Source organism: Lethenteron reissneri, chromosome 38 (genome assembly GCF_015708825.2).
Source record: "Lethenteron reissneri isolate LAM-NWPU_2019-01 chromosome 38, ASM1570882v1, whole genome shotgun sequence".
NCBI classification, from domain to species: Eukaryota; Metazoa; Chordata; class Hyperoartia; order Petromyzontiformes; family Petromyzontidae; genus Lethenteron; species Lethenteron reissneri.
Window position 1 is genome coordinate 11,905,379 of NC_083816.1, and position 72,089 is coordinate 11,977,467.

Consider the following 72,089-nt stretch of genomic DNA (forward strand, 5'->3'; position numbering starts at 1 on the left):
GCTCAAAACACCGCCAGCAACGCGGCGGTGGCGGATCGCTTGAGGTCATTGTGAGGTCATCGTGAGGTCATCGTCAGGTCATTGTGAGGTCATTGTGAGGTCATCTCGCGTCTCGCCCGGAGGGGGACCTCGACGTCATCCGCGCAATGGGGTCCGGGGGTGCTTACCCCCCCCCCCCCAGTGTCCACCCCCTCCAGTGTCCACCCCCTCCAGTGTCCCCCCTCCCCCCCCCCAGTGTCCACCCCCTCCCCCCCCCACAGGGGGAGCACTGTGTGTATGGGGGGGGGGTGCTAGTTCACCAGTGCTCCTGTATATGGGGAGGAGGGGGAGCGGTGGCGCAGTGGTTAGCACATTGTGTGTGTAGGGAGCGGTGGCGCAGTGGTTAGCACATTGTGTGTGTGAGTGTGGGGAGCGGTGGTGCAGCGGTTAGCACATTGTGTGTGTGAGTGTAGGGAGCGGTGGTGCAGTGGTTAGCACATTGTGTGTGTGTGAGTGTAGGGAGCGGTGGCGCAGTGGTTAGCACATTGTGTGTGTGAGTGTGGGGAGCGGTGGTGCAGCGGTTAGCACATTGTGTGTGTGAGTGTGGGGAGTGGTGGTGCAGCGGTTAGCACATTGTGTGTGTGAGTGTAGGGAGCGGTGGCGCAGTGGTTAGCACATTGTGTGTGTGAGTGTGGGGAGCGGTGGTGCAGCGGTTAGCACTTTGTGTGTGTGAGTGTGGGAAGCGGTGGTGCAGTGGTTATCACATTGTGTGTGTGAGTGTGGGAAGCGGTGGTGCAGTGGTTACACATTGTGTGTGTGAGTGTGGGGAGCGGTGGTGCAGCGGTTAGCACTTTGTGTGTGTGAGTGTGGGAAGCGGTGGTGCAGTGGTTAGCACATTGTGTGTGTGAGTGTGGGAAGCGGTGGTGCAGTGGTTACACATTGTGTGTGTGAGTGTGGGGAGCGGTGGTGCAGCGGTTAGCACATTGTGTGTGTGAGTGTGGGAAGCGGTGGTGCAGCGGTTAGCACATTGTGTGTGTGAGTGTGGGAAGCGGTGGTGCAGTGGTTACACATTGTGTGTGTGAGTGTGGGGAGCGGTGGTGCAGCGGTTAGCACATTGTGTGTGTGAGTGTGGGAAGCGGTGGTGCAGCGGTTAGCACATTGTGTGTGTGAGTGTGGGAAGCGGTGGTGCAGCGGTTAGCACATTGTGTGTGTGAGTGTGGGGAGCGGTGGTGCAGCGGTTAGCACATTGTGTGTGTGAGTGTGGGGAGCGGTGGTGCAGTGGTTAGCACATTGTGTGTGTGTGAGTGTAGGGAGCGGTGGCGCAGTGGTTAGCACATTGTGTGTGTGAGTGTGGGGAGCGGTGGTGCAGCGGTTAGCACATTGTGTGTGTGAGTGTGGGGAGTGGTGGTGCAGCGGTTAGCACATTGTGTGTGTGAGTGTAGGGAGCGGTGGCGCAGTGGTTAGCACATTGTGTGTGTGAGTGTGGGGAGCGGTGGTGCAGCGGTTAGCACTTTGTGTGTGTGAGTGTGGGAAGCGGTGGTGCAGTGGTTATCACATTGTGTGTGTGAGTGTGGGAAGCGGTGGTGCAGTGGTTACACATTGTGTGTGTGAGTGTGGGGAGCGGTGGTGCAGCGGTTAGCACTTTGTGTGTGTGAGTGTGGGAAGCGGTGGTGCAGTGGTTAGCACATTGTGTGTGTGAGTGTGGGAAGCGGTGGTGCAGTGGTTACACATTGTGTGTGTGAGTGTGGGGAGCGGTGGTGCAGCGGTTAGCACATTGTGTGTGTGAGTGTGGGAAGCGGTGGTGCAGCGGTTAGCACATTGTGTGTGTGAGTGTGGGAAGCGGTGGTGCAGTGGTTACACATTGTGTGTGTGAGTGTGGGGAGCGGTGGTGCAGCGGTTAGCACATTGTGTGTGTGAGTGTGGGGAGCGGTGGTGCAGCGGTTAGCACATTGTGTGTGTGAGTGTGGGAAGCGGTGGTGCAGCGGTTAGCACATTGTGTGTGTGAGTGTGGGGAGCGGTGGTGCAGCGGTTAGCACATTGTGTGTGTGAGTGTGGGAAGCGGTGGTGCAGCGGTTAGCACATTGTGTGTGTGAGTGTGGGGAGCGGTGGTGCAGTGGTTAGCACATTGTGTGTGTGAGTGTGGGGAGCGGTGGTGCAGCGGTTAGCACATTGTGTGTGTGAGTGTGGGAAGCGGTGGTGCAGTGGTTAGCACATTGTGTGTGTGAGTGTGGGGAGCGGTGGTGCAGCGGTTAGCACATTGTGTGTGTGAGTGTGGGAAGCGGTGGTGCAGCGGTTAGCACTTTGTGTGTGTGAGTGTGGGGAGTGGTGGTGCAGTGGTTAGCACATTGTGTGTGTGGAGAGCGGTGGCGCAGCATCGGCGATTGTCAGTGGCGAGCGACGTGCGAGACCAGTGTGGTGAAGTATGGCCGAGCATTGAGCAGTGTTCACCGCCAGGAGGCGGCGTGGCGGTGATGGGGGGGGGAGGGTGCCTTCACCCAGCCTTGGGATTGACACAGCGATGGAGTAGCTCACGATCCGCTTAAAGGGGCATTCCAATTGCACGCGCTCCCCATTGAAGCGCCTGAGCGCTCCTCTCCTTGACAAAGGCAAAGCAGTCCCGGGAGACGAGTCTCGTTTACCACTCAGCCAACGCAATGAGGTTATGGAAGGCTCCTGGAGACACTCACCGCCTCGACACGTTACACACCCTCGTGAGAATTCGGAAGCGACGCGAGGTTTCGTCTGCTCGGCACCTCCTGGGCGGGAGACGGCTGCCCGCACGGCCTACAGCTGGCGGGGCAGAATTGAGCTGCGAGGTGGCCAGAAGAGAGCAGCCCAGCAATGGATCCTTGAGGTTTGAGCGTTCCTCCAACGCGTGGTGGGTCTGCTCCGGGCACTTTGTTTCCCTTGCACAATGAAGCCATGAATTAGTCATTAAACGTGACATTGGCCCAAGAGCCCTATTGTAATCGACAGTCGATATCAAATCCATAGCGATCAATCGTTGTCATTAGGTCCATTGGAATCACGCGGTGAAGGGAATTGCGACTCTCAAACGCGAGCAGCGTTTCCCTTCTCGTATGTGTACATACAGACATCGTATGTATACATACAGACATTGTATGTATACATACAGACACCGTACGTGTACATACAGACACCGTACGTGTACATACAGACACCGTACGTGTTCATACAGACACCGTATGTGTACATACAGACACCGTATGTGTACATACAGACACCGTATGTGTACATACAGACACCGTATGTGTACATACAGATATCGTATGTGTACATACAGACACCGTATGTGTACATACAGACACCGTACGTGTTCATACAGACACCGTATGTGTACATACAGACACCGTATGTGTACATACAGACACCGTACGTGTACATACAGACACCGTACGTGTTCATACAGACACCGTATGTGTACATACAGACACCGTATGTGTACATACAGACATCGTATGTGTACATACAGACATCGTATGTGTACATACAGACACCGTATGTGTACATACAGATATCGTATGTGTACATACAGACACCGTATGTGTACATACAGACACCGTATGTGTACGTACAGATACCGATCTGCATGCGCACGGCCCTGTGCCAATCCACTGCTGGATGTGTCGGTGTGCCCCGGGATGTAGCTACGACACGGCGATGTTGGTAGTATTGTTATTATTATTTACCATCTATATACTGTACACCTCAAACGAAGCTTCAAATCTATTATACTGGTAGGAACCTCCTGGTTACACCAGCCCACAGGGGATTATTGTGTCCGTCCGTCCGTCGTGCAGGGAGGGGCTGGGTGGGAGGGGCTGGGTGGGGAGGGTGGGGAGGGGCTGGGTGGGGAGAGTGGGGAGGGTGGGAAGGGGCTGGGTGGGGAGGGTGGGGAGGGGCTGGTCACCCCGTGGTGCCCTTCTAAAACTCAACGTTTAACCTACTCACGTCGGCTTGTGCCCGCCCTCACAGTCGGGCAAATTTGCGGAATACACCACGCCGCCGTTGACCCTGGCCATTGACCGAGCAACCCAACGTTCCTACCAGCTCCCTCCGCAGGAATGTGTTAAGACCAGAAGCGGCTGTGGGATGGAATGTTTGGGTCGGACTGTCGGCAGTAGTGGGGGTGGTGGGGAGGTTGACAGAACAATGAATTACACCACGACCATCAGTCAGCCAGTGTCTATCGTCAGTCTGCACGTGCGGTCGCGTGCCTCCAGTTGCTGAGTCGTATGCCAGTGCGCGTTGCTGCCATCCTTCTCGTCTTCGCCACGACCAATCGGTCAGCCAGTGTCTAGTCCCATCGTCACCCACATCAGGCGCATGTCAATGTCAATCCCTATCCTTCATGTTGCTTCACCAAGCGGTGAGTCAAGAGGACAGGGAAAGGCGTCATTTAGACCACGGGAGCTGGGTCACCAAAACGACAGGAGTCGGGATACAATTTGTGTGTGCGTGGCTGTGTGTGTGTGTAGCTGTGTGTGTGTAGCTGTGTGTGTGTGTAGCTGTGTGTGAGTGTAGCTGTGTGAGTGTAGCTGTGTGTGTGGCTGTGTGTGTGCATGAACACGACCTCTAGCAGAATCAATTGGATTGGCGGAAACGTACCACGTGACCCAGGTATTAAATAGGGGTGGAGACGAACGACACGTGGTCAGAACGGGAACGAACAGAGGGGGGAGGCCACGCGGGAGCGGGGCTCCGAGTTGGCACGTGGCAGTGCGTCTCTCTCTCTATATCTGTCCCTTCACGCTGCCTAGCAGTAGCGTGGAGTAACTGTAAGATAAGTTGAATAAAAGACGAATTCCAGAAGTCGCCTCAACGAGCTTTATTACATTGGCACCGACTTTAGCCACGGGATGAAGAAGCGCTTGCACTGAACTCGAGCTCCAGTGATCTTCTTTCACGGCTGATCATGCTGGGCGTAATCCCCAGCGAAACGTCGAACCACATTGTGTGAACATGTTGTTGCTTCCTTTTCAACGTACAAGCGGGTTTGCTGGAAAACGAAACTCTATCGGCACTTGAGCCCTGTGTGTGTGACGACTTCATGTGTCGGCCGCGTCATTCAGCGGTCATTGACACCCTCTGACCCAGCTGTGGGTCAGAACTTCGCGTTTCGTATTTGTGAATTTATAATAAAAATTTGATTTTATATAACAGCATCGTTCATGCAAATTACATCTGAAAATGAATAATATAAAATCCTCTCCAACACACAACCGGCGTGCTGTACTAGTAACGAATTGGCATGTTCTGTTTACGGGACAAACCTTGATAACAAAAAAAGTAATTTGCCGTGTCGGGCGGTAGCGGGTTTAACGACACATTTATATATTTACGCAATCTAACCCAAAGAAACTTGTATTGTGGATATAAAATCCTACATAAGAACATTGCGAACCACATTACCAGTTTGTTGTCCTTCCCCCGCACCTCCGATGAGCACGGCTAACTACGTACGGCACGAAAGAAGTTCAACATAGTAGGAGACACAGCGCGAGACGGAGGGTGAACACAGGCATGCCATGGGTGTCAGAGCGACCGGAGACGCCTTGTAGGCGAGAGTCCACTCATTTTCAGAGGTGGGGCAGGGGGCACTTTTACCCACAAGACATCGCCAGCGTGAAGGCCGCCATACATTGCTCGAAACCATTGGGGGTTTGACAGAACGACAACGCTGGCGGGTGTCGTCACGTGCCGTGTGTTTTGTCGCGGGCCTTGCGGTGAGGAACGCTGCGGTAGGGCATCGTTCATTAACCCCCCGCCGTGTGCCTTGTCTCCCACCTACCTACCTGCCTCGCCGCTGCTGCGCTCGCTCCCAGGCAACTACAAGAACCACAAGCTGACGCACAGCGGCGACAAGCAGTTCAAGTGCAAGGTGTGCAGCAAGGCGTTCCACCAGGTGTACAACCTCACGTTCCACATGCACACGCACACGGAGACCAAGCCCTTCACGTGCTCCTTCTGCGGCAAGGGCTTCTGTCGCAACTTCGACCTGAAGAAGCACGTGCGGAAGCTGCACGATAGCACGTCGCACGCGCTCGCCACCATCGCCGCCGCCGCCGTCGCCGTCACGCCCGAGGAGCAGGACGATTCATCAGAATAATCCGAATCTTTATTTAGACGCTCGTCCAATGACGCGCACTTCCTCTTACAAATCATCACCGCCTCGAGCTTTCCCGGCTGGCTGCTGGCTGGGCTCTTGTCCATCCCAACACTCACTCGGTGGTTCGGGGCTGCTGCGAGCCGAAAGGGGTAACTGGCTGAACTGGAGACTTTTTTGAAACGTATTCTTCCGTGCGACAAATAAACATTGAGTTGAAACGGTGGAGGAAGATGCTCGGAGGACTTCTAATGGATCGCGACACCCACGAGGTGTGAGTAACGAAGACAGGAGACGGACGTGGTTAATTTAAACTTGCTCTAACTTTTCTAACTCCTATTTGTGTAATAATTTCGCCAGATTATTCTAAGAAATCACCGAGAATGTGGAAAACCCCCCCCCCCATCACAATACATATTATCTTACCATTGTACTACACTAGTAGATACTTTGAGCGCTCCGAGTACATGATTGTGAGAAGAGTGTGAAGACAACAACGGTGGCTCTCAAAACACCAATAAACTTAGTTATCCATAATACAGATTTTTGGGGTTGGATCGCGTAAATATATAAATGTGTCATTAAACCCTCCACCACCCGGCACAGCCAACTAGTAAGGGTTGTCACGTAAACAGAACGTGCCAATTCGTCACTAGTACAGCACTAGTGTATAGTGTAGTGTATAGTGTAGTGTATAGTAGTGTATAGTGTAGTATACTAGTACAGCATTAACCGGTGTGTTGGAGAGCCAAGCCACAACATTTACAATCTGAGTACGACGTTTCGCCAGTAATTACAACCAGCTTCATCAGGCGACAGCCAGAATTGCGACGAATTGTCACGTTTTGTTTACGTGACAACCCTTACTAGTTGGCTGTGTCGGATGGTGGCGGGTTTAACAACACATTTATATATTTATGCGCTCTAACCCAAAATACCTTGATTATATGGACATGTTAAACAAACGTGTTTACCCACGAGAGCCACACCGCGTTGGTTGGACACTTCTCGGAGGGCCTTGGCCACGTTGCATTATTTTGACCCGTTGTTTTATTTTGACCCGTTTTTTTTGACCCGTTTTATTTTGAACCATTGTGTTTTATCTTGACCCATCGTTTTATTTTGACCCATCGTTTTATTTTGACCCATTGTTTTATTTTGACCCGTTGTTTTAAGCCAATCGAAGAGTGTTCATGATAAGCGGGAGGAAACTGTAGCCACGAGGCAGCACTAGCGATGTCCGTCAGAGTCTGTCGGGAGCTTCACGAATGTGAGATCCACCAACCTTCGCTTCCTCTATCCACCAGTGGCGGGCTGGCCCATACCACTAGAGGGAGCGCTGGAGTTTGGCCTACTCTTCCACGCTTGGCAAACATCTTAGGAGGAGGTTGGGGGTAACCCACATTTGACCACGCCACACGTGACCTACAGATATAACTCGTCAAAAAGAGCAGCAAATTGTGTGCCGGCGTCATGCTCCACATTTGCGAAATTATAAAGTTATTGTTTTACAACGCAAATTACTTCAATTGGGATTACACGCGGCAGAAAACGTGGCCCGCTAGTGGCAGAATGATTGCCCACGTGCAGGCCCCGTGCACAGGTAGAGCTGCCAGTGGGGGTGCCCTTTGCATGGCTGGGATGGGATGCGATTTTAAAGGCGCAGGGCGGTGCCGAGTTGGTTTAAGCTCGCGCCATATAAACGCAAAGACGATGACGATTGTTGTTGTTTGTTGTTTATTGTTGTTGTTTAACTTGGTGCGTGAATTCACTTGCGGTGCTGCCTCGTTGGCTCCACACGACCCGTGTGTGTGATGGTCACGTGGTTTAGCCTTGTCTGCCCGGATAGGTTGTTATATTTTCCACAAAGGTCACGAGTTCAAATGAATGAGGAGCGTTGCATCAAAGGTATTTGTGTATTTTATTGGTCGATTATATTGATGGTGTGTGGCGGCTAACAATGCCTCGAAGTTTCAAACTATTTGCAACTTTGTGTGTGTGTGTATATAATGTGTACATTATAACGATGTTACGAAGCGCAATGTGTATAATGGTGTAATGTATGATAATATTGTATCGTTACTTTGGAACATTGATCTTTCTGGCACGAAGCAGTGTCCCTGTAGGCCAATGCGTGTCTTTGCAGACATGGACAAAGAACATCGATTGTTTAAACGTGAATCACTTAAATGATGACCTTTCCTCGTCTCGGGGTTGTCCGTCGCTGTACGGAACTTGATGGTTTTTTAAAGCGCAAGCATTATGGTGTCACCTGACATCGACTTTACAGCAAACGTGTTGACACATTTAACGATTATACAGCATTTCAGACAAGTATTGAACTCGTCGGCTTTCGCGACCAGTATTATTCATCATGAAGGTTTTTGGGTTAGATCGCGTTATTATGAATGTGTCGCAACCCTCCACCACCCGACACGGCCAATCAGTAAACAAAGTGTCAGGTTGACAAAACGCCAATTAGTTACAGTACTTCTTCAGCCCACCGGTGTGGTTGAAGAGCGAAACGTCGTACTAGTCAAATTCTAAACATTGTGGATTCACTCTTCAAACACACCGGTGGGCTGAATAAGTAACTAATTGGCGTTTTGTCAACGTCACACATTGATCTAACCCAAAAACCTTCATGATGAATTATTGAACTATGGCGCGTGCACGAGGTCCCATGGGTCAAGAGTGCAGCCTCCAACTGCAAGTCTGATATCTCTATCTCTGCTTTGAAGGACTACTGACCGAAACGTCGCCTAATATATTTACATGTGTAGTTGTCCACTTTATGGCGGTGTTTAAGACGAACGTGAGTGCGCTTGTGCGTGTGTACTACTGCCAACGCAACAGCGTCACATGGTGTATGCTTTTGAAACGCACACATATAGACACATAGATGTATGCTTCGTTACCTTGACAAAGTACATCGATGTACTCAACATTCTAGTTAAGCAGAGTACCAGCGTCAGTATTAATGGGTCACAGACTCCTCTGAAACATAGATAATAGCTCCGTGGGCTTCACGCGGTAAATGAAATAGTTTAGTTGAAGCAGACAATACACGGGTCACTTATGTCTTGGCGTGTAAAAGGTCAACGTATTTAACGCATCTTATCAACCGCACAGCCTTCTGGGAGCGCAGATATAATTTCAGCAGGGATGGTTTTAACAGAACCTCTGGACCGGTTTCAGCAGTTCTTGTCTCATCAGCAGTGTCAGGCTTTCTTGGACAACAGTGCTGGTGAACTGCTCAGGTGGCGTTCACAGACAGACTCGGATGTAAATAATGTCTCGCTGCCTGCGCCTGCTGATTACTAAACGCGTTCCATGTGACGCAGAGAGTGCTTTCACGACTCTATCTAACGCAAAAAAGAAGCTGATGAAGAGTTGTACAGAGCGCTGTTTGAACCAACAGAAGCGATGTCTCTACATGACGCCCCCCCCCCCCCCCAGTCTCTGCCAAGCAGGCCGGAGAGCATTTGTACCTCAGTGCCCCCATTGAGAAAGTGTCCCTACCGCTCTAAACAAGTTAGTATGACACTGGCGATGCGACTGCTGTGTTGGCACTGGTGCACAATTAACAAAGAGCCCAACACGTGTGTCTATAACGCTGTGGCCTTAAAAGAGAAAATATGTAGACAACGTTTCGGGCACTGGCCCTTGTAGAACATAGCATATTTGATATTTTATGTGCTATGAAGAAAAGCCATTTCCGAAACGTTGCCTACTATATTTTTCTATTTTAAGGCCACTTATATTTCAACAGCTCTGTTTTAAGTTTCGTGTAAATTCCGTGTTGTTAATGCGTTTATACAAAAGCATTCTAACGCGTGCTCGTTAGGTGCTTTATTGCGTGACTTATTTGGACCCTTGGTAAATCTGGGCCGTGGCGCTTCTTCTACCGTCTCCAGCGCCGCTGCACCAACGCACGTGCTACTGCTACTGTGGGAGGTCACTGCTGCTGCTCCCTCCCCACACACCTCGGCCATGCGTGCTGCCACGTCCCGAACTCTGCTCAAGCACCACTGGCGACCTGCCTCGACTCCTCTCTGCATTGGGCCGACTGCCTCTGACACGCCACCCCCCCCCCCCCCCCCCCGTTTCTGTGCAGCGTCTTTGAGCGAGAAACGCCGTGCAAATCTACACAACGCATTCAGATGTCACACTAAAGGCGTTCCTAAAATACTGCACGTCCATTTCGGCGAGGGTATTTTGCCCCACGACGTTTTATTCACAATGCCCACGGGGTTAGGGTGCAGTGCGAGGCACACGTGGGGCAAAAGGCATTTCTTGTCCTCACGGAAACGGCGCCATCGACCATGATCACCTGGCGGTCGAGATCGGCACGTCGCTGTCGAGGCGCCTGCAACTAGAATGACTGCACCTGAGCAGGCAATCGAGACCAGGGCAAAGAGACCCCGTCACCGCACACACACTTGAACCTTATGGCGGGACCCCGGGGTCCCATAAGCCCCCGGGGTCCCATAAGCCCCCGGCTCTCGCATAAACTGCGTTGCGACGTCATTTTATGTCTGTTAAAGGCGAACGACACGGCGATGTATTCCTCTCCACGAGCATTACAATCAAAGTTTCAAAGTTTTGTTTCTTCTGCGCATTCGTCCTCGTCGCTGCGTTTAGACGACACGACAACAGAACGATCCGTGCCAGGCGGGTCGTGGCGTTCATGTGCGCGGTAGGACGGAGTCGCCAAAAATAAAAGTTAATTACGCGTTTGACTTCCGTTTATTCGGGACCCCGGGGTCCCGCCATAAGGTTCACACACACATATATACAGCACGCAGGCTCTATTAGTTGTACATAACAAGTCGTGATAGGCGCAATGTTTTCATTATGCCAGGGAGAAAACGTTTATACAAAAATGAGCACAACTCAAACGGCATGTCGAGACGTTCACCGGTTGTAAAAATGTTGTTAATAATGCATCGGAACGAAAAATATATAATTGTAAAGCTCTGGTACTTATTTATTAATAATGCTGTATAATGTGTGCTTACCCAAAACGTGCAGCCGAGCATATTTATATATAAATGCGTTAACACTCATTGTGGCCAAGGAATAAGTGTGTACGTGTGTTTTATTTATTTCACAAAGATGATTAAACTTGCTATGACTGTCAAACCTCGCTCGCACGTGCGACTGTGTTCAGGTGGTAGACGTTGTTCGCGACGGTGCCTGCAAATGGTTTTCGCGCAATTATACAACACAGATTTTGTTGTTGTTTTTGGGGCAACATCTATCCCGCAACATTTTTACAACAGAAACAAGTGCCGATCCGTCTCGTGTTTTATTACCAAATATGCTCTCTTGAAATATCCCAAAATAATTATTTAAGTACATTTTAGGCACGAATTGTAGACATTCACGTAATTGTGTTTGTTGTATTTTAAATATAAATTGAAAGACTTTCACCATTTTTATTGTGATCAAAGTAAACTTAAGTTCTAATTATTATTATTGACGTGTGAGTCTACACTCTTATTCAGGAGGGTTATTTAAATATTGCTGTTGAACTCATGCGAGACCCCCATGGCTCAAAACGCATGCTCGGCCTCGCGCTCAAACGACACTTGTGGGGTCGAGCATGGGGCGGAGAGCGAAAACGCGTCGATTCAAGCGAAACCATCGCACAGCGCACATTTGAAAACGAATGTCACGGGAAAAGTAAATGTGCTTTTGCATTCTTGGAAACGACAGCCTAACGGCATGGCTTTTGAACGAAGGTCGTGAACGGCACCCGTGCCATCCGCAGTGTGCGCGCGTCTCGTGCACAATCCCCGGCTGATGTCGCTGTGCTGCCCTTCGACTGCTGTCACGCCACGTGTTTTGTGTACATGGTGGTCACCCAAACAAAGCACCACCCTGGCCCTACCTTGCTTAGCTTCAGAGGTATGATGGGATAGGGTAAATTACGGGTGGATTGATACAATATACACCGATTAATTAAGCGAATTGAAAAAAAGTGTTTTATTTTAAATGTACATTTAATTTGCTCAAGAAAAAAATCTGGTCCCAAGACACCACAGTTAAATTAGCCACGTTACTAATCAGGAGGTGGGTATTATAACCACTTAGATACGTGACAATCAAACAGATCAATGAATATGCGGTTTAATTAAGACATAAACGTGACCAACATACACAGTGCTATGCATCTTTTATGACATTGATGGTTAATTGTATATCGTGGTGTGGCTATGCACAAAGACACACAATCGCACACAAAGATCCCCGCAAAGCCCATTAACAGACTGCTGGGGCAAACGCTGTTAGCGAGCACCTGTTCAGGCCGGAAAGGCGCTCAAGAAGAAGGTGATGTTGCCGGCACCACGCCAGGCAGTCTGCATCTCGCCCGAGTAATGACGTTGATTAGTACCAATGGGAAAGCGAGGGACAATTCTAAGTTAATTCGCCAATGTTGCTAGCCGTGGCCCAGGAATTTAATGGGTTCTCAGTGCAACCTGTGACGCCACTGCTCCACACACACACCGGAGCAGAATGTGTGTGTGTGTGCATTTGCTCATTCACTCGCCCATTCGCGTGTCAAGTGACACGGAAACTCTTCGTGGTTGGTCAGGCAGTGACGAGGCAATGCGACTCATGAGATACCCCTTCGTTAAGCGCTGCATACACACATCTGGTGGTAGCCTACACTCTACAAATACACTCATTAGGTACTGTGAAACTTCACATGATCATGTCAAGCAGGCACTCCAATTAGTGAGCAATAGAAGATAGTATTTGAAAAAGCTTAATTATTCGTTATTTTGGGACAGCTTTTATTAAATTGTCCAATTTAGAAAAAAAACCTTTAGGGTGTTGTGTTCACAACAAACCGAACGGACAGTGACCGACAAACACATGCAAACCATACCCACATGTGTACGTGTGTGACAGCATAACAATTATTACACATGCTGCTGCTGCTGCCTCTTCAGTAGCGTCTTAACATCACACTCGAGACGCACAATGACAGGGCTGCAATGTGAGGAACAGGACATTGTAAGTTGAACGGAATCAGTGTCAATGGTTTCAGAATGGATCAAACACGAACTTTTCTACTTTATATATAGATTTGACAGTTAGTCCTGAAGTTAACACTTTTTTAAATTGCAATGATGAAAGTCTTAAAATACGCTTCAAATCAGACCAACTTTGTCGTCTCAAACAGTGTGTGCTCCTCCCACGATCGATGCTTTTAGTGTCGTGGATAGGCCATCGGTGACATTAACTGCTTACATTTAAACACCTAGTTTTACACGTTTCTATTTATAGCTGTTGGAACTTGTAGGATTCATTGGAAAGGCAACATGGAGCTTATGGAGTTTTCGAGATGAATCCTACAAATGAGCAGACATATGTAATATCCACGTCATTTTGTGCAGCCCAAGGGCATTTCACGGACACCGTTGGACACCGTTATACATAGCAATTTTTTGTTACAAAAATGTTATTTCATCTTGCAATTCAGAGTTCTTTCACAAATGTACTCCATAGCTTTGCGTATATTCCAACATTAACATCTCAATAAAAAACGACTGTGAAATGATGATACCCTCCTCGCAGGCAGATTTAAAGAATGCTTGCAACAACATCACTCGGAGACATTAAGTGGAAATATCAATCTGCAAACACATCCCTCATCTCAAGGCTTGCCAGCGACGCACGTTTAACACTCACTCGCATGTTCTGCCGATGAACAGCGCAGCCAGAACAATAACAAGTGTCCGCAAAGGTATTTATAAAGAGTTCGTCTTGAACAGTTCACCGATTGTTAACATGAACCTACACCGGGGCTAATTGCTCAAGCGCAAGATACGCTCCTTGCGTTCATTTGAACCACAAATCGTTGTACTTATAAGCAAGTTACGTAACCATATGCGTCAATATGCAAACCGTGGATGGTTAGGAAATGTATTCCCGTGATAAATGTGAAAAACGAGCTTTTGTCATTGTTGGTACCGAAACAAACATGCGGCCAAACATGGAAGGATGTTGTACTAATGAACTCGGATTAAAATGATTACTACTCGACGAGCGACAACGCGTTTTAGCCACACGACCAAACATTCGGTGATACAACACAGCAAAAAACAGTCGCACAAAAATGACCCATAGATTGTGATTACGTGTTAACAGCGCCATTTAAAATCAGGTAATGGGGTTTCATTTATTCTGGTCTTAGCACATGGCCAATATTGAATTCCTCACTACGCAGACTCGCAAGTGGCCTCGAGTGGGGTAAAAAACACTTCATATTCGAATTTTAATTAAGTTTAAATCATCACAAATACATTCCCACGATTTCTTAATTGTTAACCACATTTAGCCGCCCAATGCGGCAAGGGAGACGTTTCCAGATACTGTGTTACACCTCCACACAATAGACATTCGGACACCAACGGCGTGAGTAAAATCCACACGCACACGACAAATTGGCATTCAATGTCACTTTTTAAATCGAGCCTCATTTTCTGGATTATAAAAAAATGCAAAAAGTACCGCACAAACATAGAGTCGTCCGATAAAACAAAATTAAAACACAAGATGAAAAGTGAAGGTGTTCAGATTCACACAATTTCTCAACAGCAACATTTACGACCATCGTTGGAGCCCATCATACATTAAAAAAAGGATTAAAATTAGGCCACACAAATAACCTTAGGCATTTCCTAGTCTCTTGTTTGCTAAATGTAATCTCCGCGACTAAAAGTATTAAGTGGCATACGTGGTGAACGTGTTAATGCCTCGTTAGAAACATTGGCAAAGTCTTTATAAATAAGGTTAGTCACAACAAATGTCCTTGGGAGTAATTGGGAACAGAGACATCAACATAAACTATTGCAATGCCAGTTCTTTGCGAACATTTGTAACTAAGCCAAGCTTTGAGATGAAAATATGAAATTCGCAGCAGGAGTCGAACTACCAGTTAAGCACAAGCCAACGTGAAGCCGCGATAATGGAGCCCCCCCTCGCGGCTGAACAGTGTATTTCACGAGACCAGATCTGAGACCAAGAATTCAGGCAAATCAAGGAGACAATCACGGACGTTTTCAATCTCCACGACTCGGCAAGACGACAGTGACGGCCTCATTGTCGACCCATCTGATGAAACCAACTCCCGTGCACACACTCTCTTATTTACGTCACGCCCACGCGCAACTTTCAAATGCAGTTGTTTATATTTATTCTTATTACACACCAAAAACATTCACACACACAAAAACACTCCTTAAATATAGCACTGACTGCATATACAAGGGGCACTAGACGTTAAAGAAAAAAAAATCACAATTGTAGGAAAGATAAATCAAGACTAACAGCTTCTGTACAACACATGGACACGAATCCACATGGCTGCCGCACTGCGTATCGTAATCATATCCTAGATTAAAATGTCCAGCCAGCGCACAATAGAATATGTTAAGATCAAGAGCTAGTTTGACTGCATGCCAACACGGGGTATAAATTGGTCCATCACAGATGCAGCCACAGAGGTTGGTTGGGCCACGTAATCACGCACACACCATTCTCATTAGTGCTTGGCTTGTTTTTTTTATACAGATATGTGCACAAGTCCAAATATTTTACAATTTAAAAGCAACAAAAATGGTTCTCAGTTAACCGCATGTGTAATGTAATTTGTGGCAGATAAATGGTAATTTCTGTCAGGAGAGGTAAGAACTCAAAATTATATGGGTACGTGGACAATGTCCATCTTTGGAAGCGTTCTGATTATTGTTTTCCTGTTGGGTGTGCTGGTGGAGTGTTGAGATTTTTATTGTGGGGCTTTTCCCCTCCAATTATGGGCAAATCTTTTTTTAAAATGTACAGGCATCGTATACGCACTAAATATTTTTCGTCTTAAGTAAAGGACAAATCCGACAAAACATTGTCTACGAAACTTTCAGCTTCATACGCCGCTGTTAGTGTAGGATACTTTGGGTCAATACGCCAACGCCCATTTGCAATGGCAATGTGAATAAATTACTGCTTTTTTATTTTAAAAAGTGCCACGTTCAACTATTGCGCAGGGGAATTAACGTTATACATAAACTACTGTGTGGATGAAGAGAAATCTGCAGCCAAACCGCATCAAGTAAAACCCGGGCACACAGTCGAAGTCAAAGACACACACGTGTGCAAGTTGTTTTTTGATCGGTTAGTCCTACGAATTAAAATCTACATCTCAATGAGGTGCCGCGGTTAGAGCACACAATATTAAAGTTGCGAGCTCAAATTCCAGTCGAGAATCAAATCCGCCGTTTGCCCATTTGATAAACAGAGCAGCAGCAGCACTGGTTGGTGGTTGCCCATGCACGCGTTTGATTACGAAAACGAGACCCCCTTCATTGTAAAATGTCCCATTAAAATCGCAATTGGAAAATACCAGATGGGAAAAACTTCATATATTCATGAAAAACTCAAATGCATGGACAATGAACAGTAGTGGTCCCACGGAGAGACCGACCTCCACCACGACCCTTTGGCATTTGTACCAAGAGCTCGGGATTTTCTTGCCACAGGGAGACCACCTCGGGCCTTCTAGTGCTCGACTAAAGCAGGAGAAAAACTCTGAACATTGACTTGGCATCCCAATGAGAAGCAGGCATGAGTTTTTTACAGTGGCTCATGGGGCAGCCTGAGCGGACGGAAGGGGCGTGGGAGTGGACGAGTGGGGGTAGGCGTTTGGTTCGGTAGGGGTGGACGAGTTGGGGTTGGTGTTGGGTTCGGTCGGGGTGGTGTGGGGTGGGTGTTCAGGGGGCAACCCCCCCCCCCCCCATCATGCTTCATTCCCCTCCCCGTCCTGCGCCTCCCACACGCGCCGCCGCTCGCTCTCGCGAAGCCGCTCCATTTCCGTGTCGCTCAGCGCCGCCCTCTGCCGCACGTCCTCGAACTGGTAGTCGCTCATCAGCACGCCGTCCTCGAACACGGTCACCAGCACGTCCTGCACGGCAAGGGGCGGGATTAAAAGGGCAGAAAGAGGTGGATGGGAGCAGTTAGAGGAGTGCTTTTGGGAAACTGAACTTGATAATGAAAGCAACGTTCCTCAAGCAGAAAGCTTTTAAATCAGTGAACATGACCTGTTATGATGTACACACAAACAAAGAAAACCAAGCAAAATCTAAGAAGCGGCCGAATATAAATACATGTTTCCAAAAACCACTGCGTGCTTTTGGCTAATGAAAAAGCTACTGAATTGACCTTGGTTTGATTTAAATAAAGTTTATTAATCAATCCGTCAACCCAGCAACATGTCTAACTGGCCTTATGCTACCGGTGGTACTCTGAAAGGGCACAACTGGTCCGGAGTTAGCCAGCTTAAACAATGCTGCTGGAAACATTTAGCCACAAGTTCTACAACACTGATGGGACCAAAACGCGATTGTGTTAAGAGACGAAAAGATGCCCGTGTTGTATTAATTTAGCAGCCTCGGCATGTGGAGTGGGGCGACGTACGGTGTTGGGGTCCCCACGCCCCTCTTGCACCGTGTGGAAGGAGCCGTCGGGCGTGCGGTGCAGAGACAGGCGTCCTCGCTTGGAGGCCTTGCCCGGGTCCGTCACGGGGTTCTTGTACACGTTAATCTGCCACGAGACGGAGGCATTCAACACGGCAAGGCAGTGGCAAGAAACGGTGCCAGAGGGCACCAAAGTGTGGAAATGGGCCACACTCGCGCTTATTTACTAGACACACACACACAACGCCGTCATTCATGGACAACAAGATTTCAAGCGGTGCTTGTTTTGTCAAATTAGGACCACACTGCGCACACTTGCTACGACTCAACAGTGAACAACATCTCCCTGTCCGTTCCAGCCCGAGGCTTCCACCGGCAATCTCTGGGCCTGTGTCAACCCGAGTCTTACCCCGGCGATCTCGCCGTCTGTGCGAGTTCGAGGCTTACCCCCTGACCAGCGATCTCCGCATAGCTGCACTTGAACGAGCAGTTGAGGATGTCTCTGTTGACGCGCTGCAGGATGGCGCCGCCAGCCCCAAAGGCCACGTTCTCCACGCTCCAGCGCTCGCGGTGCAGGGCTCGCAGCACCTGCGGGGCCACGCGACCGTTCAAGTCCCCGGTTGGGCAAGTTGTGCATGTGGGCGTGGCGTGCGTGTGGGCGTGTGTGCGTCAAACGAATCATGGGGAGAAGTGGCGCAACGGTTAGCGTACTAGGCTACGGACCCGGTGGCCTTGGGATTGATTCCTGGTCACGGCTAACACCAGCAAGGAGTTAAACACGAACTGGGCCCGAGTCCTAAATAAGTCGGCCGTAAACAAGCACGTGGTGTGTAATTGCCAGCAGTGCGAGAGACGATGGCGCGTGGGTGTGGTGCAGACTGCACCTCTCTCCCTCGTGCATCATTCTGGCCTTTATTAGGCGTTCACTAACAGCATTTGCTTCAACAGTCTATACAGCAATACAGGGGAACATTGTCTTTGTACAGATTTCCCTCTTCATGCGGGAAATGCGTCCCAACAAAAGGGCGCACAAAGCGAAACCGCACGAGGAGACAGCTGCCTGCAGAGTAGTGCACAGTACACATTACACAGTAATACACACAGTACACATTACACAGTAACATACACAGTACCCACACACACAGTATACACAGTACCCACACAACGTCGTCCCACGTCTGACCGCATAGCCACATGTAAAGTTAATTCAAACCACATAGAGCGAGTTTTTGGTAAAAATAGGTTAGCCGCATATACAACGCGACATCGTACAAACACCGAACCCGCATAGAGAGAGGGAAACCTGCTTATCGATAGCGTCCATCTATCTCAGGCTAGGTAAAGTTACAGGTGCCAATGCATCAGTGTGCCAGCTACCTTGACGAGCGTGTGCGTGCCAATGCATCAGTGTGCCAGCTACCTTGACAAGCGTGTGCGTTCCAATGCATCAGTGTGCCAGCTACCTTGACAAGCGTGTGCGTGCCAATGCATCAGTGTGCCAGCTACCTTGACAAGCGTGTGCGTGCCAATGCATCAGTGTGTCAGCTACCTTGACGAGCGTGTGCGTGCCAATGCATCAGTGTGCCAGCTACCTTGACGAGCGTGTGCGTGCCAATGCATCAGTGTGCCAGCTACCTTGACAAGCGTGTGCGTGCCAATGCATCAGTGTGTCAGCTACCTTGACGAGCGTGTGCGTGCCAATGCATCAGTGTGTCAGCTACCTTGACGAGCGTGTGCGTGCCAATGCATCAGTGTGCCAGCTACCTTGACGAGCGTGTGCGTTCCAATGCATCAGTGTGTCAGCTACCTTGACAAGCGTGTGCGTGCCAATGCATCAGTGTGCCAGCTACCTTGACGAGCGTGTGCGTGCCAATGCCGTCGCCTTGGATGACCCGCAGGTAGGGCGGCAGCACCTTAAAGCCGCGCTCGTTTGTCGTCGTCCCAAACTTCTCTCCGAGGATGTTCAACACCTACACAAAGAGGGGCCATCAGACTCGACGTCACGAAGTGTGAAGCGGGATCGTGATCCATTGGCGCCTTCCGATGTATGTGTGCATGTACACTGAACTTCTTTCGCACGGTATGTAGCCAACCGTGCTAAATCGGAGGGGCGCCAATCCCCTAAGAATCACAAAGTTGCCCGAGTTTGGCTCAAATGAGGAGACGACCTCTGGCATCAACAATGAACCAACAATTTTAAAAAGGTGACTTAGCATGTTGAACTTCTTTCGCACCATACAGAGCCAACCGTGCTAACCGGACGCGCACGTTATCGACACGGATCATGAGCCCTCTCCCCCCTCCCCCCTCCTTCACGAGACGCGCGTGGCCGCCCGTCAGCCGGCAGTCGGCTGCCTACCTTGAGCACCATGATGACGGGGTCGCCAGAGTCCGGGCGGATGATGAGCGGCGCCGCGGCGGTGCGCGTGCTCGCCACAAAGTCGTGCAGCTCCTCGCCCCAGATGTGCTCGCACGCGTTGACGATGTCGTAGCTGTCGCTCACGATGGACACGGGCAGCGCGGGGAACTCCTCCAGGATGTAGCGGAATGCGTCGCTCTCCTTCTCCTTGCCCCACGCCGTGATGTTGCTGCGCCGTGCCAACGCGCGCGTGTTACGCAAGCGGCCCCCGGCTTTAGCGCAGGGGTTATTTTATTTTATTTTACCAGGTAAGGCCCACTCAGCTGTGTAGCTGTTTTTCAGAAGCGACCTGGCTACAAATGATAGCTCAACGAATTGGCCTATCACGTGGAAAGAATTTATTGCAGACAAATACTCTAAACGTACGATTCTAAATATGGAGGACCCGGAGAAAATTCCACGAGACGGGCAAACCTCCAAATATACAGCCGTAAGGGTCGGGATTGAACCCACGACCTCCTGTATACCAGGCGAGGTAATTAACGCGTTCCCCATCCCTTAACATCCCGCCACCGTGGCGCCCACGTTTTGCTGGCAATTACAACCAGCTTCAGCACGGGATTTGCCAGAATTGTTAAGACGTCTTCCCGTTTCGGTCTTAACGTCGTACTCAAATTGTAAATGTTGTGGGTTGACTCTCCGACGCACCGGTGCTGAAGTAGTAACCAATTGGCACGTTTTGTTCACGTGATGCGTATGGTGGTGGCGGGTTTAACGACACATTTAGATTTACGCGATCTAACCCAAAACAACCTTTATTATGGGTGGGGATGCGGGGGGGGGGTCGAGTTTGGTGTACCACCCACCTGTGTTCGGAGGCTGGGATCGAGAATCCGGCCATGGGCGAGCCGTAGTATTCGTTGGCGAAGAGGTTCGCGGCCATCGTGTCTGTCCCGCAGAAATTGATGAGGTGAGCCGCGCCTCCGATGCCTGCCGACTAACAGGGGAACAGGAAATCGCACGGAGACCTCCGGCTCAGTCTCACGGACACTCGAGGGAGGGCAGTGCTCTTCACGAGCATGGCGCGGAGAGCGCGTCGAGCGCGAGACCATCACTCGGCAGCTTGGAGAGAAAAACCACAATAAAGATCGCCCTAGAACACGAGCAGCTCTTATCTTGTGCATACACACACACACCTAAGCGGTATGTCCCAGGATGTTTCAAGTGGGAATCTTCATTATTTAGAAAAAAATAGAATTTAAAATCATGGTGAAGTGCATCTTCATGGCACTCGCAACAATCTGATACAATCTAATACATTAATGCAGTGATGCGATTACAGCATGCTACCGAGGAATGCATTAACTTTTCAAAGCAATGTTTTTTTGGCTTTTTCCACAATATTTTGAATTGTGGCTGTCAGCGTCATGTAAAAAGGAATTTTTGCAAGGCCGTACATCTCACACCATGCCACGGAACAATTAACTTCAAGTGATATTACAGAACTACTACCGAGATCCCGTCACACGACCTCCGATCCACACTCTGTGCTGGACTTTACCCTCACAGCCCGCTACAGGAGGTGGCCATCGCAGGGCAGTAGATCCACGTACAGCCTTTCATCAATCCACTGCTGGATGACGGCGACCCCACGTCATGTGGCTCGTGGGGATGTTTCTGGCATATTTCACTCTGCTGGTGGCTCGATAAAGGTGGGGAGCGTAATGGGTCCACCCAAGTACAGCACAACGATGAAGTGATGCACTTCCCTCTGCAGCTCACGTCTGCACCCACAGCCGACAGCACAACCTGCTGCATGTGGCGGTCAACCATCAAATAATCTATCCCGGAGGGCTCAACCCCACTTTGGCTTCCGAAATGTGACCAGATCGGGCGCATACCGGGCGACTTTGTCATAAGCAGCTCAAGCATGCGTGTGCAAAATGGATGCGCGTGCGCACACTCGCACAAGGTGCGTTTGTGTTTTGGACCGAAGCCCTGGAAACACGACGCACCTCGTGTGACGACACGCCGCGATACCCAAAGTCGTGCAGCTTGAACTCGAGGCCCTTGAGGCTGCCGGACGTCTCCTGCAGGTAGACGGCCAGGTACTCCTTCTGCTTGCGCGAGTTGGTGGCCACCGTGATGGGGTACCACGCCTGCACCAGCAGCGTCTGCGGCACGCGGGAAGCGGGAGCGCAGAAAGGGGTCCGGGCACAGCAGCGAGCGATATACTCACCGTGAACAGGTACAGCCCCACAATTGCTTGCTCACGCCACTGCTGGTGGTAGATAGTGCCCCTCTAAAGAGTGTTTGGTCTACTCTTCCACACTGGCCAGATGACTTGGAGAATGTGGGAATACCTACATGTTTAGACCCCACACGCGACTTGCCGATTGACTGTTGCGAACCCATTTATAGAAGGCGGTGAGGGATTTAAGAAACTTGCACCGTCGTTTCAACTGCTGTGTCACGAGACCAAACCGGTGACCTTTGGATGCCGTTACATCATGGCAAGATCCCTGTATGATAATAAATTACAATTTGTTGTTGGAGCCGTGGTGAAATAACGCATTGCGCGTTGAACCCAGCGATACAGAGATAGATCCCTGGCCATGGCCAATGTCAGTGTCGAGCGATGTCCATGGTGCCGCCCCTCTTCACCATCCTCCACTGAACAGCAGCGAGACGAGCGATGTGTGTCCACAGAGTGCATAGAGGCCTTCACGCGGCAGTGGACTGACACAAAGAGCTCTACAAGTATTATTATTATTATTATCATCATCATTCTTTCTTTTATTCTCAGAACCCAATTTAATCACAGACGGCTGCCCAGATTAAAAAGCAGGATCTCAGTGCTGCCAGCTCGTCACTGAAACGCCCAGACACCGCTACACTGCCTAGCTTTGGAGATTCTCCTTGGCCACACTGTGATGTCTGTCTCTCTCGGTAACCAGCGCTCTTCTTTCTTTCACAGATTCAAACCATTGCAACCTCCTATTTCCTGCCATCTCCGAGGCTGTCTTTCCATGTTCTGTTCTTCCCATCGAAATCGCTTACCCCAACCCTCCATTGCATTCCTAGAATCCCCAAATGCACCTGCATTGAACGACAGGAAGATGCCTGTCTTAGAGCTGATTTATTGAAATTCAGGTCTCTCACCCACAATCGTGGCATTAGCAAAAGAAGATAATCTACCAGGAAGCCAAGATCATCCACAGACACTGGGAGAGTGCTAGCTACTGCTCAGTGCTCTATTAGCCACCAACTAACCACCTCACCATATCAGTACACTTGAGAAGCTGGTTTAATTAAAAATGACCAAAACTTAATCTGAATCCAGTACCTCTTCCTCCTACTCCTCCTCCTCCGACGACAACGGTATTTCTCCGATTGAACCAATTTCCAAGGACGTATGAAGACTTCACAACTTGCCACTGGTTTTGTACACTTGCCAATTAAATGCCTGGCAACAGTTTGGCACAACGGGGCTGATAACAGCCGGGCCAGACATGCGTTAAGCTCCAGCAAGCTTGCAACCACCCGGCGCTCGCGACGCACAACATATGCATCTTCACTTAAAAAAATGAAAATGACTTGGCAACGATTGCTATACTCCATTGGGGTCCTTAGTCTAAGAATCCTGCACTGCGGTGGGAGAAGTTACGTTGAGAGAATGTTTAAAGTTGTTATCGGCCAGGGACTTTGAATAATTATTGCCTCCAGAATCCAACAGCTGTCGCTTCCCAAAACAGTGCGAAAATCACTGCCAGACATTTTACCGAGGCCTATTAAGCTTCTCTCAAGCTACGGGACACAGAGGATATTTTAAAATGCACCCAAGATATTATCACTGTCATTATTATATCAATTTTTGCCAGCACAGCTCGCAGTTGTTAAACCACGATAATAATCCGGTAGTGGGGATTCTGGTGATGGTGGTAGCTGGTAATGCCGATTGTTTGGTTGCTACACCACCGGCACATAATGGGCCTACTTTTGGCAATCAAAAATTCAGAGATTTATTTTATGTCTCTATGAATGGCAGGGAACTGACACTCCACCATCAATGAAAGTAATAATGGGCATATGGAATAAATGCGGGGTTGATGCACGCAAGTTGGACATTACTCCTCTGAAAAACTTGGCATGATGGCTCATCCATCCAAGCCGATTTGAATACAACAGTGCTCACAATTGAGATGACAATGAAGTACGTCGACATTGCATTTGTATTTCTCTTACTGTACATAAGGGACATTTCGGAATGCTTAACTATGCATGTCAATGTCTCATTTGTACCGTCGGTCTCCATGTCGCCCCACGTATGCAGTCTCATTTGTACCGTCTAGTTTGTACGCTGGATCTTGTTTGTGCCATCTCATTCATTCTGCCCATTAGTTGTCATGCTCAGTTTTGAGGACCAAGACAAAAATCGATTCTGTATTCGATCCGTAAACATGAACTCACATTTAACTCAACCACAAGAATGATTCACCTTCCATACTTTCAGGTACCTAACAGCGAGCACAGCCCCAAGGCCAATAAAGGTGTGGTTTCTGGTAGGAGCGCGTGTGTGCATGTGTGTGCATGTGTGTGCATGTGCGTGTGTGCGTGTGCGTGCGTGTGCGTGCGTGTGCGTGCGTGTGCGTGTGTCCTTCACTGGTCCTGGGCTTCCCCGAGGTCGACTTTGCCTCAAATGAGTACCGAGTGCAATGTGTAAAAACATTGCCACTTAGGAAACAAAAGGTGGAAGGGCCTGGTGCTGGCCACCCACCCCCCCGTGTGCAGAACCGACCTTCATTGGGTGCTACTCGCTAACAGCACTTGCCCCAACAGTTTGTTAAGGCTATACGGGATATCTTTATCTTCGACTTACCTCCACCCAGCTGGTCAGCCAAAAGCAGGCGGGGTCGGTGTTCTCCACGGTGAACAGGACGTTCCCGACCGGCACCACGGTGCCTTCCGGCACTGCCTTGATGCGCAGAGGCAGTTTCCCATCATGCTTCTGCAGAGAGAACAAGGAAGTGGCTCCCCCCGATCAGCGCGAAGTTGCGGGTCACCATCATCACCTCCGACAGGACCGCGCACTACGTGGCATCAAGAAACCACCACAGTAAAACCTTGGATTGCGAGTAACTTGGTCTGCGAGTGTTTCGCAAGACGAGCAAAACTTTAAAATAAATATTAATTTGATAAACGAGCGAGGTCTTGCAATACGAGTAGTACGTGTATACGCTTTGTCTGCCGAGCATCACGTGATCACAACTGATATACGAGTGCTTTGATATACGAGTTCTTTGGATTACAAAACACGTTTCCGGAACGAATTATGCTCGCAATCCAAGGTTTTACTGTACTTGGTTTCTCTTGTGCCGCGACCGTCACACCCGTTGCTCCCATGAACAAGGAATGATTTCTTTATTCAAGCAGTGTACAGCGTTATTCTGATAAGTATTAATCACGTGCATATGCTATTGTTTTCGTGACCCGGGTCTCTCTGGAGAAATAAACTTTTGGTCTCAATGGACGAATCATCAGCGGCCACGGTCTATCAACTGCTGGATGAAAGATGTCCCATGCCGTCGCCATGCCTCATGGTCCCGTGATGCCACAATTTGCGTCTCAACAGATGCCTTCGCTCCATCTCTGCAGTGTTCATCCTCTCGGGCACATTTCGTCCTTTGCCTGCTATTCCACCACCAGGCTCGCCCATCGGCCATCATCCCTTGGAGCCCCACGTCCTCTCAGAGCCCACTTACTCCTCCTCACAGTAAATACGACGCATCTCCGATTTGCATGCGTTTCCCAATCCATATACTGCAGCGGTCTTTTAGTGTAATGCAACTCCAAGCAAGCTTTTTGTGCACTTGTCAGAATGGGTTCCATTTTCTTTGCCCAGTATCCACTTATCACAAAGGGTAATACGCAATGATTGAAAACTCCCTCCGTCGGACACATTTGCCATGCCAATTTTTACGACAGAGTTTAGACTCTCAAAAAGTCTGTCCTGCTCTTAATCACCTTTTCATTCAATCACTTAAGATCAGGATATTTATTTATACTGGAGGAATCTGATGAGCTATAAAACTCTTTTCACAGACGTCCAGTAGATCTTGATCTGCCTTCAACAATTCCTTAGATTCTGCTGCGTTTTCAGGATGTTCCCCAAACGTTTATATATATATATATATATTGTACACGGTTTCTGTTTTGCACGTTAAACATCCGCGTTCCACATTTACAAATCGTGTCACCTCCAAGATGTGCATCCATCCAGCTTCGTTGAAAATAGGTTGACCAAAGTGCTTCAAGTAAAACTCCTTCGCGTCCTCAATCTTCTTCCTCGACACCACTTGGCCTGCGAATGAGAGGTGGAATTGGGTCAAATGTGAGCCACAGAGCTGAACAACAAACAAAACAACCAACCCAATAAAGTGTTACCCCTCGGTATAATTGCACTTTTCAAATCGAGATTTTAGAACTCCTGCCTTTACAACTACTTCCTGTTCAAGTTCGTTGTCCTTCCCCCGCACCTCCGATTGGCAGGGTTGGCCACGTACGGTACGAAAGAATTTCAATATACATGCATCATATTGACCGTTTAGAATCGTAATTGGACATCCGCAGGACACGTGGCTAGAAGGGTGATGGCCGGTGATCAAAACCTGCGTCATACTGGCAGCCAAAGGAGGGAACATTCCTGAGAGGAGGCTTGCTTTGGAGAGAAGCGTTCATTGGGCTCATTGGCAGTTGCAACGAAAGACCTTGGAGAGATGGCGATAGCTTTGGAAGGTCTTTACCCTGCAATGGTTGCTGCTGCTGATGATCAATTTGAAGAGGGTTCTGTGCATAATCTGTAGAGGGAGTGGATGAAGGCTCAAGGAGGAAGAGTTGCCGATGTCCTTCGGTGACCCTTGGGAGAAACACGTGGGGGAGCGGCGCATCGCGTTGCGCCATCCGTGCCTCTCTCATGCAGAGGCTGATTTAGCCAAAGGAATGCTCGCTTACTGGACGCTGGCCAAAATCTGCGAGCCAATCTGTTGGCTATAATTAAAAGGGAGTGTGTGTTCGTGTTAATCACCACGGCCGGATTAGTGGAGGAGCAATTGATGAGGGTTCAACATCTCTTTTGTCGATTAGCAGAAAAACTTGAAGGGAGAAATGATTTATGCCTGTCGAAGTGTTCCGGTTTCGTGAACACTGTATTATTCATGTCAAGCAGCTCGCTGGACTGTGCTGTAAATAGTGCACGAGGTTGAACGGAAAAATAAATCCAACAATAGTGCTAAATAATTATTTTAACCACAGCTTTGGTGAATATTCAATCGACTGGCACCCTTTTATTCTGATACGTAAAACAAAACACTACTGTAATAAAAAAAGAACCCACTGAAATCGGTACAGAACAAGGGTCACTGTCAATTCACCAAACCGGGCATTTAATTTCACCAGCTTTGGTTTGGAGGAGCCGCATCTCGTGGTTGCAGTCGCTGACGTACCCCCATTACACACGGCATTCAATTTAAAAACAACTATTTTCTAAACAAGTGATACGGTTCATGTATCGTGAGCTGAACATATTAATCAATAAAATAATCCTCAATTCATTTGCCAATACATATTACCTTGGCTACATCAAAACAGACCACATGGTTTAGTAATGTCTTAAAACGATATTTTTTTCTTACGGATTTTTGTCAATCTGGTGCAGGTTGACAACCCTCCCCAATGCGATGTCACCATGGGGGTCGCCTGTGACCTTACTTCACCACTTGTCAATACACAGCTGAACTGGTTCAGATATCAATCGTCACTGTTGCTAGCCGTGGCCGGACATAAGAGCCCGTGTCACCCGGTTTGTAACGCAGTGCATGCTAATGAATGTGCCACAGCTCCACCCGATATCGTGCGGAGTCATTAAATGGAAGGGTTTGAAATTATTTATGGGAATATAAAAATGACATACCGTAAGGCCTGTCAATCTGATAAAGTGGTAGAATTTGACAGCAAGGGTTACAAAAAACTCACTCTTTAAATAGTATTTTCCAAAAAGCTTCATTGATCGTGTTGAGTCTATCTTCAAAAAGACACCATACCTCAACATGGTTACCCCCAAGATGCACTGTGCTAGCAACTTTTGATGATTCTACGCTGAATACAAACGAGTTTATTGCCAACATCTTTTACTGTTGGGGGGGTTTGTTCGTTACTCAATATATATATCAATAGGAAACTGTGTAAAAATTCAAGAATCTTCATCAGGAAATTGATACATTTTTATTTTGACCAGGGTTCCATGGTGCCTAGTGCAGTCTCCAATTATTATTCACTTCATCATCTCTCTCGCCTCCATCGACTGCATTCTATGAAGGGTCACTGCCCACAATGACACCCGATATAGAAAAGGTTGCATTTTAAAGCAGTGTTATTGACACACGTGTTGAGTTTTTGGTTTTTGTGCTTGTGCACGATTGAAAAATAATTTGACAAAGCAAAAATGGCCAGGAATAATGAAAGTCATTCAAAAGAAATGTACGATTGATCTTCACATGCATGAAAGGCACTCGTGAACGCAGGTGGCACACCCTCGGTCTTGGGAACCACGCCTAATAAGCACAGCACGTGGCCCATAGGAGGATTAATGACATCTAAAAAACACATTTTTTTGTTAATAACGTCTCAAATTAGAATCAGACAAAATCACCCAGAGTGCAGCCAATCTAAAGACGCTACACAGAGCCAAGCTTGGATAGTTGTCAAATGGGCAACCACCATGGTTAACAGGTGCTATAGGCTGCTGCTGCTGCTGTAGGGCAATGTTATGAGTAGCAGGTGTCAGTGCAGCGATATCCATTGTTATACTGTACTTGTAGGATTCAATGTCTACGCTCCATGCCTTTACCAACCTGCACTAACTAGCATAGTGGAGCAACCCCATGACCGACACGTACACACATCACGAGAACAATGTTATTATGTAAACTAATATCATCGACTCATCCATTAATAGCGCACAGATTCCAAAGCCCCTTTCTGGAGTGTCCTATATTCGGACGTTTAATTATAAAATGTCCCCATAAACTATGTGCACCCATGACAGTTCAGTTCATGATAAAGGTGCAGTGAACAATCTGGGAAACCAGTCGGTTACACAAACATCTGGTTTGTTGAGATGTTGACTGCACTGTACAAAGACACCAGACCATATTCTTTCGATTTTTAACAGTTGGACAAGAGTCAAACATCTAAACAACAGACACAAGGCCGTTAATTAGAGATGCGACAATTCATCGATTAACATTAAAGCTCAGGACACGTGCGTTACACTCCACGTTTAAACTTGATTTTGTTTTTATCGCGGGAGGGGGCTTATCGTGACATCCCTAGCCACCGATACAAATCTTTTCACGCACCTCCGATGAGCACGGTTGGCTACGTACGGTGGAAAAGAAGTTCAACGTACATGGATACATTTTCCTGCAAGATACCGTCAGGAATACGCGCGTACGAAACGAGCGCGCTTTGCACTGCGATGCGCCCACCGAGGGCTTGCGTGCGTGCAGAAAGGCACCTGCGAAGTACTTGCGCAGAGTGTACTGAAGACCAAAGACGACCACCTCCCCGAACTTGACCTCGCCGTCCACGGCTCCGTTGAGCTTCCCGCCGCGGCACTCGAAGTAGGAGTAGACGGTGGTCGTGTTGGGAGGGTACTGCTTGTAGTGCGTCACCTGCGCACAGGAACGGGAATGATAGTCATGATGGAATGTACAACACTTATCTAGAAAGAGAGCTTGACAGCTCAACGGATTCCTCCAGATTAAATATTTACATTCTGATAAGGATTTCGGTTAAATCTTGACCGAAAGCTTTCGTGACTGCAGGAATTCATATTCTTTGGGTGTTTCGGAAAAGTTACGTAGAACCAAAAAACTAAAACAGCCTGCCTCAGCAGCTTTCCTCCTCCTTTTCTACTCCCGATGACGATTGCTTGTGTTGCGATCGAAACGTCGTAGTTTTTTTGTTCTTTGTGAGACTTTACCGAAAGACCCAAAGAATAAGGATTTGTGTATTTTGGTTTATTTTTTACAAACCCATGTTAAGCACCAGCCCTTCTTTAAGCATCTAAACTCTGGACCCAGTTTTACTCTCTATGGGGTTCATCAGCAGTCCAATAACAATTACCAATGGTTTACAAGGTGCATTTACTTGCTAATGTTATACAGTATGTAGGCTAATGAAGTGAACAAAACACTGAAGAGGAAAAAAGGAGAAAATACAAAATGGGACAGTGGAGGGAAATCCTGAATCTAAACAATTCCAAGGGGTGGGAATTGTGACAAGTCCACAATAAAAGTAGTTTTTAAATCCTTTATATTAAGTTCGCGTGCTTGCTTGCTTGCTTAGGACCGTGCAAATCTTTCGGTCGTTTTTTAACCCACTTCCCGTGATCCAATCGAGCTGACATTTTCCACACAGACTCGTTGTGCCAGACAATTATTGTTCGTGAAAAAAAATTCCCAAAATTTTACACTTTTTAGGCAAAAAAAATGTATTTTACATATATTCAAATAGAACGCATTCATGGCTTTGGCTGAACGTCAGAGTGTAAGAGCCCAGAGCGTAACCCCTCCACAGGCCGTGGCGGAGTAGCGCAGTTAGTAGCGCCCTCGCTTCCCATGCCAAAGGTCGCGGGATCGATCCCCGCGTCCTCCACAGGCAAATATATTTTTAAATCCTTTATATTAAGTTCGCCGCCACGCATATAAAGGATTTATAGTGAAAAACTTTGTTTTTACGGGTTTACTTGTTACATTTACAGATACCATGAAGACAGATTTTTTAAATCATACTTTTCCTGAATTGCTATGGATTTGTTTATTTATAATTCATCAATTTGTAATGCTGAATACGTAATTACCCCCAAAATGTTTAAGTTTTAATCTGCCAGTTGAAGTCTCATGGTTTGTTATTTTTTAAAGTCTAAGTGCCTGGCACCTATTTGTAGTGAAAGCCACGAGATGGGATTTGTTTTAAATGAACGCTGCTTTGTTGTTGTGGCATCGCGATTAGCGGACTGCGCCACGAACCGGGGCACCCCAGTTAGATTACTGGCCACGGCTAACATCAGGTCACAAGTGATATCTGAACTGGCCCCGGGCTCCCCCATCCCCAACCCGTACTGACCAGCGTGGTGAAGTATGGTTAAACAGCCCCCATTATCGACACAGCGTGGGAAGGCGTTCAGACTGCCAATGATGCACTTAAAATTATACCAGCTACAAAGGCCATAATGCAGTAGGAGGATAAACATGTCTGTGGATTGTATATCACATGCACAATGTTTGCATTGAAGCCAACAAATAATCTCTAGAGTCTGAACCCTTTCAACACTGGAAGCGTGCAATGTCTGCCGTTAACGCTGTAGGCCTATTTTACTACTATATTTACCCAAGAACGTCAGTGTGTAACGCGCGTGACGTAACTCCACGTCGACCAGCCCCCCTCATTAATAATCATGAACAGGTTACGTCTTTCAAATGGACCCCCCTCATTAATAATCATGAGCCGGTGACGTCACTCCACATGGGGTAGGGGGGGGGCACCTCCTCCCCCTCCTCAGCGTCAACTCACAACCCTCACTACAAAGGCAGAACCCTCACATCACGCGATCTCCGTAACGCTGTTGAGACGTAGAAGTAAAAAGGACGTCATGATAAACAAGGGATTATAACCTTAAAATAAAATAAGTCTGTGTCACCGCGGCCTTACACATTGCACACGAATGGATGCAGCGAATACCATGTCGCGGGCTGCTTTTCGCTTGCATGTTGCAAATTTACTGCCATACACCCGTCCTTGGACGGGCTCAAGGCTCGCTGTAAAGAATCTCGAATAACAAAAACATCGAAAGCTAAAAAAAACGGATGTGACACTGCGATTACTTTCTCACCCCACCGCTGGTGAGGTGGCCTCCCCTAGAGGAAGCTCTAGAAGGCCCCTCTTGACGGTATTGGCCTACTCGTTCATACTGCACAGGCATCTTCGAAGATTTGGAAATACCCACACTTCACCCCACCACATGAAACCTTGCCAAGTGGACTAACCAGGGTGTAGTAATTCATACTCTTGGGGTGACAGCGGTGGGCGAGTTTGAGAGACTTGCACTCTTGATTCAACTGGTGTGTCAGGAAATCAACTCGAACCGCACCACAGGCGACTACTCACTGTGGTGTTTCCATTTATACTTTTAACAAGTATAACCCGTAAAAACAAAGTTTTTCACTATAAATCCTTTATATGCGTGGCGGCTAGAGTCCTCTCGTCCTCTGTCTTGAGATGGCTGCCACCTATGGGTCAGATGATTGCATGGCAGCATTAAGCAATTGGTAATGAAATATAATATTTTTGTCCTAAAAAGTGTAAAATTTTTTAAAAAAATTTTCACGAACATTAATTGTCACGCAAAACGAGTCTGTGTGGAAAATGTCAGCTCGATTGGATCACGGGAAGTGGGTTAAAAAACGACCGAAAGATTTGCACGGTCCTAAGCAAGCAAGCACGCGAACTTAATATAAAGGATTTAAAAATGGACAGAGTTAGGGGGATTTTTGTTTTTTTACAATTTTTCCCAACGTTTAAACTGCCGTGCCAGGACATTGAATCAAACCGACAACCTCTTGACTGCAAGTACAGTGTGCTAAACGTTGCCGCACGGAAACATCCCAAATCGATTACCTGACAGCAAATCTAACCGAGGTCCACAAAGTCAGTCTAACTTTAGTCCCAGCTATGGCTGGCAGCGAGGATGCTGTACATACGATCTAAATAAGGCAGGAGCTGGCACAGATCAAAGTACTGTAACTGCTGACAGATGATTGCATGCCATTGGTAAAGCATTTGCTTGGAGCCACGTTTGTCCTTCTGGCAAGGGCTTCAATTCGTTTTGCGGAAATCCACCCCATTCTGAGCAGGACGGCGACGTCACTCTGGGACAGCGTCACAGCATAACAATTAACTGTTCGTTTGCAACTTGAAAAACACGTGAGAATTTAACATTTGCATAATGAGGTTTGTGCACAAAAGTCATGTCGTAGAGAAACGACACCGTAATTAAAACCGATTATATTTCTCAAGTCTATTTATACTTTGCTAAATTAACATATTTCCAAAATAACACGTCACAACTCTGTACGCCAGGCATTATCCGACAACAGAAACTCGTTCCTGTGTGCTCTCGGCCACTGTTACTTTGTCCGACCTTGTTTGTGTGCGTATCTTTGAAAGTTTGTTTGAGCACAAAGCGGCCTGTGGTTGTGGAGAAATTTTTGTACTTGGCAGAGGAAGAAAAAAAATCGCACCTTAGAATTCAGTTTAAAGTTCAGTTACGTAATTGAGTGTTAAGTCTCCCAAAGCTCTGAGCTCATTAAGTTGGCTAGATTTATTTACAATTTTAATTCATCTGTTGGTTTCTCAGAGAGACCCTTTGATACAGGTGATTCCACAAAGTATAATACATTCATTCGCTCAAATACAAAACCTGTCACAAGCACAGGTGTAGTACAGTGTCTTGGACAAACAGCCACTGACTGAGACACAACAGACAAATGATTAAAATATACAAACACCTACAATACTTTAACCCCACCATACACGACCTGCCAATTTGCTTCGCTGTGGTGCAACCATGTACAGTATACTCTACTGAAACTGCTGGGATTAATAGAGGCAAGGGGGGGGGGGGGAAGCTGAAATTCAAACATTTCGTCGTCATCATTTCCTTGTCGAATATTTGTTTTCAGGTTTTACATGTCGATTCTAACCTCTGAAAACCTCCCAATAAATACTTTGGTGAGGATCAGGGTTCGTGGTGGGTATCTGTGTTAACCATTAAACCACAGCTGCATACAAGCGTCTCAAAGAGACACTGAAAGGAACACGGAAGAAATATTACTCAATGGAGGCGAAATAAAACCTAGACGGAGTTGACCTGGTGGTTGACCTCCGAGTCATCGACTCTGGGTCCAACTGCAGGCAGCTATTGTGATTAAATAGGGCCTCAAGTGTAGCGAGTTTATGATCTGAACCTTGATGCCAATAATGACAAACGTGGCCAGCCCATAAGATTTAGTTCCGATCTTAAATTTGAATAAATCCCAGCTCTGAGGAAAAAAAAAACCCATCAGTTGATTGTCATGCGCTGAACATTACTCTCCATGCAGAGCAGGTAAGAAAGTGGAATTTGTATGTGTATTTAAAATCCTTTGGTGGCCCATTATCACCGAGGCTGAGCGTTTTTTTTTAAAGCATTACATTGTCATAGCAAGGACTCATCTCATAGATTGGTCAATTATATTTCAATGATGTACACGTGATTACTTTCTCATTAAAACAATATTTTTTAGACATGTATTTTCAAGGTTAGCGCGGTTGAAGTCATGTACTCCACAGAAAAAAAAATGATACAAAAACCATTGTAAGATTTTTATGGTTCAGAGCTTTACCAAATTAATTCTACTGGTAAAATATCCTAATGGATTCTTAGGAATCCTTCAATAACGCCAAGAGCACAACTGGGATACAACGTTATTATGCTATGTGTTTGTTTCTTTTAACAATATTTAAACAATATTTCCCAGTCACAGCAAAAATAACGCCAAAAACCCCCTTAATAACATTGAAGGTACTTTCCTCAACGTATCCGATATGCTGTGAATAAACAGAATTCAGGATATAAAACCAGACATAAAAAGGCGTCTTGGTAGATAGGCAATGTACTTGAAATTTAAATTTTGCTCAATAATCCAGGTACAAATATGAAATAGATGTATAGTACATGTGCAGATGGAAAGCCCTTTTTAAGCCCTGCTGGATGAGGGCTTATACACACCGTGCAGCACTCAGGAGTTATTTTACCCTACTCCATGGTGTAGGCAGCAGGGAGCATAGAAGTACAACACAACTGTGGATTTCTTGTCACTTTCCTCTGCAGCTGACCCCTCACCAAGTAAAGCTGTTCTACATGGTGGTCACACACAAAAGACCTATCCAGGCTCAACCCTGCCTATCTTGGGAGATCTGATGAGATCAGGCGTATTCCAGGTGATTTGGTCCTAGGCGTGAAAACACATGGCCCACAAAGCACGGATCATATCCAAAGCAGCTGCCGAGAGTCTAGTTACGTGGGTTTAATACGTGCCTTACTGCAATGACCTTCACATCACACATCCTTTCAGGCGCGTCCATTAGGAATACAGTGCACTGTATGGCAGTGTCAAACCGAGTCGGATATACCCATTGGCAACCAAAAGTAAACGATACACACTCCTTTCAATTCATTGTAAAGGGTTTGTACCAGTAGTTTCCTAAAAAAAAAACTCATGGGCCTCTGAGATCCGACACCAGGACACAGGCGGTGCTTATAGAGGTAGTGGCGGAGATGCAGCAGGGAAAGAAGACCCCAGCTGTTTGCGCTGTGTGTTTAACCTTACTCGCATGGAGCAACTGTGCAGTCTAAAACGAACCCGGCATACTCCCAAGGTTATTTGTGCCTGCTCGCTGTTGGTAAGGGCTAATGGAAAGGTCAGCGCATGCATTGTGCATTTACAATACACGCCAAAACATTTTAGTCCATCCACTGACAAAAATACACCGCGGTTTTTCTCAGTTAATTGGGTTTCAGTCATTTTCCAAGAGAGCAAAAGATAAAATACATTTGTTTAACCGTTATTAATATTGCAGCATCATTATGTTCTGCTTGCAAGAGAGAGGGCTTGGACAAAGTACAGAATATCAGGAACATTGTTACACACGGTACACTGATTAAACATTTGCACGAACTGAGAACAAATGCCAATTTTTGGGAAAATGTTCTGATATCAACGAAAAACTAAAGTACAAAGGCATTTCGATTTAAAGCTTTCGTGACTGCAGGGATTCATCTTCTTGGTTCTTTCGGTAAAGTCACCTAGAATGGAAATAATAAAATAATAAAAATAAAACATAATATAAACGTCGTGAGAATAATTTATGTTTTATTTTTATTATTTTATTATTTCCATTCTACGTGACTTTACCGAAAGAACCAAGAAGATACAAAGGCATTCATTCTCAGCCCTTTATCCAGTCTTTGGTAGATGAAAGCCTCCCCAGCTACTAATCATATTTCGCCATGCTGATCAACGTGGGTTGAGGCAGGGAAATCCATGACAGAATTAGAAATCATGCCACACATGTTAGCCATGGCCGAGAATTGAACTTTGGTCCCCAGGCTCGTAGCGCAATCCGCTAAACAATGCACTATGAATCTACCTCTAAAGTATTATAACATAGCATTCGTTTTAATACTTAAAACATTTATAATTGCAGTATCACAGCATAACTATGCAAAGAGTCAGCTGTATACAAGCCAACCATGGCATCACGCCAGTTTCACAAAACATTCACAAACCAACGAAAATGGGGAAATAAGTTGTTACATTTGTGGATTCATAATGAAACTGAAATTTAAATACCTTAAGAAACAGACTACAAGCCAATACGCATATGACCGAATCAAAGCATAAATGGACCAAGCTATGTGCATGCTATTCAACAAGTATGTTATTTCAAAGTTACAGAGTAATATTGCGCATTGGCAAATGGTATTTGCAATGTCATACAGTACTTGTTACTCCGGTGTTAAAGTTGTTCAACTGGAATATTACACATTCTTCCTGACAAACACGTGTTTATTACTCTCAAGCACCTGTAATAAAAGGGTCTTTATTTGCATAAAACCACTTGATTACGGTTACTGGGAATGCTATGGCAAGTTTAATGACATCAGGTCTTGCACATCATTAAGTGTTTGTGCATCGTATCGTTGTTGCTGCGATGCCCAAAACAGTGTGGTAGTTACTCTAAAATGATATACTACCATTTGTCAATCGACTCTCTTAGGATGAAGGCCTCCGCCACTCCGTGTTGATCATGTGGGGTTGTATTTGACGACACTTCAACACGCGAGTCAGTGTAGGGGTTAAGGGGGAGGTCATTGACCAGGAGAGAAACTCGGGCTGCCGGCTTAACTGCCCAATGTGCTACTTCTAAACAAATTACCAATTGTTTTGCAGAAAATAACAGTGGACAAGTGTGGAGTTTCACCGATTTAAACCTACTCACAACCACGGAGGTGTTATGGGTACTGTCTTCAATGCATAGCGTCTAACAAGGCGGTTGTGTCAAGCCAGTTTCAACATCCTCTTTTCGGGAACTAAAGACCCCACACGGCCTGGCATTCCAGTATCACAACCTGTTTATGACGTAGACGACTTTAAGCATCACTGACGAGAATGTTCAACTGCATCAGCAAGGTCTCCGTCATCATGTGCGTTACGTCAAATGCCCTATGGTGTTACGAAAGGCCAATCTGTGACAGATTGAGTCATGCCTATGCTCTAATCAGAAAAATATGAAAACCAATCATTTTGCGCATCCATTATATAATAGCCTAGAAATGTAGAAGATTTACGAATAAGGCAGGGTTACCCTTGAGTGTTAAATGCTTTATACCTCATGCTAAGAAGTGAAACATACATACCGTCCTATCATCAAGTAATTTGCCTCTCAGTGTGACAAAGCCATTGTAAATGGAGTAAAGTCTGCTATGGGTTATGGCGATGGCAATAAAGTTCTCACAATATATTAACTTCATGTTAAGGATAAAGACTTGCACAGAAATGCAAGACAACTGTATATGGAATATTACTGCTAAGGATCCCATTACTGTATGCCAAATATTTACAAGCGTCCCCGTGTTCAAGTGAACAATGCACACTACTCAACTTATTCGGTGTTCCTGATCCAATCAAGGCAATTCCATGTTTCTATGGCGAAGATCAGTCTCTTCACAGGACAACCAGTAAACTTGTCACCAAGTGCTCACCATGTAGCCAATTGCAGAATAAACGTAGTGCAGAAATGGCACTTCCACAGTGCTGCCATCTCGCAAATGTAATGTACAATCTAAAACAGCACCTTTATATGGACAATCATCTTCTAGAGGGAACTGTAGAAGACAATCGTGTTCTAGAAAGGCACGACAACTTTCACTTGGCATACATGTTGTTGGCTGAGATTTTTCAAGTTGCGTGCAAAGACTCGACTACTGAATCTTTAAACATGCTTTCACAGTCAGAGGTTGATTGGTTTCCCTCATTTTGGACAAGATCAGCATACAGTTGAAATTGCCTTAAGTGTCGTGCTAACAATATGAATCAGAAACAATCGCCAACATCAGTGGACCAGGTATTGTACCTCCTGCAAACTGTGGCATTAAAGCGAGCAAAGAGTGAGGCTCTAGCAGTGAAGAGCAGAGAAACGTACACACGGAGGCTTCGTCATTTCTTTCAAAGTTACGAGACATCTCAAGACCAGCCATGGTCGCTCCACTGCTGGATGAATGCCACCACCTCTCACGACCGCGAGTTGTTTTAATTCACCCGGCCAGGGTCTCGCACTCGGCCGTTCATCTTCACCACCATCATCATCACCCGGCATCACTGTGGCCGTGTCCCCTCCTGACCAGGCCCATCAACCCACTTCTTACCACAGGATCAATCCTTATATGACCAGAAGCGTGTTTGCTTGCAAGTGCACCCCCACGTGTACTGTGGTTAATGCAGACAGGATTCTTTGCAAATAAAAAAGGTTTCTATTTGGCGTTTGAACATCTTAACACCTGTTTTAACGCCAGAAAGGGTAAAACGTATTCTTATTTTTCATAAAAGGATGAATTACGTCTTTAACCTGCTCACGTCTCCGAATGCAATTCTAAGCATGCATCCCTGAGAGCCGATTTGCATCATTGCAATACATGCAGTGAATACAAAGACCGCGTTCTAAAGGGGTTATCTATAGTCACGATAACATCAAAGGTCCTACACACAAACAAAGTCGCATGCTCAATGTTGTCAATTCGACGTGAAGCCAGCCAGGGTGGCCGCTCGCCCCCCGATTCAGCCCAGCGACAGTGGCGGCGTACATTCCACATTCGTGCGGCGGGGAAAGTCCATCCACTCGACACCCACCGCTGAAGGTAATGGATCAAATTTCGAAAAAAACATGACGTTAGCGCCGTAATATGCACGAACATCAGCCACGTAAGTGATTGCGAGCGATCTGTAGCCCGTGGGCCCCGTCTGGACAAGCGACGGGGCATCGCAACACGACGGGGCAAGGCGCCGCCGCTCGAGGTTCAATGAACGACGAAGGCCTCGGACCGCCTCGCCACCAAGAACCCTGCCGACATTCACACAACTACAGGCGACGGCGGCGGCAGTCTCCACGATTCGTGGGTTCTCTCTCTAAATAAAGAACACAAACACGCGGCGCTGTTTGTGTTTTAGTGCGTGGGGCCTGCCCCAGAACGACTGCGACCGGCGCCGCTTTGTAAATGGCAGCGCGCATCGGCGGCGCCTCCGAGTGAGACACACGGAGAGAGAGACAGAGAGAGAGAGTCGACATCTAACAACAACAATAACCCCAATAACGAGGTTGACAAGGAGCGGTGGGACAGGGGGGAGAAGCGGGGCGAGACCTTGTACGAGTCCGTGGCGAGGACGATGTTGAAGGACGCTGCTGCCATCTCTGCCGCTGCGTGCGCGCTGCTGGGAGCCGCTGCCGCTGCTCAGACTCAGACTCCTCTTCCTGGAGCCCCGTGAGGGCGGCCCACACGCCGCGCCTTTTATACACTCACCACTACCACCACCCACACACTCACACACACTACACTACTACCACCCACACACACACCACACAACACACACACTCACAACACCACCACACACACACTCACCACCACTACCCACCCACACACTACACCACCAGCCACACACTCACACTACACTACCCACCCACACACTCACAACACCACACACTACACACACAACACCACTACCACCCACTCACACCACCACCACAACCACCACACACACACCACCACCCAATCACACTCACCACCACTACCCACCCACACACTCACACACACTACACACACAACACTACTACCACCCACACACACACTCACAACACACACACTCACCACACAACACACACACTCACTACCCACACACACTCACACACACTACACTACTACCACCCACACACACACCACACAACACACACACACTCACACCACAACCACCCACTCACACCACAACCACCACACACACACCACCACCCAATCACACTCACACCATCACCACCACACACATCACACCACAACCACCACCACCCACAACACCACCACACACACCACAACCACCCACTCACACCACCACACACACCACAACCACCCACACACCACCACCACAACCACTCACACCACAACCACCACACACACACCACCACCCACTCACACCGTCACCACCACACAGACCACCACCACAACCACCACCAGCCACAAACACCACCACACTCACACCACAACAACCACCCACTCACACCACCACACACACACACCACCACCACAACCACCCACTCACACCACCACCACAACCACCACACACACACCACCCCCCAATCACACTCACACCATCACCACCACACACACCACAACCACCACCACCCACAACACCACCACACTCACACCACCATCACAACCACCCACTCACACCACCACACACACCACAACCACCCACACACACCACCACCACAACCACCACCCACAAACACCCCCCCCCCCACACACAACACCCCCCCCACACACAACACCCCCCCCCACACCCCCCCCCCACACAACACCCCCCCCCAAACACCCCACCCCCCCACACACACCACCCCCCCACACACAACACCACCACCACCCCCCCACACACAACACCCCCCACACACACCACCACCACCACCTCGAGACCTGCTCCCCCAGGCAGCCGGCACGGCTACCACCCGAGATGGATGACCCGCCACAGCACGCTCAGCTGTCGTCGCGGTACCGATGTTAGGGCGGTGGAGGATGATTTAAACTAAATGTTACGTCGTGGTCAGGTGTTGGTTGGCTCACGAGGGTATGAATGGGTTGACGGTTGTCTTTGTGAATGAGCAATAGTGGGGGAGGACCTTTACATAATTGTGTTCTCGTCATATTACGTTGTTACACTATTATTGCGGTGTTGGCAGTGATTACACGTGGTTTATCATAATGGACTCGGCCCCGTCATGAACATGTGGAATTTCCATAAATCCATTATTTCTGCAGAACAGTATCCGAGTACTGTATTGTAAATCCTAATTACAGTTGTCATGTCACTAGTGTTATTGACGTGATCTAACATAGTTTAAAATGCGTTGGAATGAGAGATACATTCATGGACTAATCAAATGATGTGCTTTCGGGAAACCGAAACTACATCAATTCTTAGCTTCCCTTTTCACGGAAATGTCGTAATCACTGCCTTGACGGCAAGTCCTGTGAATGGCTCCTGACCACCACCACTCTTGGTCTCAACTGGACACACGAATCACCTGCAGTGAGCTCAGACGAAGATGATGCCTCTCATCCTCACCTGGGCTGCAGTCACTTGAGCCATTCACATTTTTCGTGGCCAATATAATAATGGAATAACCAAAACAAATTAAATTTCGATGTAAAGCTTTCGTGACTGCAGGGATTCATATTCAAGGTTCTTTCGGTAAAGTCACGTAGAAGGTAACTAATAAAAATGTAACATAATTAAATACAATTCTCACGACGTTTCGGCCACAACGCAAGCAGCCGTCCTCAGGTGAAGAACATCTCTCTTGTTCTTCATGAGGACGGCTGCTTGCGTCGTGAGAATTGTATTTTATTGGTTTATTTTTATTATTTAATTGTTGTATTTTTATTATTTTATTATTTCCCTTATACGTTACTTGTGGACTGCAGTATATTTGCTTTTGTAAATACCTTCCTCATTACCCCTTCAACTGACACGTAACACGACACTGATCTTAGGTCATTTCGGTAACGTCACGTAGGCACAAAATAAAATAAATATTGCTGTGGTTTTCCCACCTGATGATGATTGCTTGTGTTGCAATCGAAACGTGATTTAATTTATTTTCTACCCACGTGACTTTACCGAAAGAACCAAAGAGTATGGATTCCTGCAGTCACGAAAGATTCAAATCAAGATGCGACACATCCCTTTCGACGTCCATCCTCTTTGTAAAGCAGGTTAAAAACACAGTACCAGATGTTCTTCCAATCACAAGGCCTCCATGCATGGGTCGTGCTGGGTCTGTGAGCGGGGCATTCCCAATCTTGTTGCTTCATCCACAGCCGGTGTCAGTCTTGCTCGCCCCCCTCCCCATGTCCCCCCTCACCTCACCACCCACCCCGTAGTATGCCCCTCGTGTCGCCTTGTGTAAAAGTGTGTAAGGGGCCGTCCATATATGACGTCACGCGATTTTGGACAATTTTTGACCCCCCCCCCTCGTCACACGGCGTCACACAAAGTCAGACCCCCCTCAAATGTGACGTCACAAAGCTCTGCCCCCCCCCCCCCCACAAAAAATAAAACATGCTTCAAATCGCTTTGAACTATTGTCATTGTAGTGCGTATTTAATGTGGCGCTGCACTCTGATGTTGTAGGAGAAACATTTACTAAAAAGTCAAATTAATTAAGTAGAACGTGTTGTCTATATTTATTTAAAGTTGCGCATTTTGATGTGATGTCACATTTCTCACCACCCCCCTCGTCACACATCGTCACAAATGTCTGACCCCGTCCACCCCCCTCCTCCTCTAGGTGCGTGACGTCATTTATGGACGGCCCCTTAAGATGCGATAGGATGTATCTGCTATATCAACTGGGATTGAACAAATCGATCGTAATATACCCCCTGGTCTCGGAATGTCAGCGTCGTTGAGCCTGGAAAGTGCTCGATGGGTGTCCACCATGTACAAGAACCAGGTGTTATAGGCGTTGTGGGCAGTAGAGGGCAGCAAATTGCGATGTAGTTGTCCTCCCACCTTCACAGACCCGCGTGATGTATGCGGAGATTGACAAAACGTCTATATATGTGCTTGTTTGCCTTACCTTGCAATTGATGGATTATGAAGGGATGCTGCTGCTCCAGTCTCCATAGAGGGTTTGTGGTTTCATTTCCTGTTTTTTGACTGGGCGTTGTGACACATCACCAACCATGACAATCCCCTGAGGTCAGGAGTTTATGAATCACTCGCGGGAAGTACCCGGCGTTGCCCGGGCCAAAAATATATTTTAAAACTTCTCTTAAACACCTTACATATACATACACAGATACTCAGCGATTGTGAAAGCCAGGTGGGCCGTTTGTCCATTTCTCCACTAACAAAATTATAAGAGGCTTGCACAAGTCCAAAAAGTTGTAGAAAGTGGTGGGTAAATGGTTGATCTAAAAGGTTTCCGAAAATTGTCGACCCCCCCCCCCTCCCTCAAAACATATATTTATCCCCGCGTAGGTATATATACCTACACACCCTACATACAACAGAGTAAGTAGTATCCATTGCCTCTGTAGTTGTATTTACTGACTGTACAGTAGCATCTACTGAGCCAGTAGTAGCTGACTGTATAGTAGTATGTAGCAGTATTTACTGACCATAGTGGCATATACTGACTGTTTTAGTATCTACTAACTCTATATAGCATGATCTACCAACTCGATAGCAGTATCTAACATCACTATAGCAGTGCATACTGACTGTGGTGGTACCTGCTTTCACTCTAGCAGTGCATTCTGACTATGGTGGTTACTATGATTACAGCAGTGCATACTGTAGTGGTACCTGCTATCACTACAGTAGTACATGCTGACTCTATAGCAGGTACCACCACAGTCAGTATGTACTGCTGTAGTGAAAGCAAGTATATATCGACTCTATAGCACAAAGTACTCACCTGACAGAGTTGCGTGGTGAGGTCTAGTCCCGTGCAGGGCCCCCGGCCTCGCCTAGATTGCCCAGCCGGCCGAGGTGGCACTTTGGCAGGCTCAGGGCTGGGCCGCTATCCCCCCCCCCAAACACCCCCCTTCCCGCGCTACAATAATATTATCTAAGCGCTCTATTAGTATTTACTGACCCTATAGTAGTAAGTGCACATATTGGGGTGGTGGGGGAGAAGAGGACATGACACTGATGAATTTACCTCAGCGTTGTATTTTTTTTTGCATTTTGAACGCGAATGAGAAATCCCCCTCCGCTAGGGGCAACCCCCGGGCAGCTTTAGCGGCACGAGGAAATAAAAAAATAGCACTCAATTGCTAATTTAACTACTTTAAAGTTTACGGATGGGAAAACGGAATAGTGCTGGCTCACCACGGGGCTTACGGCGTGGTACCCGGCTACTTTTTCAAAACATAAACCCCACAGCGAGCCAAATCCTTCGCAAGCGTGCGTCCACAAACAGATGGACACACAGACAAAAAATGTCTTTGAAAGGTAAGATGAAGAGATCAGGTGGGTAAGATTTCCAGCGTGCGGGCTAGTAATGGTAGTTCAACAAGTCTATTGATGACATATCTGTACTAATTTGAGTGTGCTCCTCCCATGAACATTTTTATTGGGGTTTCTTATAATTAAATAATTGACAGTACCTCCTCAAAACATGTTTTGACATTTCCCATTAAACTCGTTTACATTGACATGCCAATCTCTCCCTTTAACGCAGCTGCTGTGCGTATGGCGACAGACTCCTTTCCATCTCTGACCCCGCCTACTCACCCTTGGGTGACACCCACCTCAACCCTGTATATAACCTCTTGCTGCAGCAGTAGTTTCTTGTTCAGCAGTTCTACTGCTGTATATTTATACCTAATGACGATTTGCTTGTGTTGCGATCGAGAAGCCGTGATTTATTATTTATTTTTCCACCTGTGACTTTACCAAAAGAACCAAGGAGTATGTTGACACTCAGGCTGAATAAAGGACATTGGTAATAAGTATAACCAGTAAAAACAAAGTTTTTCACTATAAATCCTTTATATGCGTGGCGGCAAGAGTCCTCTCGTCCTCTGGCTTGAGATGGCTGCCACCTATGGGTCAGATGATTGTCTGCCAGTATTAAGCAATTGGTAATTAAATATTTAATTTGTTTTCCCTAAACAGTGTAAAATTTTGGAAAAAAAATTTTCACGAACATTAATTGTCTCGCACAACGAGTCTGTGTGCAAAATGTCAGCTCGATTGGATCACGGGAAGTGGGTTAAAAAACGACTGAAAGATTTGCACGGTCGTAAACAAGCAAGCATGCAAGCAAGCGAACTTAATATAAAGGATTTAAAAAGAGTTATTTGCCAAAACCCCGATAACTTAATGGGCTCTTCAGTAGGTATCGACTTCAACTATTTTTCGAGAATGTCTAAGGAGGCGCCATATGTAAGACGTTAAGCAGAGTTCAGCCTGGATAGTATTTGGATGGGTTACCACCAGCACGTATCTTGTGGGATTACGTTGCGGGAAGCAGAGGTAGTGCAGCTATACCCATAGCTGGAATGAACTGAGCTCCATTTCCCACATTCACCGACCCACACTAACCAACGTGAAGTGTGGTCATATAACCTCCGCAGCATGGTAAGGTTGACTGACATACATCTGTAATATGTCCATTACATGACACATATAGCTGATATGATTTATGTGTAAGTTTGGGGTTTAACTCACGTGACATTATACATCATTCTTCATGTTACTGCAGGGCAGTGCCTGCTATTTAACAATGTTAAAACCCACAGTTGAATGCAATTTCCTGTATTTAAGCATGTACAATATCCTGTAATCTGGTGATACAAACACTTTAGAGTGTTTATTTCGAAGTATTCACAAACAAATGTACCAGGAAACATAAGTTGAAATGCTCACAAATATAAAAACTCACTTTATTCCAAATTTAGTTTCCAATACACTCACAAGAATGTTAAACAAATTTCAAGAGTGAACTCTTTTCTGTTCACTAACCCAAATAAAAATGTCAAACTATTCCTTTAAAATTGTTTTTGCTGGGATGAAAACAGGCATACGATGACAATTACCACCAACATAAACAGGTCTAAAATACTTCAAATGTGTTTTTTTTATTCCACCTTCATTTGACAGTACATCTTGTTGAGGGCAAGCCTTGGGTCCCCTGCTTTACAAGTCCACCTGTAGGCAACGCCATCTACTGGAAACGTATCACCTTGCACACAAGCCAACCCCTGTGTCCTGATAGCCAACAGTGTAAATTCCTACGAAGTTTAGCTTTTACAAAAAAAATACGCAATCGAAGCATACAAATTGGCCACAGCTAATGGAAATTGTCCCCTACAATACCAACACACGAGTTACGGCCGCAGAAGAGCATCCCCAGTGCAATGTTAACCTGGGGAGAAAAGCGGTTCCCTTTCTCTTGGGAGCAATTTTCTCACCCCCGGTGTGTCTGTGCAGTAGCTTCTAACGTACGGGGGTGTGCAACCTACTGCGCACGGGCCGATATAGGCTCGCCAAGTGGTTTTGGACCGGCCCGTGAGTGCTCGAGATACATGTGAACGCTCGGAGTACCACTCAGCAGGCTATTTTGCTGTGACCAGGCTGGCATGCTGGTCTACGGACAACTGGATTCCAAATGTGGCCCACATTTAAAAAAAGGTTGCACACTCCCTGTTGTAATATACACTGTTGTAGATGTTGTTACACAATGGTCATTTAAATAAACTGCAACAACAAAAAGGTGACATTTACTTTTGACACTCCTCCACAACCAAGCGTTCATCAGGTTACTCTGTCCAGTAACACTGCAACAACGTGAGCCAACAAAAACCTCCAGAAGCTCAAACATCCATTAACAAAACACCGTTTATTTTCCAGTTGAGCAACAATGTGGCGGCAGATTTCTTTTGTGAAAAAGTACAACAGGGATGTTTTTGTTTGAATTCTTATCATAAATGCTCAAAATATGAAAGAGTTGGGTAAAATTACCACTTTCGAAGATGTCTAGTTTCACCTTGATGAAATAGGAAACTGCAAAGACAAATTATACCCAGACTCTGTAAGATAGCCACCTTGAGCCGACTCTAGTTGGCCTGAATTGCCCTGATTTCTCCCAGAACTCTAATTGAAGGAAAACTCGATTTGCCTATAAAGTGTTGTTTCCATGATATCCCGAGTTACCCGAGTTGTCAAGGAAGATGGGCAGGTCTTGCCCAGAAATAGATCTGAGCAGAACTTTCCCGTAAATACTTGCGAGGAAAAGTCTCAGGACCGTGTTGTTGACAAGATTAAACGTTCCCACCACCCACACATTTTTATCATAACATGTCCGGCGATGCATTTTCTCTCCGCCTCAATTATGACGAAGGGAATCAAGTGCATGAAGCTAAAGTAGCCTAGAAAAATTCGGGTAAGGCCCAAATTCACAACTTACTTGTCGTTTTGACCCAAAATAAGGAAACTTGCTGTCGGAATGGCAAACTCGGGTGATGTGGCTCATGAAAATGCGGTGTAAGTGTAAAGGAGATTTGTACGCAGAGTGGCTTAACTTCGTTGCTCATCATCGACGCTGCAGCGCTCATATGTCTGCTATAACCTCCTCAATCTCCTCCTTTGTGTACATGTGGAAGAGTTTACCCGGCTGCACCGTGGCCAGCTGTTGACAGAATAGGAAAAGGTTTAAGTGAATACACAATCCATGAATTTAAAAAAATATTCATACAGAGCAACTGTATTTGGCAGATAACAAATCACTTCCATGGTGAGATCAATAATCACGATCAGGGTCACAATTCTATTTCAAAATCTTATCTTTGTAATCTGTATTTCCCGGCACGTTTGATCCATCCTTTTTGTTTCGTCCCATTCTTTCCATTGACCAAAAGGTATAAATAACTTTCAATCCCTAATATAAATCATACATGGGTCATTAAATGCCGAATAATAAAAAAGGGTGGAATTGATACGACCGTCATCTATTCGGACGACACCTGGCATTTAGCTCTGTGTGCAACAGGCAAGTTTAATTTAAGGTTAATCCGACCTCATGTTTCACAGATATAAGAAATCAAAGTTTTACCATGACCACTCGGCAACCGTCTAGGTAGTATGCATTCCCTTTGTTGAAGTTTGTCATTTTAAAGCTCTTGATGAAATCTAACGTTTCTACTCTATGGCAAAAACGTAGAAATGGAGGACAAAAACTCGACGTTATTTTTGACTATCACCTTGCTCAAATATCGTAGAGTACAGACTTGCCAATCATTCCTGCAAGTGTAAAAGTGTACATGTACTCCAATACTTTGGGAGTTACGATCATGTTCAGATGCCAAGAGATGATTCTGGTCGGCTACATAGATTTCACCTGACTGTTTAGTTTAGTTCCCACTTCCACCACTGGAGGTGCTAAAGGCAGTGGTGAAGGTCACCCACTGGTCACGGTGGGTGACCTGTATCCGAGCAACAGGAGGCTGGATTGACTGAACATTTGGGTGGAGGCTTTCTTTGCCAAATACAAATCTAATGATATAGGTTTTTCACGGCTCTATGTAATTACCACACGTTCCTGTGAGTCACCAGAACTTATACAAGTGGTAGCAAAACCTCATCTGGATCGACCGCACTGCCAGAAGATGCCTCCACATGGGAGGCGGCGGAACGTCGCGAGGGAGAAGACGAGCAGCACTCGCCACGGCTATCCCGAGAGACCAGCTTTGAAGCCCATTCCTCAATTACAAAATCGATCTTCCGAATTAAAATCTAAATTGATTTGGTCAACTATATTCTTGATTGATTTGCAATACATTTTTCAACGATGCGATGCGGGTGTTCCAGGGATAACCTTTAACCAACACTGTAAAAGAGATATAGACGACACAATAGATTGACATGTTTTTAAACAAACATATCTATATCAGTGGCAGTATGATTTGCAAGTCACCTCGATGTTGGTTGCATTGAGTTTCTCCTCCATGACCTGCTTGAGGATGGTTAGGGAAGTCTTGATGGCTTCTTTCAGGGTCATAGACTGGAAGCCCACACACACCAGCATATATCAGTTAATGAAAGCAATATTGTCGTCGGATTCAAAACAACATCAAACAGTAGCTGCTCAGCGGTATTTTTACAACCATAATTTAAATTCATACACCATCTAACTTCAACTCTATCTCAATACGCTTGACAACAACGTTGAGTGGATAAAGTGAAATGGGAAGTTGTGGGGTGAGGGCAAGGGAGACGAGAGAGGGGAGAGTAAGCAAGCAGCGACAGCAACGAGCTCTTGTTTGCCGTCAAGTGCTGCTGCACACTGGTGTCAGAGCGGACCTTGTGGTAGACTTCCTGAAGAGAGCTCTGGGCGCCTTCGGAAGCCGAGCCAATGGCACGAGCATCGCACTGTACGAAGGTGCCCGATGGGTCCATGTGGAAGCTACGGATGTACACACACGCACACACATTCAGCCAAACATTAGCTCAGTTAAACTGGTGCTTTTGTTGTCAGGGAGCACCCATTATGGACAATACAGCAACGTGTCTGGCTACCTCTATTTGCCTATAAACTATTCTAAACACAATTGGACCAAACAATTGGGTGGTTAAGGTAAGAATATGGTAAAAACCTTGAACTTTGAAAAAAAGTATAAAACTTGCCATGAACATTCATTCATTTTCTTTGGGTTTTTCAGGTAAAGTCTCGTAGATAGTTGTTTTAGACTCACGGATCACCGTCAAGTCTAAAAAACATCTTCGCCCACGGCCATGCACAAATAACATATTTTAAAAATTAAAACGACTCTCCATCTTGTAGAATCTGCAGCAGTTTTATGGACCACCTTCCCATGGCATTGCGGACCACTGGGTGGGAACCACTGCCATAAACAATTTATGATAATGGTACCACCACCCAAGCGCCTCCTCGTGGCCAAATTAGGAACCTGTGTGTTTCAGCATTTTGCTGAAAAACTAAAACTGAATAAAAACCTTTACATTTTCAGAAATTATTGTTGAAGCAGGTTTTAATAACAATTTAAATAAATATAGAATATATATTTGATACAGGAGACATGTTTTTACAGTATTCCCCAGACTGGCCTTAACAGCACTTACACCGAGCTTGGCATTCCTTCTTACTACTTCGGCACATCAACAAAAGCACGGCGTGCTGTTTTCTATCTGCTTGTGTCAGTGCGATATTCTCTGCGGCTTGCAATCTTTTGGAAAACAAAACTACTTCCTGCCTTTGTTGACAAAAGAGCTGTATAGACCTGGGATAGTTACAGGAAGACTGTCAGCCGAAATTACATTGTCATTGCAATTAACTATGACTTAAATGAATGCCATTGTCCCAAGTTCAGTCATTGACCTTACTCAACACAACTATTTTATTGAGTGCCTTGGTATCATCTGACATGCGTGGTGGGGTTACAGCCAATGTAACAAAAAGGCACTTGTGAATTCAGGAAACATGCTCCAATTGTACATGCAACACATACTGGAATGTTTAAGACACAAACACATTAGGTTTCCCCAAGGAAACCGGGGGACACTGCCAAGTGAGGTCCATATCGATATACAACACCTGGCATTGCATATTTGTGGCAAGTGTCATGCTTATAAGCCAGAGTGCAAGGCTTTGGCTTAGCCGCCCTGCCACAATGACTAATTTCAGGACAAATTGAACTCAAAATAAATGCACAACGAAAAAAAAGATTCTAACTTCCAAACATTGTTCATTGCCAATGAAGGCAATGCTTGAGAATTGTTTTCCCTACTCATCAATAAATCAATAATTGACAAACACACACACTGTTGGGAGAAAGGTTACAGGCAACTTAATGTAGCAGGGCACTTCTCCACTTGCCCGTGTGTGTGTGTATGATGAATGCGGCTCCTAGACGTGCGCAATAATACGTACAGCTGTGGTCCCTTCTCGTCGATTCCTCCAAAGAGCAGCGCTACTCCAAACGGGCGAGACTGCGGGTGGGAAAGAAGCATTGTGAACGAAAAGAGCGGTTCCATCTCAGAGGAGCTCAAAGAAAACAACCACATCAGGAGAAATGTGATGGACGTGGAAGCACCAGGGCATACACAGATAGGTCAGCCTATGAACCGGTGGTTGTAAGTGGTGAACTAAGATATGAAGGACTGTGGAGTGGACATGGATATGGCCTCGGACTGGAATGAGTAGAGAAAGACAAGGAAAACAGACCCCACAGCGATGTCATGAGACACACCAATCTTAATATTATGTGTATACAAAGTGAGCCCCATCAGTAAATAAAAAGTTATTGCAAGGTTTAAATTTCCAGGTTCAGGAGTTAACGGAAGTCCTGTGGGTCTTATTTTCATACCAAGTCCGCGTGCCAGGACAGGCATCACTCACCATAGCACCAGGCTCGGCATCCTCCTCGCCGAACTGCAGTGCCAAGTTGGACACGGCCTGCGTGACGCTCTCCACCGTCATCCGCTCGTTGTACGTGAACCAGTGGTTCTGTATACGCAGCGCACACATCCCACGTTGCTCCATTGAATTCTGTCTCTCACATAATTATGTCATTAAACATTAATCGTAAACTTCAAAATGTACAACTCTGTCAATATATTGGTGGATGAAAGCTTCACCAAGCTGTGTCACTCGTGGGGGCTGGTTTGACCATACTTCACCAAACTGAACAGTGGAATTTGGTGAATGGGCAGGGGGGGGCAAAGATCAGTTCAATTATCACTCGCCACTGATGTTAGTCGTGGCTGAGAATGAATCCCAGGTTGGAGGGTTTATAGTGCAGTGCACTAACCACTGCTCCACTGTTGGGACTTTTCAAATTTAGTTTTGTGGCATACCAACAAAATTATAAGAAATTACATTTTCAAAAGCTCTTAAGAATTTTTCTCACACCTGACAAGGGTTGAACCGGGCAAACAGAAAACTGGACATTTGCCCGGTAAGTCAGTCCTGGAGTTGTGCCACCATTTACTACACCCAATTTCAACCAGCTGGCAAATTTGGGCCAGTTGCTACAAGGCAGCCCAACTCCAAAATCGACTAAAAAGACAAATGCTTGGTTGTATGGTAGGTCAGTCCAATCATGTCAAGCAAACGTGTTTGTATATGCGAGTTTACAGAGTCCAGGTGGTTGGAAATGAGAAGCGACACGGAGCGAGAATCTGAACAGTGTTACAATGAAAGATACCTGAGCTTCAACTCTTGCCCTGTCTGTAAGTGTCCTGGCATCTGCAATCAGCCCACTCATTGCACAACCTAAAACAAAGTAACAAAAACACAACCAATGCAAGATACTGTTTACAAACAATGTCATTATCACTGTATTGTTTATTTACATACAATAAGAACATAAATAAACAGACTTCTGTTCATTTTACAGACCCTCTGTAACAAGACTATCCAGAAGTACGTGTCTTAGCAAGCCAACTCTATCGGTTTCAACAGTTTGGTCTCATCAGCAGATTCAGGCTTGTCACAAAAATACGGCTGGGTTTCAGACAACTCGTGCTGTTGTAGACCAATGTGTATTACGATGCATGAACAGAATGACATCTGTCTTTCCATAAATAAAACATGTACTTCTTATAGTTTACTTAAGAGTGATGAGAAAGTAGTGTTACTAAACACTGAACCATTAAAACCCACGCTAAATCTAACAGTTGCTAACATTACATTGAATTCACAAATGGCCATGTTTAAATGTTTAAAATACGACATTCGCACCTCCAATTACCATGGTTGGCAGTCCTTGGGTTACGAACCTAATTCGTTCCTGAGACCCGTTTGTAAGTCGAACAGTTCGTAAGTCGGAATATAATAACGCAATGCATTTAAATGCCCATATGGTCAATGTTGTGAAATGTGACGGTTCAACAAAAGGGAAGCATTGTTAAACTAATTACATCTCGTGGAGGATTGCTCCTCTGAAAAAAGATAGTTCTGCGGTTCAGTTTCAAATTGCGCGTTTGCATTTTAAGTCAATGTTATTTTTTTATATTTCACGGAAGCTGGTTCGTAAGTACGGGCGTTCGTAAGTCACGGCCTGCCTGTACATACATGAGTGCTCACAAGATATATTTAAGAGCAATGTTGTGCTATGCAAAGGGCACAAGGAGAGGCTTTTGAAAGGCCCAGTTTACATAGTAGGAGCAGCGTGCGCGCTGGAGGTAAGTGCCCACGAACCTATATGAGAGTCGATCTCCACAATCTTCTCGATGCTGCTGGGCTCCATGAGGGGGGACGTGATTCTCTTCTCCACCGCCAGACAAACGCCCTCCGAGGTCTGGATACCAATCGCAGTCGAGCCGAGCTGAGTGGCAAAAGCAGCAAAAGGCAACGTCATTTTTATCACTCCCTTCACGTCTGAATGCGCGACTATACAGCTCTTTTGTCACTCCACTGCTGAAGGTTTTCCCATGTAGTGCGAGGCATTTGGTAATTTTAGCATACTTCACCATGCTGTTCAGTGTAGGCTGAATGTGTACGCATGTATGTTGAACTTCTTTCACACCGTGCGTACCAACCGTGCTAATCGTAAGTACGGGGAAGGAAAACATGCGTGTTGCATAGACGTGGCAGCTTAGAAGTGCAGTACAATTGTGGATTTTTCTGCACTGCCCTCCGCTGCCCACCAAGCAGCCCTGCAACTTAGCCCGCTGTGCATCCTGGCCACACATCCCAAGCACTGTCCAGTCTCAACCTACTTCGCCGAGATTCTCCTGTGACTAAAGCACCTGGAACACACACACAATAGAGTATGTCAATGGATCCTTACCTTGATGGCTTCGATGGCATATTCCACCTGGAAGATTCGTCCTTCAGGCGAGAATGTGTTCACACCTCTGCAAAAAAGAACGAGGTTCGCATTATTTCAAAGTGACAACACTTGACTCCGGGTGCAACACCAGCACCACAGCAGGTGTCTGACTGCTGCTCAGGCAAGCATTGAGTGGAGCGCATCTTTATCGGTGAAAATTACACATTCTTAAGGAGTAGGCCGCTCTACGAAGAGAGAATTTCTGTCTTGCTGCAAAGCAAGACAGAAAAAACGATGAAGCGGAATTCCCACCATTGGCTCAGACCCACCTACCGAGATGAACCACTTTTAACTTTTGACCAAGAGTGATTCATCTAAAAAACACACATTACCTGTCATACTCTGAGCGTGTCAGAAACATCTTCTTTCAACGCTAGCACCTGCGAACACACACGCTAGGGTCAGACAGCGGCTTATAACGAACACGACTTTGACGATAACGATCAGGTGGTGATGATTTAAATGAGTGATACTGTTCGCGATTGCTGCGGCGATGGAAATAAAAACGATGCCAATTGATGATGGTGTGAAAGGAATCATGACACCGACATTAATGATTAGTATTAATGATTGAAAATCGATCATGGATTAGCCTATTTATGGCAACTGTTTTTAAAAAGTAGTAACGACAATGATGACAATCACGATCATTACGAATGGGATTGATCTCATAACGGCAGGCCGCGATTAAAACAATTAAACATGTCAATGACGTAACGAGGGTAACAATATCTTTATGAAGACATTAACGGCGGAGGTAATGTTGGAAGTGAGGACAACACTGGTGACGGTGATGGTAGCGACAACAAAGTTAATAATACATCGTGACCGGCGATTGTTGTTGACGGCGATGATGGCGTTTTAAAAAAAACTCTTCTGCTGCTGCAGACGTTTAATGACGACGGCGTGGCAATCTAGCACAACGATAACAGCGGTACGGCCTGCAACGTTAGCACAGCAAGTGCTCGCTACAAGACCACGACCATCACGGGTTGATAATAACAACAACAATAAACGTTTAACGCCGATTATTAACAACAAAACCCGCGTCGCGCCGACTGCACTCGAGCGCGAAACGTCGCCTCCATTCAACACTCGGCCCAGGCCCTTCCCACCACGGCACACCCGCGACGGTGCAGCCACGCTCAGGCGACGCGCGCAAAGTTAATCGCTGTCGCCGTGCTAGTTCGAGGTTTGTGTATTTTGTTTAAATTTGGTTTAAGGTTTTAAAAAAAAAATGTGTCGGTAACGAAACTCACGCGGCCCTCACCACAGCTTTTGTCGACTCACGAGAACGCGGTGCCTTGTGGGAACACGTCCGGGCGAGAACCGCGGGATCACAACATTCGTTCCGGACGCGTGATTGGCATTAAACGTTCCGGGTCGTGCTCGGGAAATCTGAGCTGATGTACGTTTTAAATATAGCGCCTTATTCTAAGGCACTTAACAACATTTATTTAAAAAATTACATACAATCCAATTCCGTTGAACACAATATTTGGTGATCCTGCTGGGTTGGCAGTGGTGCATTTGCAACGAAACCTGCATCACTGGGGTTTGTACTTTCAAAAGAGGGCAAGTGGCCGAAACGTCGCCAATTATATCCGTACAGTGTATTTACATCTTTAAGGCAACGTTATTAACAAATTTATTCAATTCAATTGAGCGCCGTTACACGAAAGCAAATATAAGCATAATTCCCTGCAATGTCCACAAATTAATAGATTATTTTTAATCCTTCAGCACATTTACTTTGCAGCTATGCCACTCTTTATCAAGAAGCAGCATTTGTTTTAAATCAAATAAACTTCCACGCCTCATCAGCAGTGCCAGGCTTGCGAGACAAATGCTGCTGAACTCCCCACTGACACCAGTCACTGACTATTCACGAGATGCCAGCCTCGCTGCTGATCTCAAGATTGAGCTATAAAGCATCATCAGGCTAACTCAGCTTCATTGATTAGGTGTAGCCCTGTGAGCCATTCGGCTCTTGAATCGGGTGCAACCGCAACAAACTAAAAACAAAAACATGAACAAGAAAACATCTTAAAGTCACTAAGCGCAAACAGAAAAATCCAGGAAAAAACAGCAAAATCTTCCAGAAAAAAAGCACCGTACACCAACGCTGTGTGCAAAAATCCCAGTGGGGTGCAAGTCAAACAACAACAACCACGAGACAACTTAGATTAAAACCATCATTCTAACTCTGTACTACAACAAACAAACATGGCCGAACCAAAAAACTTTTCGAAATCACCAAAATAAAGCCATAAAAGCAATTAAACAGTGATCATAGGAACTGTGACCGAAATTTCACAATAAACGACATAAACAACATGTACCACCACCAAACCCTGCAGCCACAGCTGGCTGCATGAGTCACTCCACAACAGCAGCAGGAGGATTGGCTCAACCTGGCAGCAACAGCAGCGGATTGTGGCTCAGACATCTAACAAAGACGCTAACACCGCATCGCGAGCTTTCAGATGCCATACACACTACACTAGAATACACTACACTGGAATACACTACACTATACACTACACTAGAATACACTACACTATACACTACACTAGAATACACTACACTATACACTACAATAGAATACACTACAATATACACTACACTATACACTACACGATACTACACTATACACTACACTAGAATACACTACACTATACACTACAATATACACTACACGATACTACACTATACACTACACTAGAATACACTACACGATAATACAATATACACTACACTATACACTACACTACAATATACACTACACTATACACTACACTATACTCTACACTACACCTTTGACTCTCCATCGAACAAAGACGGCCACCGCATCGCGCGCTTCTAGATGCGCTTCTGCGGCCGTCTGGAACGCTCTTCCTTCCGATATTAGGAATCCACTGGAGATTTGCACTTTTAAACCACCTCGTTTGAAAACTCATTTATATCAAGCTGCATTTTGTGTTTAGTTTGTTGTCCACCATCGCACACACACACGGTGCTACATACACAACAACCGCCACTAAGTGGCGGTGACGTCACCACGACGCTTGTGCCAGGCTATGTGCACCTTGAGGCCGCGTGAAGTGTCGAATGTACACACAGACGCGCCCACCTCGTGGGTGCAATAGCGCGTTGCACCCAGCAAGGGGCACCGCCATTCACTGCGCTTTGCATGCGGCCACGGAATCTTCAATCGCACGGGGCTCTCAAGCAGAGCGCCCACTGGGTCAGTGCTGATGGAGTGATGATGGCTTTAGAACAGACGTCCAGTGACATTTAAAGTCCAGTCGAAGGAGACATTTTCACCCAGGGTGTTTATACAACTGATGAGCTACCGGACACCATTCTCTCTCCACAATACGTGACCCAACCCAATAATCATTATTGGGTTGGGTCACGTTACGATCTGGCCAAATTTATATCGCAAGAACATCCACAACCCAACATAACCACACATTGATTTGCCAATCATTTCACGCGCTAATTATGCATTGTTTCAGCTCACTTACTGGCGACAAATTAGTCTGGCTACGTCAGGTAGTGGAGGCCTTTTCGACACAAACTTGGCCAAATCATTACGTGGCTTAACCCAAACATGAGTTATGAATCATATTGCCTGCGAAAAATGTGTAAAGAAAATACATTATTTGGCGATACTGCATTGGCAGGTGCATACGCACAATGAAAAAGCTACGTGTTTACGTATAGTCTTTATTTATCATATCCATCCTTTATCCCTCTTTCTCAACATCTTTTTGGCCTCAGATCATTTGTTCTCTACGTTTTAACATCCCTTCGCACGTTCAATCCAAGATACATTCCAAAGGGTGGATTTCCAACAATAAAATCTTCGTACAAGGTCGAAGTCCAATATTGGAGACTGCCCGGGTCGCTTGCATTTTCCTTCAACTCATACGAGGTGGGGGGATTATGGGAACCGGTGGAGGGGACATTCCTCAAGTTCTGGGTGAAGGAGGGGAGGTTGGAGAGGGTTACTCAGGAATGGACCTCACACCTTCTTGGATAATGGTTGATGATACAATTCAATAAGAACTGCATCACTGAATTTGCATAAACTGGCTTAATAGTGAGCGCATTAACCTTAATTACATCCAAAACAAGAATTCAAACCTCAATAGCTGTTAAAATACACACACAGGATGAAAGTATTTATTTCTAATTTTTATTTGTCCAAATGCATATACACAATCCAACCAAAAACGTACCAACTTCAAGATGAAAACAGATCCTAGCATGGGCGGTTTCTCATTTCCGGGATTTAACAGAGATCGGCGTTCTCTTCACAGACCCATGGGCTCATCATGCAGAGAAAGCAACTTTGACAATAACTCCCATCTCGATCAAGCCACCTTTTCGAAACGCGGCAGCCTCCTAAAACAAACTCAGAGCACAACTAACAATCATAGCAGTGTAATTTGCTTTAAAAAATGTCAAACTCATAAGTACAAATACCTATGGATGTAAGCGTTTAAAGACACACGAAAATATTAACACCCATAGCTTGATTTTTAACGGAGCAAGGTGTAAACTGTGAATTGCCCCAACTCTGCTTAGACCATAGTCACACACGACAATTCATTTATTAACGTTGGGCGCAGGTGGTGCATGAAGGCTGCGTGACTTACAGTATTTATTCTAATCGTAAAACACAAGACTTCAAACAAGCAATGAGAATTAAATCCTACGCTCTATTAACGCTGCAATATTTAAATTTGTGAAAAGTCTAATACTAATGTTTGCGAATCACACGAAAAAATATTTAGACATCTCACAGGGTTCATGTGCAGGTGTTCATCACAATCACTCAGTCAGCTTTGTCTCGGCAAATACGCCTGCACGTTTGGAAGTGTTTAATCAATGAAATAAAGCGACTACCACTGTCTAAATGATTGACTTGTCCTTACACAAGCCCTCTACCCAAAAGATGTCTCTAAATGATATTTATTTTTAAATGCTACAAGAAGTCAATGACATTCCAATCAAGGTAAAATAACTTCATGGCATACAGGATTGAGTGTTAATAAACATTTTCAACCCATGGTACTCATTCAGTAATGAAACCAAGTGCTAAGGCACAAACTAATGGCAACCTTTACCGAGCATTAACAAGGCCGCCTGTTGACATTTGGAGGAGCGACGTTGAGTGCTGCTCACTTGACAACACGTCAATCTTAAGCAGACAAAGCACCACCCTCATGGCAAATAACTTTGAAAGAATTTACATTTTCCACAACTTACAATAAATTTTAGTTACGCATTTTCAGGCACTTGAGTACAACGCATGTGCTGCACAGTCGTCATTCATAAATGACGAAACACTATTGTGACCATTTGGGAAAACTTGACGAGTGCACTGTATTTCCAGGTAGATCAAAATTAATCTTTGGCAATAATTGTTCACTCTGAACAAATACTCAAATTAAGTTGTTGAACGTGCCAAATTTAACCTACACGTTGGTATCTCAGTTTTTTTTTCGCGATAACTCCGGTTGACCACCTTTAAGTCAATTTGCAACGAACATTTGTGTCTCCATAGCAATCCTCTCTATTGATTAGTAACCATCGGAGAGTGGGGGGGGTATTCATCAGTGAATGCATTGGTATCCAACATTGAGCACTTACACATACTGCTGGATGCGAGAGGCTGCTTGTGTATTTGGCACCGAGCAATGGCAACAGCAATACTGGTCAGAATGTGTTAACAACGATCTTGGCCTCTCCGTTCGCAGGGCTCTGCAACCTGCGGCTTCGGAGCTGCTGCGTGCGGCTCTTTAAGGGCCGCTTTGTGATGCCATTCATGAAGGACCACCGTCTGGTATGCACCAATGCATTGCGGCTCTTGAAATATTGATTTTTTTACACCGAATTAGAAAAAAATTGGCTTTGTTATTTTGGTTGCTGACCCCTGGGTTCGAGCATGTGATGTAATATCATCACAGAATCGTTACATTTTCATGACATCGAGCACACTATAGCAAAGTAGAAGTTGGATGTAAACACACCCCTCGGGAGTAGTCACACTGGGGGTGTGCTTGTACGAGTAGTTGCCCTTGGCCTTGCACCCACCAGTGTGATGTCAGCATGCGTTGCCTATAACAGAACTGTGCTTATATACAATGTGTGCTCATGTCCAGATTATACTGTACTGTTTTAGCACAACATTGAGGGTTTTGAGGCATCATGATTGTTGCTATAAAAAATAGAACTAAGTTCCTCAACAGATGAAGACCGAGCTCGCACTGGGATGGGAATTCTGCCTCTGTTTTATTACCCATTACATGCGGTGACGTAAGACCGAAGATTACGTAGACCGTCTAATGGTCGCTTAACTTGATCACATATGTGAATGTTTAATGCGGTCCTGTGCTTTAGGTACAGACGTTAAGCCCGCTTCTTTGTCCCTCTCACTCGAGAGTAAAGGCACTGGTTGAACTTGAGGAAATGCACCTTGCGCTAAATGCGAACCTTGGCGATGGGGTTAAGCGATTTTGGCTGGCTGGGGCTAAGTAATTACATCAAAAATATGCAGTACAAATGCAATTCTTACGTAATGCATGAAATATGTGAATTTGTAATCTTGGTGGGAAAAATGTTTCCAGTGACTTCAGTGACTTAGAAGTGCAAGGTAAAACAAGTGGCCGTTGCTGGTGTTCTTGTATGCACGAGTGATTTTTGCAAACTGCCGCCTTCAAACTCGCACGGCATTATCCACCGTGGCAAAATAATTAAGATTTTTTGGCAACACAAGGAAATTCCAGTCGGATGGTTTGTGCTTGCTTGCATTTCAAATGGCATTTGAAATGTTAGCAATTTCTTTGCTATCTAAGCTTAAAAAATCCTGAGCTATTCTGTAGCAACTGTAAGGCACAAAATATTAATATTTTTTATCAAACTATTTAGAACACATGCAATAAAAAAAATCCAATGGGCACAGCTGGAAAATATGCATATTTCTCAGGGCAAGATGTCATCAAGGCCAAAGCCATTGATACCCGCACACCTCACCAACACTCTCTACCCTCTACCAGATGTCACAGCTGCTCCACAGCAGACACTTAATGTCATCACTTCGAGTTTTTGTGTATAAGAACCTTGAAGTGTGTATGTGTTGTAAAGCATTTTAAAGTATAAAACCACATGAAATGAGGTCATGTTGGTAATGGATTTATCCGTATGCGAGCTGTATGCATATCCTCAATTTATTTTAGTTGGTAGATCAAAAAACCGACTGCTATATCACATGTATGAGTGGCTACCTGCTTTGTTGATATGACCTTGTGCTTAAAGCAAAGATATGGAATTTAAAACCCAAATACAACAGAACTCAGTTTTAAAGTGGAGGCAAAAACAATAACTCCACCTTGATGAGAATGATCTCATCTGGCACGCAGTGGGCTTCTGTCAGTGATAATTGAGGGTCACCAATAAAACATACAACTTTGTCAACAAGTGCGTGTGAAATTTGTAATGAAAATCTACTCTGGGTAGTTCCTAACAATGGCACCGTTATCATTGGGCAATTTCGTGATAAATGTACTTTGCTGATCAATCAATGTGGAGTTCTGGATTATAACTTTTTGTTTTAAACTAGGAATGATAGGATTGCATGTCAACAATCGAGATACCAGATTGAGGTGTGTAAAATAAACCCACATTCCAAAATTACTGTAGTGTAAAACAAAAATGAATGCAACGTCTCGAACTTTCTCTTTTAAACGAGACAGTAGTAATTAAAAAAAACCTAAACGAATTCTCGCAAACCTATGCACGTCACACTTCACTAGGACAGGCGGATTGGTTTCCTGGTCGTTGACTTGCCACGCTCACTGCCCATAGGTGGCAGGGCCTGTGGCAGGGCCCTTCGGCGGGTTGGTGGCGGCCGAGCTTGGCTCCGCGTTGCCATGCCAAGCCGTTTCCTTGTAGGCGAACCACACGTTTCCCGACCACAGGATGAGGTTCAAAAAACCGAACACCTGCCACATGCAAACACAAACGCGCGCACGTACACACACACAAAGACACCCATTAGAGCATTGTTATATACGTCAATAAAACTTCTTGCAGCTGCACTAACTGGGGGCGAGAGCCATTTTGCATAATCCCAAATTCCCGTCGACTCGTGTTCACGTATTTTGCCAAAGCGGTGTTCATAGCGAGGCATTTCAGATGTCGCTGCAATGCGGTGCTGACGGCCCTCGCACATTTTCTATTTACATTGGATCACCTTCACGAGAGTTATCGTGACCCCATGTTACAAACGGACGGACAGCCGGAGCCAACGAGAGAAATGCACACACCACGGACACGTTGAGGCTCGACATGATGGCAGTGGCTCCGCTCGTGCAAATCTTCTGCTCCTGACAGATGGAGATGAGCTTGTAGACAGTGTCGGGCATCGTGGAGATCTTGACGTCGGCGAGGCCCTTGGCCCAGGCGGAGGAGCTCACGAGCCACATGAAGGCAAAGAGTGCAGTTATCACGAAGTCCTGTTGGCAGAGCAGAAGAAAAAAACCCCGCTGGCTCGTGAAGTTTGCTAAAAATCACCGACAGATTTTTTTCCCCCATTATTGTTCACTAGCTGTGTAATACGCGGCTAATCTGTATGTATGGTGGAACGGTGGTGCCGTGGTTCGTGCACTGGGCTATCAACCCGGCGACCTGCGTTTGATTCCCGGTCACGGAAAATATTTGTGCTCGTGATTTGTTAACTGGTCCTGGGCTCCCACTGCCTTCATCAACTTGCACTGACACGCGTGGTAATGTATGGTCAAATAACCGCCACGGTGTGGGGGAGGCCCTCATCCAGCAGCAGATTCTCAAAAGGTCCGTACCACGTTCGAGCACATTTTTTAACAACGTCCCTTGCCCTTCAGTTTCTTAATCCTGACTTCAACACTGTACACCTATAGGCTAAACAGCAAACTCCCCTTGCATCTGTATCTTGTCTAAATTCATCACGCATTTCCATAAATAACATTCGTAACAAGTCCGTTACACGATTTAAATGGAATTTTGTTGTTGTCGTACGCGGTTGCACGTTCCTTCTTTTACACGCCAAAGATCAAGCTGTGGTTTTTAAAACGAAACACCGTAACGCGCGCGTGTGTGTGTGTGTGTGGAGTTGCCGCCGATGAATGGCCGTGCGTACTATGAGGGGTCCGCGGTACTGCTGGTACTTGGGCTGGTAGAACGTGTACACGACCAGGGCAAACAACGAGTAGAGGAAGGCAAACACGGCGATGGTCACAAAGAATTCGGCCGACGAGGAGAAGTCGCCGTAAAGGTTGCCAACGTCCTTGGGGTTCGCCGTACAGTTGGGCACCGGGAATGTCACTTGGTTTAACCTGCCGGGGGCGTGACGCATGCAAACACGTGCAACACACACACGTCAAAACACACAACACGCACTACATGTATGCATGCTGAACTTCTTTCGCAGCATAGGTAGCCAACCATGCCAATCGGAGGTAATACCTACCATGCATTAGTTTGCTGTCATTCTCCCACGCCTCCCATTAACATGGTTGGCTTCATACTGATCGAAAGAAGTTCAACATACCAACATACATACAAAACCATCACGACCGCTACAAATGGAACAGCTGAAGTCCACATTTGCTGTACCACCTGCTGGCAAGCTTGGGAAGGGCACCATGACACCCACAGGAAGGGAGTTTCACAACATGTGTGTGATCCACCCTCGCTTTCCACACTGCCGGATTACAGGCCATTAACTCTCTCCAATTGAGACACCCGGTTTAATCATACAGGCGACTGCCTCGATCCTCACCTAATGAGCTCAGCTGTGCCGGCCCAGGGCTCCGACCAGAGCCACCCGATCAATTCCAAAAATGAGAAAAGATTTAAAAAGCAGTGGCATAGCCTAAAGTGTAATAATTCTCAGCTCTAATGTGCAGTTGCCGTGTGAAATTTAGAGGGGCAAAGGGGAGCATGGGTAGGGATGGGAATGGAATTAAGGGAATTGCTATTCTTTAATAACTTTAACTGCACATTTGTATCAAACTATAGTAAAAAAAAGTTTTCGGCTAGATGACCTGGGTGGATTCCTGCCTGGCTGGGAATCACGCTTACAAGTGTACATGCGCGATATCACAGAGATGGCAAGAGAAAGGTGGAGTGACAGGGTTCTATCGAATAATAAAAGTGTTGCTGGCTGGCCGGCTGGGAAGGACGAACAGATGTTCACATTCAAAGTATGTACGGGTTGCTAGTTATGAATACAACAGTTTAAACTATTGTGAGCCTACATAACATATATAGGCTTAATGCATTTACTATTTCTACATAGTAAGTTTCAGAATAACTTTATACACAATATACAGGGTAAAATGCATGTAATCATACATGAATACTACATATATGTGCATTGATTGTATTCATATCTTGAAATCAGAGTTAATTTCTTACCTGAATGGATAGCTGAAATCAATCCTTGTCTTGTTGGTCGAGTTATTCTTGCAGTTCACCAAGATTTCAAAATAGCCGGAATATCCACCACAGGTTGCAAAGGCAAAGATAGAAAAAATCTAACAGGGAAAGCAACAATATCAGGTTACAACACAATCCTAAATACATGACCCAATCACAGTGCAAACCGTACTTTTGTTTCATGCAACCAACCCATGATACATGTTCGTACAACACACATCAAGTTTCACATTTATAGAAGTTGTGAACGAAGATCATTGGGAAAAGAATCATTAAATATTCAGAGGCCACAAACATACAATAGGCCAGGTACAGCAAATGTTTCTTAGACCATCAACCACATTCGTAACATCAATCAGATTCTCAAAAAGACTCATGAATATAAAATACAATTACACGCTTTTGTCGAATATGAAAAAGGATTGCTGCACCCACAAGACTGCGAGAGATGGCAACAGCTTGGCGAGGCCTTCGTTTGTCAGCGGAGAGATCGTGGATGGTGATGGTGAAGTTTCAATCACCGCAACCTTGTATGAACACGTCATCGTCATCCCTCATGAACCCACAATGCCACAATTATTTTGCTCTTGCGCATGAGCTAATCTCATCGCTCCAACCCCGTGGTAGTTATCCTCTTAGACGTGTTCCTTCCTTTGGCTGCCATTGCATCACCAGTCTCAACCATCCATTCTCATTCCTGCGAGCGGTGCGTCCTTCCCAAACCAACCCTTCAATGTTCTAAGGCAGGAACAAAACCAATGACACACACATAATAAATGTGCAGAAAACAACTTTTTATATTACGGGTATTCACCACACAGTTGGTCATTAACCCAATACAAGCCACATACATCTACTACAGGATTGCAAACCTTACTAGTTTAAGTGACTAAAAGTGATGCTCACCACTTTTTTTTGCAAAGTAGTTGTATTTCACAATACTGCCTCCTGCTAGGCTTTGTGGGGTGTTTAATCTATGTATAAAAGGGAGATTTGCGAATGTGTGTCTGTTCGAAATGTTTAGCATACTTCCCGACATGCAACAAACTTGAAATTTGGCATGTGGGTAGCTTCCAGACTGTACACAATGCAAATAGACTTTTGTATTTGGGGGGAGAATGACCATGACGGTGTGTGGCTGTCAACCCGCATACAGGACTGGCGAGAATCGATATCTGGTGAGCGTTTGTGGTATCGATTAAACTGGAATACGCCGATTCTAAAAAAATCTACAACCTTCGATTCCTTTGTGCAATTTCAAGAATGGAATCTTGGCGCGCGAGCTTAAGTTGTTTTTTCCACCGCGCGTTGGGCTTTATTTAAATTTTAATTAATGAGGTAATGATCAAAGTTTTCTCTTCATTTGTATATGTTATGTTTTTTAGTTTTGAGAAGTTTTAAAATATATTTTTCCCCCAGGCAACACCGGGTACTTCCCGCTAGTTAGTTATAAACACAACGCTATTCGATCGCCGATAAACTGGAACTAAACAATGTAAGCAGGATGTGGCATCTGTCGTTCATGTGGGAAGAGCTCCGAGTGATTGCACATGGCCACGAGTGTGAAAAGTGGAGGCAATGGATTGCCCGATGTGTCACTAACACACAACAGACTACACAAGTAAACAGTGTCCTTCATCACAAAGTCTCTCATTGCAGAAACCTCAACGAATGCATCATCATAAGCCCGCAGTAGTTTTACTGGGCAATTCACCACGCTTGTCCGCACTGACTATTTATAGGACGTAAAATAGTTTTCAAAAATTACCGCATACATGCAAGAACTTGTTCAATATCATGGCATCCCAATACAAAAACAGGGATACGTATAACCACCTGCACACGATGGTGCCACAATCTCTTCTCCAGAGCTAGAAATGCCATTATTGCATAGGGTTGGCTGCTCAGATTTTCTTTCTCCATGTAAATTCTCGGTGCCTCTTCTCTCTCGTCTCATCTGTTGTCCCACATCTGTCCATCTCACCCTCGGTCTCCCTCTACTTCATCTGCACTTCACTGGTGTCCTGCATAGCTCTTCCAATTGCATCTTGTTTGTCTCTTTCAAAACTTGCCCAAACCATCTAAGTCCCGCCTCCCTTACTTTCTCGAGAATATTAATAATCCCGCTGGCTTAATTCTGCCTCCTTTTCCCTGAGACATATTCCCAACATACACACGTGCATTCTCATCTCCGCCCTTTCAATGGCACAATGTGGAATTTAAAACAAGACGCAGTTCCTTCAGACACCTCCATGGCAAACATTTTCAACACTGTGCTAGGCACCCAGTGAGAACCAGCATCAGCCGAAAACACCCAAGGGTGCGATGGCTCACGCGATTTGCTGCTCTGCCAAACTTGTTTCTTATACTGTGCACAAGGCGATTCCTAAATTGGTTTCAATTATGGTACATTCCAACTGGGGCGGAACGGTGGTGCTAAGGTAAAGCAAACTGCTCTTTGAACCGGGCCCTTGTGCCTTTGAATTCTGGCCACAGCTAACCTCAGTGCCGAGTGATACCAGAACAGGTTCTGGGTCCTCCTAAATTCACCGATCAGCGTGGTGAGCCGGAGGACTTTGGGAGGCCCTCATCCAGCTAACAAAAGGGTTGCACGTGTACAAGTGCACAGTATATTACACATGCATGTACTGTATACAAAACACCAAACCTTGATGATTGCTGTAAAGCGCTGTGTAGTAATGTGTTTATAGATGTTTGAGAAATGAATAATGTGAAAGTTTGAGGCTGGAGGTCTCCAGACGTTTAAATAAACATTTGTGTCCGACTGATGTACGTCTTTATAAACATAGATTCAATTCTATATAAGCGGTGTATATTTTTCTTGCAATGTGCAGAAAGCCACAACACATTCGGGAAATAAAACAGCATATAACAGGGACAGATGCAGAATTTACACACCCAAATGACAATGTGATAGTGAAACAAACTGTCAGTAAGTACTGTAGCATGCGCTTTTACTAGTCTAAATGTCATGCTGGAAAACATGACAAAAGTATTCTTAAAAGGTTTGTGTGAAGTGAGATTACATCACACACAAACAACTTTACTGTTTTCATACAAAACACACAAACGGGGAAGATGTGTAACGTATAAACAGTACTTTGAATAGACTGAGAATAGGAATATATTTGCAATGTTTGTAAAGACCCCTGGCTTGGTAACGAACCACATTTTTTCCCTTTCCCCAATTGTGCTGCCGGCCCCAATGTCATGGGGTGTTAGAAATGTCAACGTGGAGCTAGCAGAAACAAGTGTGACATCATCACCTGCTAGAAAACAGCCTCTGGAAGGTGACATCATAAACAAAGTTTGAGTCCATTTAAATTACTCATGTATACCAGATGGTACACATTCTGACACAACTGGCATTTTTATTATGTACTGGGCATTTTTAATGTAGTCGTTGGTGACGGGGCTAAAACCAACAATTGGATACGCGTGTAAAACCGGTTTAATTGACTGTTTGAAACTCCGATCTGAACCTGCAGAAGTGTTGGCCGAGTGCTTTGACATCACATTGGGTCCCTGCTGCTGGTGTGGATAAAAGGTCGGTTCGAATGACTTCAGAAGTAGTTGTGCAACATCTAATTTGTGTACACTACAATGTAAATGTGTACACAGTGGTTGACCTTAAAATACGAGCAGCGGATGTACTCATGCACATTTGAATTGGTGGAAAGTTGTGATCCTTTTTGGGGAATTAGGCCATGCAAGACCCCCAAATATAAATGTATGAATTAAAATATGAATGTATTAATTAAAATGTAGATGTATTAACCTCAAGAAAAGATGCCGGGCCAGACTATGGCCAATACATCATAAAGGGCCTACAAAAAAATGCACTTTACATGTCAGTTGGGTATATACACCTTGGTTCACTGCGATTTTGTGCCAAGGCAACCACAATTATTATTTACCTATTTGGGTTGTATAGATGTTGTGCATGGGATCAAACCTTTATAACGGATAAGAAACCCATCCTAACAGGATACACATGCAGGCTGAAAAACTATAAGTTTTAACAAACAGTTGCAAAAAGCTGTAAAACATACACCGCTTTGGTGCATTTGCAAGAAGTGCGTAGTGGTCCCGTTGTGTTAGGTCAACATCAGCAGTACTGCAGTGATAAGACAATTGTCCCCGTGAGGCCTCATCAGCACTGTGGTCACAACGTTCACTGCCACAGTGGGGCTCGTTCATGCCAGAAATGGTAATAATTAAATGTAGGAAATTACAGAATAACTTAATAAAGGCTGGACACTTGCAGCTTGGTATAAATGAGCAAAGCAAACAAAAGATAGAACACATTTCCTCAACATTTTCCAGGTCACTGTTGCAAATTACACTACCCTGGTGTCTTGAGATCTCATCTGGTAAAAAAAATAAAGTTGAAATATTAACTAAACAATTGAAAATAGGACGTTCGCCGAGGAGACTGAGGAGGCTGAGCCACGAGATCGGATTGTGTGCAGGTCCTGGGTGGAATGTTACGTCCAAGGACTCCCGCGATCAACCGAGGTGTCTTTGGGTGGCATTCGCCTATTAGTGGAACTGCATGGACACATACACTACACGACTCACCCACCCAGACTGCACATCTGTTAAAAAAAACAGCTTGAGAGCTCATCTGATTCCTCCAGTCTAAATAAAGATTCTGATACTCCTCACAAAACATTATCAGCCTCACCCCCAATCTCACTGTAGACATAAACCAACACTTTGTGTATATATATAAAACCTTTCATGGTTTTTATTATCAGCCATTGACAATCCACTGCTGGATGCAGGCCTCCCCAAGCCACCACCATCTCTCCCATCATTATGCGATGGAGACACCCCACCTAGCACCTGCATGGTGGACATAGTCTCAGACACATTCCATTGCTTATTCTTTGGTTCTTTCGGTAAAGTCACGTAGGCACAAAATAAAATGCATCACGACGTTTCGGGCGAAACACAAGCGTCCATCACCCATTGCTTAGTTGTGAGTCCATCACTCGATTCTTGATCATTGGCCAGCATTACTTTTAGGGATGTGTTCTAAGGCCCCTTTCCTTAACAGTATTAATTATGTCTTTAACCCGTCTTTGATTTATGATCCATGCGTTCCTCATTCTGTCTCTGAATGCAATTCCAAGCAGGAACCTCTCTCTGCCTGCTTCTTTGCACACTTCTAAGCTTTCGCTGAATGTTATGTCAATGTCCATGTCGTCGCTTTTCATGATCAAGTTCAGTTTAACACAAGCACTCCATGCTATCTGCTCCGATTCGCCCCGTCACTTCATTTGTGTAAGACTCATCACACGCAATTGTGTTGCACTCCAAACACAACATTACAGGAAATCAATCACATTGTTAACAAATGTTGGTCTTTGTTGTTGAATACACATCTGACCAGGACTAAAACATGTGAGCCGGGAACCCCTTATGTTTCTCCTCTGGTGATTACATGTCATCATAAAGGTTGCACAAGTGTAAACAATGTAGGGGCGGCGAGCGTGTGGTCTGCCTGGTGCCGTGGTGAGCACATCGCCCTGGCCACGACCGTCGGCCTGCGGTGGGTGGGGAAGCCTCGGCGTGGCCTAGTCGCGCTGCCCGAGGCCACTCACCCACTCCAGCAGCTTGATGAAGCCCAGAGGCTCCCGGACGACGCCGAAGAACGAGCTGGCAGACTGTGCAACGGGGAAACACACGCAACGCACGCAAATGTTACATCGACAACAGCAGACGTTGTTGTTGTTGTTGTTATTAACGCAAACGCGAGGCGGCCGGCAAGAATTAAACTCAAGTTAAATAAGTTGGGCCAAGTTTCGCGGTTATCGCGAGATGGCGACGACGCCTCCCGACGGCCTTCGTGCAGCAGTGGATGGACCATGGCCTCGCTGCCGACGATGTGAACGAGAGGGTTGGGTTCGCGTCGCCCCCTTAGCCAGCAGTGGATCGAGCACGGCTGAGGGGGGGCCGGGGCGCGGGGCGAAAGGGAGAGGACGCAGCCCCAGCAGTAGTAGCAGTAATAGCAGCAGTAGTAGCAGCAGTAATAGCAGCAGTAATAGCAGCAGTAGTAGCAGCAGCAGTAATAGCAGCAGTAGTAGCAGCAGTAATAGCAGCAGTAGTAGCAGCAGTAATAGCAGCAGTAGTAGCAGCAGCAGTAATAGCAGCAGCAGTAGCAGCAGTAATAGCAGCAGTAGTAGCAGCAGTAATAGCAGCAGTAGTAGCAGCAGCAGTAATAGCAGCAGTAGCAGCACCAGTAGTAGCAGTAGTAGCAGCAGTAATAGCAGCAGTAGCAGCAGCAGTAATAGCAGCAGTAGCAGCAGCAGTAGTAGCAGTAGTAGCAGCAGTAATAGCAGCAGTAGCAGCAGCAGTAATAGCAGCAGTAGCAGCAGCAGTAGTAGCAGTAGTAGCAGCAGCAGTAGCAGCGACAGCCCCAGCAGTAGCAGCAGCAGTAATAGCAGCAGTAGTAGCAGCAGTAATAGCAGCAGTAGTAGCAGCAGTAATAGCAGCAGTAGTAGCAGCAGTAGTAGCCCCGCACCTGAGCGGCGTCCATGGCTGTGGCGGTGAAGGCGGAAGAGTGGCGAGCGCGCGCGCGAGGAGGGCGTGGTGAGCGCCGGGCAGATGCGGGCGGTCAGACACCACGCGGCGCGGGTCGGTTGCGGTGTTACACTTTTCTCTGTGGAATCTCTCGGCAGTGTAGGGGGCCGTCCATAAATGACGTCACGCGATTTTGGACGATTTTTGACCCCCCCCCTTTGTCACACAAAGTCAGACCCCCCCCCTCAAATATGACGTCACAAAGCTCTGCCCCCCCCCCCCCAATAATAAAACATGCTTCAAATCGCTTTAAACTATTGTCATTGTAGTGCGTATTTAATGTGGCGCTGCACTCTGATGTTGTAGGATAAAACATTTATTAAAACGTTTATTTAATTAAGTAGAACGTGTTGTCTATATTTATTTAAAGTTGCGCATTTTGATGTGACGTCACATTTCTCACCCCCCCCCCCTCGTCACACATCGTCACTAATGTCTGACCCCCCCCCCCCAGGTGCATGACGTCAGTTATGGACTGCCCCTTGGTCTTTTTTTTTAGGTTTTTTAAAGTTCATTTATTAGGTATAGCCCTGTGAGTCATTCGGCTCTTGAATCGGGTGCAACCGCAACAAACAAAAAACAAAAACATGAACAATAAAACATCTTAAAGTGAATATGTGACTAAGTGCAAACAGAAAATCCAAGAAAAGACAGCAAAATATTGCAGAAAAAAGCACCGTACACCAACGCTGTGTGCAAAAATCCCAGTGGGATGCAAGTCAAACAACAACAACAACCACAAGACAACTTAGATTAAGGCCATCAGTCTAACTCTGTACTACAACAAACAAACATGGCTAAACCAATACACTTTTCGAAATCACCAAAATAAAGCCATGAAAGCAATGAAAAATCAATCATATAAACTGTGACGGAATTTTCACAATAAATGGCATAAACAACATGTACTACCAAAACCCTGCAGCCATAGCTGGCTGCATGAGTCACTCCACAACAGCAGGAGCAGTGCAGAACGGAGCAGTGTAGATCTGTGCAGTGTAGATCTGTGCGTTCCAGTGCAGATCCTGGCATTGTAATGCAGATGTTGTCAAATCCGTACGTCCACAAGGCGGCGGTGGGTGCAGTGTGATGCAGCAAGTTCATATCGGGGCCTTCCACAGTCCGTGTTCATTTCACAACGACGGTGCAGCTTGGGCCAGGGCGCTGCACTGTGCAGTGGCGTGCAGTGCAGATCAGTGCGTGACATTGCGGTTGTTCCAATGTTGTTGAAGCGGTTGTGCTTTCGCTACGTTG

The 72,089-nt window shown here is 46.0% G+C and overlaps 4 protein-coding genes across 6 annotated transcripts in view; 1 reads left to right on the top strand and 3 right to left on the bottom strand.

The window, feature by feature from the left end:
* LOC133351805 (fez family zinc finger protein 2-like) overlaps positions 1-6,837 on the top strand; it is an 18,743-nt gene extending 11,906 nt beyond the window's left edge. Inside the window, exon 6 of the mRNA XM_061567338.1 lies at positions 5,826-6,837. Coding sequence (XP_061423322.1) covers positions 5,826-6,109 — 284 coding nt within the window. The 3' untranslated portion in view covers positions 6,110-6,837. The remainder of the gene's footprint in view (positions 1-5,825) is intronic.
* A 5,390-nt stretch (positions 6,838-12,227) lies between these two features.
* Positions 12,228-39,767, bottom strand: LOC133351780 (nicotinamide phosphoribosyltransferase-like). Its single transcript, XM_061567291.1, has 11 exons — positions 39,528-39,767; positions 29,523-29,679; positions 26,206-26,309; positions 24,828-24,956; positions 21,964-22,122; positions 20,815-20,945; positions 19,949-20,177; positions 19,440-19,559; positions 18,037-18,177; positions 17,591-17,716; positions 12,228-17,078 (listed from the first exon to the last, which is right to left on the bottom strand). The coding sequence occupies exons 1-11, from the start codon at positions 39,573-39,575 to the stop codon at positions 16,914-16,916; spliced, it is 1,509 nt and encodes a 502-aa protein (XP_061423275.1). The 5' UTR covers positions 39,576-39,767; the 3' UTR covers positions 12,228-16,913.
* Positions 39,768-46,764: 6,997 nt separating this feature from the next.
* PSMA5 (proteasome 20S subunit alpha 5) lies at positions 46,765-55,090 on the bottom strand. Of its 3 annotated transcripts, none has more exons than XM_061566984.1 (10): positions 55,006-55,090; positions 54,068-54,115; positions 53,694-53,760; positions 53,102-53,228; positions 52,107-52,174; positions 51,299-51,406; positions 50,831-50,889; positions 49,243-49,345; positions 48,857-48,943; positions 46,765-47,572 (listed from the first exon to the last, which is right to left on the bottom strand). In XM_061566984.1, the coding sequence occupies exons 2-10, from the start codon at positions 54,094-54,096 to the stop codon at positions 47,495-47,497; spliced, it is 726 nt and encodes a 241-aa protein (XP_061422968.1). In that variant the 5' UTR covers positions 54,097-54,115; positions 55,006-55,090; the 3' UTR covers positions 46,765-47,494. The 3 variants fall into 3 exon arrangements, with proteins under 3 accessions (XP_061422968.1, XP_061422970.1, XP_061422969.1); XM_061566986.1 differs by having other exon boundaries at positions 55,026-55,044; XM_061566985.1 differs by having other exon boundaries at positions 54,995-55,033.
* A 2,835-nt stretch (positions 55,091-57,925) lies between these two features.
* Positions 57,926-70,919, bottom strand: LOC133351789 (synaptophysin-like). The gene is made up of 6 exons (XM_061567319.1): positions 70,777-70,919; positions 69,857-69,919; positions 64,206-64,324; positions 62,926-63,121; positions 62,075-62,263; positions 57,926-61,750 (listed from the first exon to the last, which is right to left on the bottom strand). The coding sequence occupies exons 1-6, from the start codon at positions 70,789-70,791 to the stop codon at positions 61,601-61,603; spliced, it is 732 nt and encodes a 243-aa protein (XP_061423303.1). The 5' UTR covers positions 70,792-70,919; the 3' UTR covers positions 57,926-61,600.
* Positions 70,920-72,089: the final 1,170 nt, after the last annotated feature.

Excerpts from the sequence above, each read along its gene's own strand:
- LOC133351780 (XM_061567291.1), bottom strand. The coding sequence starts at position 39,575 with ATGGCAGCAGCGTCCTTCAACATCGTCCTCGCCACGGACTCGTACAAG. Across the intron at positions 26,310-29,522 it reads TCTGCGCAAGTACTTCGCAG|GCCAAGTGGTGTCGAGGAAG; the intron begins GTGCCTTTCTGC and ends TCTCATTCGCAG. Across the intron at positions 17,717-18,036 it reads CGGAGATCGCTGGTCAGGGG|ATTAACGTGTACAAGAACCC; the intron begins GTAAGCCTCGAA and ends GTCTCGTGGCAG.
- PSMA5 (XM_061566984.1), bottom strand. The coding sequence starts at position 54,096 with ATGTTTCTGACACGCTCAGAGTATGACAG. Across the intron at positions 51,407-52,106 it reads GGGCAAGAGTTGAAGCTCAG|AACCACTGGTTCACGTACAA; the intron begins GTATCTTTCATT and ends CTGCGTATACAG. Across the intron at positions 48,944-49,242 it reads TTCAGGAAGTCTACCACAAG|TCTATGACCCTGAAAGAAGC; the intron begins GTCCGCTCTGAC and ends GTGGGCTTCCAG.
- LOC133351789 (XM_061567319.1), bottom strand. Across the intron at positions 62,264-62,925 it reads AGTACCGCGGACCCCTCATA|GACTTCGTGATAACTGCACT; the intron begins GTACGCACGGCC and ends CTCTGCCAACAG. Across the intron at positions 61,751-62,074 it reads CGAGCCTCAACGTGTCCGTG|GTGTTCGGTTTTTTGAACCT; the intron begins GTGTGTGCATTT and ends TGCATGTGGCAG.